The sequence below is a fragment of the Oncorhynchus mykiss genome, chromosome 2, assembly GCF_013265735.2.
Source record: "Oncorhynchus mykiss isolate Arlee chromosome 2, USDA_OmykA_1.1, whole genome shotgun sequence".
NCBI lineage: Eukaryota > Metazoa > Chordata > Actinopteri > Salmoniformes > Salmonidae > Oncorhynchus > Oncorhynchus mykiss.
The window spans coordinates 63,736,315-63,808,403 of NC_048566.1; the positions used below are offsets into that span (position 1 = coordinate 63,736,315).

General features: G+C 43.3%; 3 protein-coding genes and 1 long non-coding RNA gene across 6 annotated transcripts in view; 3 read left to right on the plus strand and 1 right to left on the minus strand.

Moving 5' to 3' along the window:
- The window catches only part of tubgcp6 (tubulin, gamma complex associated protein 6), a 28,871-nt gene extending 23,261 nt beyond the window's left edge, over positions 1–5,610 (plus strand). For all 3 annotated transcript variants that reach the window (XM_036952828.1, XM_036952833.1, XM_036952830.1), the window contains 5 exons: positions 1,395–1,589; positions 1,871–2,003; positions 2,286–2,499; positions 2,745–2,938; positions 5,046–5,610. In XM_036952828.1, the coding sequence (XP_036808723.1) occupies positions 1,395–1,589; positions 1,871–2,003; positions 2,286–2,499; positions 2,745–2,938; positions 5,046–5,137 (828 nt within the window). In that variant the 3' untranslated portion in view covers positions 5,138–5,610. The remainder of the gene's footprint in view (positions 1–1,394; positions 1,590–1,870; positions 2,004–2,285; positions 2,500–2,744; positions 2,939–5,045) is intronic.
- Positions 5,611–8,735: 3,125 nt separating this feature from the next.
- Positions 8,736–25,099, minus strand: appl2 (adaptor protein, phosphotyrosine interaction, PH domain and leucine zipper containing 2). Its single transcript, XM_021567947.2, has 20 exons — positions 24,947–25,099; positions 19,915–20,013; positions 19,671–19,730; positions 18,618–18,689; positions 17,692–17,779; positions 17,519–17,560; positions 17,366–17,424; positions 16,747–16,893; positions 16,299–16,534; positions 15,251–15,439; positions 15,099–15,141; positions 14,838–14,894; positions 11,419–11,513; positions 11,135–11,269; positions 10,975–11,027; positions 10,705–10,879; positions 10,576–10,612; positions 10,144–10,299; positions 9,982–10,029; positions 8,736–9,888 (listed from the first exon to the last, which is right to left on the minus strand). Exons 1-20 carry the CDS (start codon positions 24,998–25,000, stop codon positions 9,757–9,759), a joined length of 1,977 nt encoding a protein of 658 aa, XP_021423622.2. The 5' UTR covers positions 25,001–25,099; the 3' UTR covers positions 8,736–9,756.
- Positions 25,100–25,417: 318 nt separating this feature from the next.
- LOC118941167 lies at positions 25,418–26,890 on the plus strand. Its single transcript, XR_005037485.1, has 2 exons — positions 25,418–25,565; positions 25,804–26,890. It is a non-coding gene; the product is annotated as an uncharacterized LOC118941167 (long non-coding RNA).
- A 3,683-nt stretch (positions 26,891–30,573) lies between these two features.
- LOC110493594 (overexpressed in colon carcinoma 1 protein homolog) lies at positions 30,574–51,608 on the plus strand. The gene is made up of 6 exons (XM_021567959.2): positions 30,574–30,815; positions 42,376–42,400; positions 46,871–46,906; positions 47,206–47,285; positions 48,271–48,310; positions 48,469–51,608. Exons 1-5 carry the CDS (start codon positions 30,773–30,775, stop codon positions 48,273–48,275), a joined length of 189 nt encoding a protein of 62 aa, XP_021423634.1. The 5' UTR covers positions 30,574–30,772; the 3' UTR covers positions 48,276–48,310; positions 48,469–51,608.
- Positions 51,609–72,089: the final 20,481 nt, after the last annotated feature.

The following is a 72,089-nucleotide window of genomic DNA, read 5'->3' on the forward strand; positions in this document are numbered from 1 at the left end:
GTTTTTAGAAATGTTTGCTCATTTATTTAAATTGAAATACAGACATATCTCATTTACGTAAGTATTCACTCCCCTGAGTCAGAAGCAACTTTGGCATCGGTTACAGCTGTGAATCTTTCTGGGTAAGTCTCAAAGAGCTTTCCATACCTGGATTGTGCAACATTTGACCATTATTATTTTCAAAACTGTAACTTCGCCATTTAGAAACATTCACTGTCTTCTTGGTAAGCAACTCCAGTGTAGATTTGGCCTTGTGTTTTAGGTCATTGTCCTGCTGTTTTCCTCTAGGATTTTGCCTGTGCTTTGTTCCATTCTGTTTCTTTTTATCCTGAAAAACTCCCCAGTCCTTAATGATTACAAGCATAACTAATGACATGATGCAGCCACCACCATACTTGGAAATATGAAGAGTGGTACTCAGTGTTGTGTTGGATTTGCCTCAAACGTAATGCTTTGTATTCCGGACATACAGTTCATTTCTTTGCCAATTTTTTAGCAGTTTTACTTTCGTGCCTTATTGTGAACAGGATGCATGTTTTGGACTATTTTCAGTCTGTACAGGCTTCCTTCTTTTTGCTCTGTCATTTAGGTTAGTATTGTGGACTAACTACAATGTTGTTGATTCATCCTCAGTTTTCGCCTATCACAGCCATTAAAATCCCTGAGCAGTTTCCTTCCTCTCCAGCAACTGAGTTGGGAGAACACCTGTATCTTTGTAGTGACTGGGTGTATTGAGACACTAACTACACCATGCTCAAAGGGATATTCAATGTTTGCTTTTTACAGTTTTACCCATCAATAGATTCCCATCTTTGCGGGGCATTGGAAAATATATATATTTTTTGTGGTTGAATCTAGTATTTGAAATTCACTGCTTGACTGAGGGACCATACATCTGTATGTGTGGGGTACAGAGATGAGGTAGCCATTCAAAAATCATGTTCAACACTATTATTGCACACAAAGGGAGTCCACGCAACTTATGTGACTTGTCAAGCACATTTCTACACCCAAATTTATTTTGGCTTGTCATAACAAAGGGGTTGCTTATTGACTCGACATTTCAGCTTTTCAATTTGAATGAATGAGAAACATAATTCCTCTTTGACATTATGGAGTATTGTTGTTTGTCACTCGCCTACATACATCTCAATGTAACACACGTTTTGTTCAGGCTGTAACACCACGAAATGTAGAAAATGTCAAGGGGTGTGAATACTTTCTGAAGGCACTGTTTGGTGGGCATTTCATGTACCTGGGTTTTTTTCCTGTGTGTTTGTGTTTTGCCTGGGTGTGTATTTTCTGTGTGTTTTGTCTATTCAGTCTGTTTTATCTGTCTGGGGTGGGTCTGTGTCTGTGTTTTGTCCATATGTAATCCCTGTGTTCTCCATCAGATGGGCAGTGGTCAGACTCCTGGAGAGCTGTTGACTCCTCTGGTCCTGAACTCCATCCTGAGTAAGGCTCTTCAGTACAGTCTTCATGGAGACAGTTCTCTGGCCCCTAACTTCACCTTCGCCCTGCGTTTCCTCCCGGAGACCTTCCATCCTCACGCCCCCGACGCACTCAACTGCCTGGAGCTACGGTACAAGGTCAGAGGAGAGGGAGTGTATTTTTGTGTGCAGTAGATTGCTGACCTCACTGAAATTGTGATGTAGTACTGTTTGTTCTTGGTATGGAAAATATCGGAAAACAGTTTGATCCTCTTGAATTCATTTGGAGAGCGGCTTTTCGAAGACTGTGAATAATGATTTTTCACAAAAGAACCCCCCCCCCCCCCCCCCCGATTTAATCTCCTGCATCTCATTTTCTAACCTCTCTCTGTTACATCTGACCCTCATACTCTCTTTCTCTCCCTCCCTCTGTCTCTCAGGTGGACTGGCCGTTGAACATCATAATCACAGACAGCTGTATGAACAAGTACAACCGTCTGTTCTCCTTCCTGCTGCAGCTCAAACACATGGTGTGGAGCCTCAGAGACGTCTGGTTTCACCTCAAGAGGACTGGTAAGGGCTCCATCTCTGGAAATGAAGGGGGGAAAACCCCTTTAGAAAGGGAATTATGGGGGGGGAAGGGAATTATGGAAAAATGGAATTATGCAAAGATAGGGAATAAGGAAAGAAAGGCATACCGCTTCTCTCGAGTGTTTTAATACATCTGCACCACATCAGTTCTTTTTAAAGCACTAAGGAGCAGCATATTTCATGTGCAGGCTTTTATTTATAGCTCCAGTCATAATTATGCCACGACCCAAAAGTAACGTGTGCCTGTGTGTGTGTGTCCCCCAGCGCTGGTGAAAGGGGCGGGCCGCTCGGTGCAGTTCCGCCAGCTGCAGCTGTACAGACACGAGATGCAACACTTTGTGAAGGTGATCCAGGGTTACATCGCTAACCAGATCCTGCAGGTGTCCTGGTTAGAGTTCACCACCAAGCTGGCCAGTGCCTCGGACCTGGACGCCATACACCGCACACATGCAGACTACCTCAACAGAGCTATCTTCAGGTTAGAGACATACACACACACTGACTACCTCAACAGAGCTATCTTCATGTTAGAGACATACACACACGCCGACTACTTCAACACATTACACTCTCAATCACGGCCGGTTGTGATACAGCCTGGAACTGAACCAGGGTCTGTAGTGACGCCTCTAGCACTGAGATGCAGTGATTTAGACCACTGCGCCACTGAGAAGCCTACATCTTTCCTTAATTTAATTCTGTATCTGTTTTCTCCCCTCCCAGGGGTCTGCTGACAGAGAAGGCAGCTCCAGTCATGAACATCATCCACAGTATCTTCAGCCTGATCCTGAAGTTCCGGGCCCAGCTGATCGCACAGCCCTGGGACAGCCAGCAGGGGGAGGCAGTGCACCCCAGCTTCATCGCCATGCAGCAGTCATACAACACTTTCAAATACTACTCCCACTTCCTCTTCAAAGGTAAGGACCGGGTCAAAGCCTCACTGACCTCTGGTGACCTTTCTAATGAGAGTTGCGGGTAGTTTCTATATGGGTAAAGTGATATGTTCAAATCCAAATCAACATCTGGCGGTCCTTTTTCTTGAACACCTCTTGTTGCAGTGTTTAGTTGGTAACTCGGTAGAGTCAAATCAAATGTTATTGGTCACATGCACATGTTTAGCAGGTGTAGAGAAATGCTTGTGTTCCTAGCTCCAACAGTGCAGTACTATCTAACAAAACACACAAATCTAAAAGTAAAAGAATGGAGTTAAGAAATATAGAAATATTAGGACGAGCAATGTCGGAGTGGCATTGACTGTAAAACAGTATGTAAACATTATTAAAATGGACCAGTGATTCCATGTCTATGTACACAGGACAACAGCCTCTAAGGTGCAGGGTTGAGTAACTGGGTGGTAGCCGGCTAGTGCCAGTGACTAAGTTCGGGGCAGGGTACTGGGTGAAGGCCGGCTAGTGATGGCTATTTAACAGTCTGATGGCCTTGAGATAGAAGCTGTTTTCAGTCTCTCGGTCCCCGCTTTGATGCACCTGTAACTGACCTCGCATTCTGGATGATAGCGAGGTGAACAGGTCGTGGCTCGGGTGGCTGAGGTCATCGATGATCTTCTTGGCCTTCCTTTGACACCAGGTGCTATAGATGTCCTGAAGGGCAGGCAGTGTGCTCCCGGCGCTGTGTTTGGCGGACCACACCACCCTCTGGAGAGCCCTGCGGTTGCGGGCAGTGCAGTTGCCGTACCAGGGGGTGAACCAGCCCGACAGGATGCGCTCAATGGTGCATCGGTAACAGTTTGTGAGGGTCTTACGGGCAAAGCTGAATTTCTTCAGCACCCTGACGTTGAAGAGGTGGTGTTGTGCCTTCTTCACCACACTGTCTGTGTGGGGGGACCATTTGATGGTCAGTGACGTGTACGCCGAGGAACTTGAAGCTTTTCACCTTCTCCACTGCGGCCCCGTTGTCGGTGTAGATGGGGGGGGGGGGGGTGCTCCCCCTGCTGAAATCTACAACCAGCTCCTTTTGTTTTGTTGCACCACTCCGCCAGGGTCCTCACCACCTCTGTAGGAAGTCTCGTCATTGTTGCTAATCAGGCCTACTAGCTGTGTCGTCTGCAAGCTTGATGATTGAGTTGGAGCTGTGCGTGGCCACGCAGTCATGGGTGAACAGGGAGTACAGGAGGGTGTTGAACATGCACGCTTGTGGGGACCCTGGGGTGAGGATCAGCGGAGGGGAGGTGTTGTTGCTTACCTTCACCACCTGGGGGCAGCCAGTCAGGAAGTAGAGGGACCAGTTGCAGAGGGCGGGGTTCAGACCCAGGGCCCTTAATAATGAGCTTGGAGGGTACTATGGCGTTAAAGGCTGAGCTAGAGTCAATGAACAGCATTCTTACATATGTATTCCTCTTGACCAGTGTTAGGTAAGGAAGAGGTGATATGATCCTTAACTATCCTCTCAAAGCACTTTGTGATGACAGTGAGTGCTACGGGACGATTAGTCATTTCAATTACCTTTGCTTTCTTGGGTACAGGAACAATGGTGGCCATCTTGAAGTAAGTGGGGACAGCAGACTAGGATAGGGAGAGATTGAATATGTCCGTAAACACAACAGCCAGCTGGTCTGTGCATGCTCTGAGGACACGGCTAGGGATGCCGTCTTAAGTCTTACATCTGCCACAGAGAACGAGAGCCCGCAGTCCTCAGGAACGGGCCGCGTCGATGGCACTGTCATCCTCCACGTGGGCGAAGGTGTTTAGCTTGTCTGGGAACAAGACGTCGGTATCCCCCTTTGTAATCGGTGATTGTCTGGAGTCCCTGCCACATACGTCTGAGCCGTTGAATTGCGACTCCACTTTGTCTCTGTACTGACGTGTTGCCTGTTTGATTGGCTTACGGAGGGCATAACTGCACCGTTTTGTATTCAACCACATTCCCAGTCACCCTGCTGTGGTTAAATGCAGATGGTTTGCAACTCCATTTTGTCTTACATCCCCTCTCTGAAAGTGTCATGTCAGTTAGTCCTTTAACCAATCAGGCAAATGGCTAGAATCTCTCTCTGTGGTGTCTCCTCAGTGGTGACCAAGCTGGTGAACCGAGGATATCAGCCTCACCTGGAGGACTTCCTGCTCCGCATCAACTTCAACAACTACTACAAAGACTCCTGAACGTACGTGTGTAGAACACTGTGTGCCTGTGTTGTAGATAATCAAGAGTAGCATCTAAACTAATGATTTGTTGAATATTATGTACATGTGTACAAATCTCTCCCCCACACCCATTGCAGTTTGGTAATGTATATTTGTGGCATGAATAATATACTGTATTAAAAGAAACTATATGCGTTGTATTTACATTTTAAATGTACCTTGACGACCTGTTTTGACAGCTTCAATGTGCCGGGACCATACAGTAGTATTATGCCTCCTGTCCACAATGGTGTCTATCAAAGTCAGTGATAACAACCTTATATACACCCCCCCCCCATATAACATGCTGAATGTAACAACGCTAGCTAAAGCTCAGGTGCCTCTCCTCTGCCCACCCCATTCCTAAGCCCTGTGTGTCAATTAAAGAAATGCTTCATTTTGTGATGTAAAAACAAAACAGGAGTAATAAAATGTCACTTGTATTTATTAAAGATAGCATGTTAACATTTTTTGGAAAACTATAGGTCAAACAATGAATGTAAAGTTATGTGGGAGGGAGCACTGTCATATACAACCAAAGGTCATTTGCAAAAGAGAGCATTGCACTTGCATTTTTTTAAACATTTTCCAGATCGCTTGTATATAACTTCCCTGACTGTGCATTTTACTTAAAGCAGAAGGAACACAAGGAAGTCTGAGCAATATGAAGGGCAGACACTAAGGAGGATTACAGAAGATTGATCCTCTCTAGGGTTGAATCGTAACTTCCATTTAAGTCAAATTTTCACTTAGTCTCCCATTGACATTAATACAAAACTTAAGTGGAAGTAAGGATTCGCCCCTCAACTATCTCCTTCATGTTTTAAGGAGTAAACAATTGCAGGAAGGCAAAACCATCTGTCTAGACACAGCCATTTAAAACAGAATGTCACGAGAGCCCTTGAGGGAAAAGGAGGGAATGGAGTTCGGCCTGATAATGACAGACTAAGAATAACACACAGTACAAGCTGTTTTAAAGCTGCCAACTCAGCATGCAAGTAAACACCTTGGTCAACACTGTGGTGTCCTTGCGGTCCACGCAGAGTCAAGCTTTGACCAATTGTCATTATTATTCCACAATAATAATAAAAAAAAACATCTCCCATTCAGAAATGGTGCATACATGACGTTTAGTTGAAATAAACTCAGCACAAAAAGAAACGTCCCTTTTTCAGGACCCTGTCTTTCAAAGAATTCGTAAAAATCCAAATAACTTCATTGTAAAGAGTTTAAACAGTGTTTCCCATGCTTGTTCAATGAACCATAAACAATTAATGAACATGCACCTGTGGAACGGTCGTTAAGACACACAGCTTACAGACGGTAGGCAATTAAGGTCACAGTTATGAAAACTTAGGACACTAAAGAGGCCTTTCTGCTGACTCTGAAAAACACCAGAAGAAAGATGCACAGGGTCCCTGCTCATCTGAGTGAATGTGCTTTAGGCATGCTGCAAGGAGGCATGAGGACTGCAGATGTGGCCAGGGCAATAAATTGCAATGTTTGTACTGTGAGACGCCTAAGACAGTGCTACAGGGAGACAGGAGGGACAGCTGATCGTCCTCGCAGTGGCAGACCACATGTAACAACACCTGCCCAGGATCGGTACATCCGAACATCACACCTGCGGGACAGGTACCGGATGGCAACAACAACTGCCCGAGTTACACCAGGAACACACAATCCCCTTATCAGTGCTCAGACTGTCCGCAATAGGCTGAGAGAGGCTAGACTGAGGGCTTGTAGACCTGTTGTAAGGCAGGTCCTCACCAGACATCACTGCCAACAACGTCGCCTATGGGCACAAACCCACCGTCGCTGGACCAGACAGGACTGGCAAAAAGTGCTCTTCACTGATGAGTCGCGGTTTCTCACCAGGGGTGATGGTCGGATTCGCGTTTATCGGCGAAGGAATGAGCGTTACACCGAGGCCTGTACTCTGAAGTGGGGTCGATTTGGAGATGGAGGGTCCGTCATGGTCTGGGGCGGTGTATCACAGCGTCCTCGGACTGAGCTTGTTGTCATAGCAGGCAATCTCAACGCTGTGTGTTTCAGGGAAGACCTCCTCCCTCATGTGGTACCCTTCCTGCAGGCTCATCCTGACATGACCCTCCAGCATGACAATGCCATCAGCCATACTGCTCGTTCTGTGCGCGATTTCCTGCAAGACAGGAATGTCAGTGTTCTGCCACGGCTAACGACGAGCCCAGATCTCAATCCCATTGAGCACGTCTGGGACCTGTTGGAACGGAGGTTGAGGGCTAGGGCCATTCCCCCCAGAAATGTCCGGGGATCTTGCAGGTGCCTTGATGGAAGAACTGGCACATCTGATGCAGTCCATGAGGAGGAGATGCACTGCAGTACTTAATGCAGCTGGTGGCCACACCAGATACTGACTGTTACTTTTGATTTTGATCTCCCCCCTTTGTTCAGGGACACATTATTCCATTTGTTAGTCACATGTCTGTGGAACTTGTTCAGGATGTCTGTTGAATCTTTATGTTCATACAAATATTTACACATGTTAAGTTTGCTGAAAATAAACACTGTTGACAGTGAGGATGTTTATTTTTTTTGCTGAGTTTACAAGCCCTTAAGGTTCAATTCAATCAGAACCGCTTTAGCCGACATCCACATAGCGGTTGTTTTTGGTGTCGCCTGTTAGAGCTGTCATATTCATAAGCGGCTCCTGGCATTAAACCCACAGTGGACATTGCCACTGGCTGCACACAGTCTAATTTAATAAATCCCACACAGCCTTGTTTATTAGGCTGATTAGAAATTCACTTTATTTAGTTTAATGATTTTCAATTTGGGTGTAATTATTTCTTTATAGCCTACACTTTCTTGTTCTAAACTTCTAAATCGAGTGGGGCGGGTGTGGCTTTGTAACAATGGTCGGATTCGTCAATGTTGAGCCGCGGGGCACAGGTCTATGGCCCGTGACGTAAACGGGCAAAAGCAGTGAGGGAGAGTCCTTCTCAAATCAAACAGTAATTTACACCACTCTATCATGTTATCAACAGCATGGGTGCATCGTCCAGAAACATACATCCCTTTTCCATAAAATGTTTGAATTTTCAAACTCGTTTTCTTTTGCAGGTGAAAACACACAATCCTACTCATTACTCCACGTGCTTAATTATGGCACTTTTGTTTTGAGCCGACTTCTCCGTCGGCTTTGAATGGCGCAGCTGGCGGTGAAAAACAAGCCTACACAGGTGCCCGGGTCGAGATTAATCAAGCAAGAGCAGCTGCTCACCGATTCAACGGTACGAACGCAGTTCCCCCTCCAAAACATCCGCTATGGAGCTGTCTGCTATCGCCGGTTAACGCTTGATCCGATTGAATCTAGGCCTTAGTCTTGTTTAGGTTAGCATTTCTCTATTGGTGAATGGTAGACATTCTACTTACTTGCAATTGGTTAATGGAACAAGTCAGGAGATATTCTGTATCTGAATCTGGTTCAGTACCAAAGGCAGACAGTCTAGACACCTTCCCACTGGAAGCACGTCATAAAATAATTCATGCGCTGTATCTCTCATATTATACTGATTCAGAAAATAACAGACCTCTATGCAATCTTCAATGTTTGACATATGTCATATTTACTTTGTAAAGGCCGTTGGGAAAAAAAAATTGACAAATATTTTCACAGACCAAGTACCATCCGAAGCCCGACTAGTAAGTAAATAAAGCTCCAAGCAGATTCTATAGGTAGTGGTTTATAAAATACAAAATAGCATTAAGGAAATGGACGGGACAATGTTTTGCACAATGTGCCTATCATCTTACTGTATGGCAGTATGGGTTCTGCATTTTGGTTTCTGCCCTACCATGACTCATTCATACTCCCAAACAGGCTTCTATGCCACCATGCCCACTGTTCGAAGACACATATGGTTGGAGCATTAACACGTTCTTCATTCTCTAATCGCTGCCTCCCAGACAACAAGGAATGGGAGTTTAGCGTCACATGGTACGCCAAAATTCTGACTATACAGTACCTTCCCCCGTCCTTCATTGAGATTAAAACCTTACTTCAGAAATGTTGCCGGATAATGTCTGAAGTCAGTGCATTCTGCCGCGGACATCAAGCCTTTGATTAAATAGAAACCTTGGAAGTGCAATATGGTCTCGTAGGAATGAAAGATGTACAGTATAAATGTCATATGAAGTGCTGCTGAAAAGACCTACATGTAAGTCATCATAGCCAGCCATCTCTACACAATATTATACTGCAGCATTATTAACACAATAGTACCACTAAACTCAAAGCTAGGAAATGTAAACATATTCATGCTGGAGAGAGGGATTTCAACTGACAGTTTAAACTGACAGGATGGTTGAGGATATTAATTCCACCAGGGAAAATAAAGGGATAAAATAGTCAACCTAAACATTGTCCCTTTTAGTAACTGTACATCACTTCAGTGGTCCTGAGTGAGAGATGCCATATAAACCCAGGAGGGTTTTCCTGGTCAACATGTACCAGACTAGAGCAAAGGGGAAGGGCTCATGAGAACATCGCAACCCCACGTGAGGAGGCATTTTGTGGGAGAACCTCTGACTCTCTCCCCTGGTACTATGAGGCATGGCTAGGCCTCAGACTCCTCCTCATCCGGTGCTCCTCCGTTAGCCGTGTCACCAGTCTCACTGTCCAGCAGGAGGAACTTGCCATCGTTGGTCAGAGGCATGTTTTTCATCAGCTGAGCTAGAGCCTTCGGGTCCTACACACACACACACACACAGAGAGAGAGAGATTCAGATGCATAGAAATACTAAACATAGGGTTATTCGAAAATGTAGATTTTAAAACAAACCTTCTTTGCTTCTATAATATCCTTCCCCAAACTTATCGTGTAACATATCTGTGAAAAAAGATATGACACGAATTACACTGAAACTGACTGACCCACGGCAATTAAACGACATATAAACCCACATAATGAATGCAACACATGAATGTGTTTTATGATACCTACCTTCTCTCCCTCCGTGTTGCTCTCGAAGACAAACGCACTAAAGGAGGGCTCTCCCTCCTCGGTCCCCTCGCTCCAGTCTCGCCCCTCAACCACGAAGCCCATCAGCCTGCCGTTCTCCTGGTGGGCCGCAAACTGGGTCACCTCCTGTAGCTGGAACTGGTGGGGGGGAGATTTGTTCATACTGAATACCTACTGCCATCACCAGGAATGAAGCACTAGGTAACAGACAATACACAGATTACTATTAGATTCAGTGGAGGCTGCTGAGGGGAGGACGGCTCATAAGAATGGCTGAAACGGCATCAAACCATGTGTTTAATACCATTACACTGATTCCACTCGTGCCATTACCACGTTCCCGTCCTCCCCAATTAAGGTGCCACCAACCTACAGTGATCAGCGTCAACTAAGTAAGATTTCCATGGAACTTACACTGATTCTTGTGACTTGTGTCCGGGGGTCAATCAACCTGTCGTAAAGAAAACACAATTTCTCAACATAGTGGCAATGTTAAGCTCCCTAGGCACTTTCATGGGCCTCCTGTCTGCCCTGTGTTTGTACCTGAGACAGCTGCTGGTGACCATGAGATGGGACTCTGTGGTTCTGAAGATGTTGTGGATGGCTCGAGCCGCCAGCACCTGTCTAATGGCCTCATAGATCACTTCCTGGGTTTGTCCCGAACGCACCGCCATGGAGCCCAGGAACCGCACCGCAAACACCTGCTGCAGCAGGGAGTCTGCAGACACGCACACGCATGAGGAGACAAAGGATCATGGGATATGTAGTGCACAAGAGTATGGCACCAATAAACTGGACTGGAGACACTCCTACCATCGCTTTCAGGGGAGCAGTCGTCATCTGTTTCTCCGAATGGGTTTGTACGCCTGTCAGGGAGTAAACGCACACTATTCAACATGGTAGAGCTATTATTAGACAAATCAGCAAACAGGAAATGGTTCTGACACACCAGCCCCTGTGGTGTTGGTTTTACCTCCCTCCGACCCTGTTCTGGTCCTGGAACTCCGAGGCAGGCAGCATGATATCAAACTGGATGGGTGTCCCTGGAACTATAAGGTCCTCTGCTTCTGGAGCACTGCTAGAGGACTGCACCCCACCTGGCTTAGCCCTGCGGAGAGGACGAGAGAGACGCAGAGTGAGTGACAAAGAAATACAAAAAACAAGTGATGAGGACACGATTAGCATTCCTGAAATAACACATGACAACACTTTATTTTCCAGGAAAACCAAGGCGTTTCCTCTGCATGAGAGGCTAACCTATCTGGGTTGGGCGAGCCCTCCCCTCTCCTCTCAAAGCTGGTGATGGGCGTGACCGCCTGGATGGCTGTCTGGTTCAGTCTGATGGCCACTGCCTAAAGAAGGGAACAAGGTGCAGCTTCTGTCATTACACTGTAATAATGATAACAGTCCTAACATGTTCTGTGAGTAACACATGATGCCACAAAAGGGCGTAGTTTGGCTAATTCTATTGAAAACATAGGTTGAGGCAGGCACAGCAGACGTCCGTGATCAAATACACTGACTGTACAAAACATTAAGAACACCTGCTCCTTCCATGACAGACTGACCAGGTAAAAGCTATGATCCCTTATGGATGTCACTTGTTAAATCCACTTCAATCAGTGTAGATGAAGGGGAGGAGACAGGTTAAAGAAGGATTTTTAAGCTTTGAGACTTAGTGTGTGCCATTCAGAGGGTGAATGGGAAAGACTGAAGTGCCTTAGAATGAGGTATGGTATTATGTGCCAGGCGCACTGGTTTGTGTCTAGAACTGCAACGCTGCTGGGTTTTTCACGCTCAACAGTTTCCCGTGTGTATCAAGAAGGGTCCACCACCCAAAGGACATCCAGTCAAATTGACACTGTGGAAGCATTGTAGTCAACATGGGCCAGCATCCCTGTGGAACGCTTTCAACACCTTGTAGGGTCCATTCCACTCAGAATGAAATGTTGAGATAATACCAAGAGTGTGCAAAGCTATCATCAAGGCAAAGGGTGGCTACTTTCAAGAATCTCAAATATAAAATAAACCCTTTTTTGGTTACTACATGATTCTACAGGTGTTATTTCATAGATTTGATGTCTGCACTATTATTCTACAATGTAGAAAATAGTCTAAATAAAGAAAACCCTTGAATGAGTAGGTGTGTCCAAACATTTGACTGGTACTGTATATCAGACATAATACATAACAGGCTATGTACACCATATAGGCCTATCAAAAGTATCAATTGGAAGCAGTACTTGACCTTACACTGACCCACCAGTTGTTTGCATCATACTTCCTAGTCTGATTTGTGCCAGATTTAGAATATTCCAAACGTAATAAGAAGCCAACAAATTACAGAGTGGCACTAGGGAGTCATGAGGGCAGAGAGGAAGCAACAGAACAGACGATGCATTTGTTAATGTATACAAATTATGGGAAAGCACACATCCAAGCGCGCAGAACCCGCTGGTGAACACACACATAAGCATACATACACACACCGTATAGATAGGTCGTCTGTGTTGCTATGTGCAGGGGGAATGGGTGGAAGTTCAACTGGGTGGAAGTAGCAGCCTCTGATAATGTGGACTCCTCAGGGTCATTAGATAAGACTAGGTCTGTGTCATAAAACACTAAATCACAGTTCAGACATATCTCATGGGAGCAACAGTATCATCTCTAAAACAATCAGGAAATGTGCTAAACACAAAACCAGACCAGACCGGACTCTGGAGCTGGAAACATCCTGTCGCATTGCCCTGTTGCTACTCAGAATGGGCTTGGTTTAAAAACAAAAGGGTGTGTCTTCGCCTTACCACAACATGCAAATAGATGTAAGATCATAATTTGAGATAGTTTGCTACAGAAGGACAATAATCCTGCAGTATCAGGAAATGTGAATTATGTAAATTATAATTCATGGACATTTGTGTAGGGGTTGGTACATTTTTCAAAAGGGAAAATCAAGTCTGAAATGTCAAAGTGGCGATTACAAACTTCAGAAGCCTTTTTAAAGGTTCTCCTGCGACAGGGTGATCAAATTAAGATTGATTATTCATCACAACTGCTTTTAAGTGCTAGGAAAAATGACTGATTTACCACTATATTTTAGTTGATAAGTATCGTTATAACCAGCTGGTGCTAGAGGTGGTATATAATATGTACAGTCGTGGCCAAACGTTTTGAGAATGACAGAAATATTAATTTTCAAAGTCTGCTGCCTCAGTTTATATGATGGCAATTTGCATATACTCCAGAATGTTTTGAAGAGTGATTAGATGAATTGCAATTCATTGCAAAGTCTTTCTTTGCCATGCAAATGAACTGAATCCCCAAAAAACATTTCCACTGCATTTCAGCCCTGCCACAAAAGGACCAGCGGACATCATGTCAATGATTCTCTCGTTAACACAGGTGTGAGTGTTGACGAGGACAAGGCTGGAGATCACTCTGTCATGCTGATTGAGTTCAAATAACAGACTGGAAGCTTCAAAAGGAGGGTGGTGCTTTGAATCATTGTTCTTCCTCTGTCAATCATGGTTAACTGCAAGGAAACACATGCCGCCATCATTGCTTTGCACAAAAAGGACTTCACAGGCAAGGATATTTCTGCCAGTAAGATTGCACCTAAGTCAACCATTTATCGAATCATCAAGAACTTCAAGGAGAGTGGTTCAATTGTTGTGAAGAAGGCTTCAGGGCGCCAAAGAAAGTCCAGCAAGCACAAGGACCGTCTCCTAAAGTTGATTCAGATGCGGGATCGGGTTACCACCAGTACAGAGCTTGCTAAGGATTGGCAGCAGGCAGGTATGAGTGGATCTCCACACGCAGTGAGGCGAATACTTTTGGAGGAATGCCTGGTGTCAAGAAGGGCAGCAAATAAGCCATTTCTCTCCAGGAAAAACATCAAGAACAGACTGACATTCTGCAAAAGGTACAGGGATTGGACTGCTGAGGACTGGGGTCATTTTCTCTGAATCCTCTTTCCGATTGTTTGGGGCAACCGGAAAAAAGCTTGTCCGGAGAAGACAAGGTGAGCGCTACCATCAGTCCTGTGTCATGCCAACAGTAAAGCATCCTGAGACCATTCATGTGTGGGGTTGCTTCTCAGCCAAGGGAGTGGGCTCACTCACAATTTTGCCACATCCTCCGAGAGCAACTTCTCCCAACCATCCAGGAACAGTTTGGTGACGAACAATGCCTTATCCAGCATGATGGAGCACCTTGCCATAAGGCAAAAGTGATAACTAAGTGGCTCGGGGAACAAAACATCTATATTTTGGGTCAATGGCCCAGAAACTCCCCAGACCTTAATCCCATTGAGAACTTGTGGTCAATCCTTAAGAGGCGTGTGGACAAACGAAACCCCACAAAATCTGACAAACTAAGCATTGATTATGCAAGAATAGGCTGCCATCAGTCAGGATGTGGCCCAGAAGTTAATTGACAGCATACCAGGGCGGATTGCAGAGGTCTTGAAAAAGAAGGGTCAACACCTCAAATATTGACTCTTTGCATCAACTTCATGTAATTGTCAATAAAAGCCTTTGACACTTATGAAATGCTTGTAATTATACTTCAGTATTCCATAGTAACATCTGAGAAAAATATCTAAAGACACTGAAGCAGCAAACTTTGAAAATTAATATTTGTGTCATTCTCAAAACTTTTGGCCACGACTAATTTACCTCAGGGTTGTCTGTCAGGTAGATCTGTCGGGAAATGTTGTTCAAAGTGCAAATCCACTGGGGAGAAGAAACAGAAGTTAGTATTAGGCAGCCATCTCTCAACAAACATCAGAAATTTCAAATAGTTCCTCTAATGCAGCTTGTGACAAGCAGGCCAGAAAAACAAACATGAATGAATGTGTAGCAATGGCTTTTAACACATGGATGAAAGAAGCCTAGAAAACAAACTGATACAAAAGATTTGACTGATATGATACATACCTCCTCATATTCCTTTTTGCTCTCTGCTTGTAAAATCATTGACCTGCAACATCACAAGAACAAAATTAAAGCACATTGTTTTGTAAGACAATACAACTTATTCTCACAACTCTGTGTTGGTCTTGGGGAGGTTCAGTGAAGGTTTAGCGTACGTTTTACCGGAGGGGGAGGTGATCTGAAAACAGTAGCGTCTGTCCTCGCACTCTACGGCCATGACGGAGCTGTTATCCAGGTCCAGCACCATACCCCCTGCCACAGCCCCTCGCGGCTGGCACATGAGGTTCCCTCCCTGGGTAAAGAAGTAAAGGCGGTCCCAGGCGGTTGTCACCAGGCCCGTCTTACTGTGAGGGAAAGCAGGACAGGACCGTATTCATTAGTGTACACCATAGCAAAAACTTTTGAAAACGAGAACAAGCATGCAGGCAGTCCCTCCTGCCGTTTGACCTGTTTGCTTCCGTTTTGTTCCTAGTGAATACACCCCAGGTCACAGATTTGGAGCAGCTGCTGTCTTAATGACTCAGTAAATGGACCTAAAATTGGAAATCTACAGCAAAAGCACTCAGAAAGTGCTGAGAAGTCAAATCAAGAAACTTCTCTACAATTATGTATGGATGACACGGATGTGTCATTAAATAAAATTGCTTTCTGCAGAACCTTTTATTTTGTGCTGCAGACAGTTGTCAAAGTCTGGCAAAGTTTATGAGGAAAAGACTGCATCTGACAGCTCTGGCATTTTAATTTAACATTTAATAATTTAACAGACGCTCTTATCCAGAGCGATTACAGGAGCAATTAGGGTTAAGTGCCTTGCTCAAGGGCACATCGACAGATTTGTCACCTAGTCGGCTCGGGAATTTGAATCAGCGATCTTTCGGTTCTAGTCCCAATGCTCTTAACCGCTAGGCTACCTGCCTCCCTTAACAATGTTGGTTCGGCAATTCTACCTTCTTATATGTAACTAGAATTGTAGCTGACAAACAAATTGTTTTCTCTGAAGTACAATGAGTGTAACATTGAGACACATTTTTATTGGAGTTTAATGGATTAAAACAGGCGCAGCTAAAGTGTCATTTGATAGGGAATAAAAAAGCCCTGTGAACACCAGACAGACCTGAAACCATCAAACAAGGAGAAGAGACATCAGATACTGGTAGACCCAATTTAAGAAAACACCCTTGAAACAATGAAAGTTATCCTTACTTCCTGATATTGAGGTAGCCTGCCTTCTGTATAAGCGTGCGGTTGACTGGGACGGAGTCACGGTCAGGCATGTACACAGTATCCTCCATGGAGAGCAGCTCTCGCTGGGTCAAACGCATGGCCTCAGCCTCCGAGTCCAACTGAGCCTGGATACTTTGTGTCATGCTGGACACTGACACCAGGAAGCTGTCCATTTTCTTTGAGACTAGATCCATGCCTTTCTTATAGAAATGGATCTGAGGGGGACACAGACAGAAAACATCTGTGCATTCATTGCTTCTCCAGTTCTGACTTGCTATTGGACCACAGCAATCTGTGCTATCCTGGTTTATTCACATACTGTAGTTGACTTACGGTAGGAATAAAGTGTGTTGTATGGTTTAACGACTGGTTTACTACTTGTAGTAGGGGTTTGGGTGTGTGTTTGTATTGGCTATGCTGGTTGTACCTGGGCCTGTGTGTATCCCAGCATGGGCTCCAGCATAGCTACTCTCTTGCGGTACTGCAGGGCATTGAGGGCACAGTAATACTGCATGGAGGCCTGGTGCTGCTTCCTCCTGGAGTAGGCCACCTCCCCCACCAACTCTGCCTTCACCTGCACCACAACACAGTAGTTTGTGAGACACAAACACACACAAGTAATTAATAACCCAAATACCCAGTTAATCAGGGGGAGAGCTAAACAGAGCAACATCACCTCAACTGAAGTATGTCATGACCTCTCAACTATTATGAGGCAGTTATACAGTAGCACATGTCATCTAATAGTACCAGCTTTACTGACTTTGTCGTCCCCATGGGGGCATTTGGTTGCAGTATCATGTACATGTTTAAAGTGGCATTTAAATACAGTAGAAAACAAATTGACAAAAACATTAATAACAGTTACATAGCAACTAGACTAGTCTGCTGGCCTTCCTGGGTCGACAGGAACATTAGCCCAAGCTGTTTAGGAGGGATCTCACACCTGACACAAAGCATTATCTAGTTCAGGGGGGGGGGCACTTCTACAGACACTTCTAGTGCATTGTTGTACTGTTAGAAGTTTGGCTAGTACACATCACTACCTTCTCATTCTCCTTCTTCTTGGGCAGTCTGCTGTACTTGACCATGGCAGCCTCGTGCTCTGTGAAGGGGAAGGAGTAGACATGAGTCTGACGATCAGCTGCTGTGTTATAACTCCAAAACAAAATCATATCAAATGAGAAACCCATACATACCATCAGAGGCGATGCCAAATACTTCTCTTAATGTGCTTATCTCTGAGAAGTCAAATAGAGATTCAGTGTCAAAAACCATGACAACGCAAAAAGTCAGAATCAAACAAGGAAATTGTATTCAAAATGTGTGAAAGCAACAGGCTGATAAGCAGGTGTTTGTAAATTGTGTCTACCTGTAAGGTCTTTCTCTCTGAACTGGATCATGGGAAAAATCATTCTGTCAGCCATCTGAGAGGCCAGCTCTGAGTGTAGTGTGTTCAGCTGGGTAGAACAGAGACAGACACACTCAGCCTTACATCAAAACATCCCTGAAAACAGCAGGGGTTGATTGATTGTTGTTCAAAAATGAGTTCAAAAGCAGTTATTTAAAATGACTGATCAGAATCAGAATGTGGTGATCTCCATCCTGCAATTTGAGAGCCAGCCAAAACACATTTTATTGGTCTGCAGATTAATTTAATCCTGTAATTTGTTATTAATATTAAGCATAATACCCTATGCGGCTAAATGCTAAATAATCTATCAAGTAAACACTGTTGAAAACCTAAAACCTCTTCAGTTTATTGTGGACTGTGAAACAAAGGTCAGAGCAGGATTAGGTATAACCTGCAGGGAGATGGATGTATGCTCTAGGCCAGAGTTGTTGGGCTAGAAAGGCAAACAATGACTTCATTCTTTGTGGCTGCTCTAATGCCACTCCACCACAGGCTAGCAAGGCCCCCTGCTGCTCAGTCCATCCATCCAAACACTACCACCACTAGACTACACCTCGAGGCCAGCCAGAGTGATTCTCTATCTGGCTACACCTCCACCCATCTATCTACCTCTCTCATCCTGGCAGCCTGCCCCATAGCCTCTACAGAGAATTTATCAAAGCTCCAATGATGAAATGTGTTCATTGTAATGATAAGGGGAAACATATTATTCAACTCCCAATTTATAAAAATGTGAGAGGATATTTTTGGTATATCAAATTTTTGTTTTCTTCTTACCTCCATAGATTCCAAGACTGTTAAACCCCCATATACATGCAATACATCCCCTATATGTGCACAAACACAGTAACACAAACACACACGCACTGATGCATGAGCCTCACCTCCCCCACAGTTCTGGCAAATTGCTGCAGTGTGCTGATCACCTCCTCGTCACCTTTACCAAGGGCAAAATTCTGGAGGAAAAAAAGACTGACTTTAGATCTTCTGTTGGCACTCCAATATGTCCATTAAACATCACAAATGGTCCTTTTGTTCGATAAATTCTGTCATTACATCTCCAAAATGTCCATCTATTTGGCGCGTTTGATCCAGAAAATCACCGGTTCCAACTCGCACAACATGACTACAAAGTATCTAATATTGACCTGTAAACTTGATCCAAACATTTCAAACAACTTTCCTAATCCAACTTGAGGTATTTTTAAAGGTAAATAATCGATACAATTTAAGATGGGATAAACTGTGTACAATACCGGACGAAAACAAAGTGGAGCGAGCTTTCAGGTCATGCGCCCCAACCACAACAGTACACTAGACTTGACCCTCGTTCTGAACAGCCCTACTTCTTAATTTCTCAAAGGTAAAACATCAACCAATTTCTAAAGACTGACATCTAGTGGAAGCGATAGGAACTGCAAGCACCACATAGAAAACCCATTGAAAAGAGAGTGACCTCAAAAAAAATTATTCCTGGATGGTTTGTCCTCGGGGTTTCGCCTGCCAAATAAATTATGTTATACTCACAGACATAATTTTAACAGTTTTAGAAACTTTAGAGTTTTCTATCCAACTCTACCAATTATATGCATATCCTAGCTTCTGGGCCTGAGTAGCAGGCAGTTTACTTTGGGCCCGCTTTTCATCCGGACGTGAAAAGTGCCCCCTTATCCTTAAGAGATTTTAAACATTCAAAGAGCACTTCCTGTAGCACATTCCAAAGAGTAATACACTTGAGGCTATTATGTGAAAAATACACAATTCTCAGTGCTGGCATGTTACCTTCTCCTGTGAAAAGGCCAATATGCTTATAAATCCAATGGTAGAATGCAGAGTTTTGTGCTTTCTGAAATAACGTTAGGCAGCAGGTTGCATCACAATACACTGCAGTTAAGCGCATGATTGTTGTCCAATATGCTCAGTAAGAAAATACTTACTTGCTTCTCATATTCCAGTAGCTGACTGGACAGCTGTTCTGTAGCCAATCCCATCTCACTCTGACAAACACAGGAAGTGATGTTATTAGCAGTTTATCCCCTAGATGACCCCTCTTACAGGAAACTAACTATCAGAAACGGCACACATCATGCAAACTAAGCTATAGTATGCTCTCGTAAAAAAAATCTATGACTCTTGAAATTGGATTGAACACAGGCTTTTGTTCGTGCGTGTGTGTGTTACCTGGGCTCCATAAACCCTCTGCATAGACTGAAGCAGCTGGTTGGTGTAGTCTGTGAGTGTTCCCGCATCTTCCTCAAACACACTGAGCAAGGAGCGAGTCTGAAGCAGACAGAGGGACATACTGAAATATATGATCATTGACAGCCAGGCAGACTGAGAATGACAATAGGATCAACAGGCAGACAGGCACTGATATAAGCCTAATTGTCGGGCTTTTAAGACCTTTAGCCTGATTGTTCACCTGTTTTTAACCTGTAATTGTTTCAATAAAAGGTGTGGTGTGGTAAGGAACAGATCGAAATGTAAAGGGGTGGCCCAAAATAAGGGAGGGTAGCGCATTTTTTTCAGGGGCACAGGGAAGGGTTGTGCGTTTTTCCCTGGTTTACTTTCGCTCGTCTGCTCGTATTTTCCCTATAAACAATGGCTATACTTACTTTTGATATTACCCTAATAAAAGTTTAGAAATGTTTGTAAAGGTTTGGTATGGTGTGGATATTATTAAGCGTTAGCTACTGCAGGCCTATGACATGAAGGCAGTGCGCCCCGGCGCTCCAACTGACTGCGACAGTTGAACTTGATAGTTATCTTGATGCAATATTTTCTGATTGAAAATTACCCTCCTTCTGTACGTCTGTATAGGAGAAGCCATGTGACAAAAATAAATGCATGCCACCATGCTCTGTCGCTCTGGGGTTAGGCCTAAGCTTCTCCTCCTGTATGTAGGCATGTATGTACAGTCGTGGCCAAAAGTTGAGAATGACACAAATATTAATTTCCACAAAGTTTGTTGCTTCAGTGTCTTTAGATATTTTTGTCAGATGTTACTATGGAATACTGAAGTATAATTACAAGCATTTCCTAAGTGGCAAAGGCTTTTATTGACAATTACATGAAGTTGATGCAAAAAGTCAATATTTGCAGTGATGACCCTTCTTTTTCAAGACCTCTGCAATCCGCCCTGGTATGCTGTTAATTAACTTCTGGGCCACATCCTGACTGATGGCAGCCCATTCTTGCATAATCAATGCTTAGAGTTTGTCCGAATTTGTGGAGTTTCCTGGCCATTGACCCAAAATATTGATGTTTTGTTCCCAGAGCCACTTAGTTATCACTTTGGCCTTATGGCAAGGTGCTCCATCATGCTGGATAAGGCATTGTTCGTCACCAAACTGTTCCTGGATGGTTGGGAGAAGTTGCTCTCGGAGGATGTGTTGATACCATTCTTTATTCATGGCTGTGTTCTTAGGCAAAATTGTGAGTGAGCCCACTCCCTTGGCTGAGAAGCAACCCCACACATGAATGGTCTCAGGATGCTGTACTGTTGGCAGGACACAGGACTAATGGTAGTGCTCACCTAGTCTTCTCCAGACAAGCTTTTTTCCTGATGCCCCAAACAATCGGAAAAGGGATTCATCAGAGAAAATGACTTTACCCCAGTCCTCAGTAGTCCAATCCCTGTACCTTTTGCAGAATGTCAGTCTGTCCCTGATGTTTTTCCAGGAGAGAAGTGGCTTCTTTGCTGTTCTTCTTGACACCAGGCCATCCCCGAAAAGACTTCGCCTCACTGTGCGTGCAGATGCACTCACACCTGCCTGCTGCAATTCCTGAGCAAGCTCTGTACTGGTGGTGCCCCGATCCTGCAGCTGAATCAACTTTAGGAGACGGTCCTGGCGCTTGCTGGACTTTCTAGGGCGCCCTGAAGCCTTCTTCACAACAATTGAACCGCTCTCCTTGAAGTTCTTCATGATCCGATAAATGGATCATACAAACCGTGGCAGCAGAATTTGAAAATGTATTTCTGTCATTCTCAAAAAATTTGGCCACAACTGTATACATGTACAGTACTAGTCAAAAGTTTAGACACCTACTCATTCAAGGTTCTTTATTTTGAATATTTTCTACATTGTAGAATAATAGTGAAGACAAACTATGAAATAACATTTGGAATCATGCAGTAACCAAAAAAACAAATCAAAATATATTTTATTGAGATTTTTCAAATTAGCCACCCTTTGCCTTGACAGCTTTGCACACATTCTCTCAACCAGCTTCATGAGGTAGTCACCTGGAATGCATTTCAATTAACAGGTGTGCCTTGTTAAAAGTACATTTGTGGAATTTATTTTCTTCTTAATGCATTTGAGCCAATTGGTTATGTTGTGACAAGGTAGGGGTGGTATACAGAAGATAGCCCTATTTGGTAAAATACCAAGTCCATATTATGGCAAGAACTGCTCAAATAAGCAAAGAGAAACAACAGTCCATTACTTTAAGACATGAAGGTCAGTCAATGTGGATGTCAAGAATTTTGAAAGTTTCTTCAAGTGCAGTCACAAAAACCATCAAGCGCTATGATGAAACTGGCTCATGAGGACCGCCACAGGAAAGGAATACCCAGAGTTACCACTGCTGCAGAGGATATGTTCATTAGAGTTACCAGTCTCAGAAATTGCAGCCCAAATAAATGCTTCACAGGGTTCAAGTAACAGACACATCTCAACATTAACTGTTCAGAGGAGACTGCGTGAATCACTCCTTCATGTTTGAATTGCTGCAAAGAAACCACTACGAAAGGACACCAATAATAATAAAAGACTTGCTTGGGACAAGAAACATGAGCAGTGGACATAAGACCGTTGGAAATCTGTCCTTTGGTATGATGAGTCCAAATATGAGATTTTTTGTTCCAACCACTTTGTCTTTGTGAGACGCAGAGTAGGTGAACGGATTATCTCTGCATGTGTGGTTCCCACCGTGAAGCATAGAGGAGGAGGTGTGATGGTGCTCTGTTCATGACACGGTCTGTGATTTATTTAGAATTCAAGGCACACTTAATCAGCATGGCTACCACAGCATTCTGCAGCGATACACCGTCCCATCTGGTTTGCACTTAGCGGGACTTTCATTTGTTTTTCAACAGGACAATGACCCAACACACCTCCAGGCTGTATAAGGGATATTTGACCAATACTTTTTTGGTTACTACATGATTCCATGTGTTATTTCATAATTTTAATGTCTTCACTATTATTCCACAATGTAGAAAATACTAAAAATAAAGAAAAACTCTTGAATCAGTAGGTGTGTCTAAACTTTTGACTGGTACTGAATATATTAATATCATACAGTGGACACCTTAGCCTTTGCATGCAATACCCTGATACATGTATTGCTCAAATTTGACAGCTGAACCGTGAGGTAGACAATTAATGTATATTAACTATATTAACCCCCCCACAAAGCTTTAAACTCTGAAATGGCATATCGTTTTTAGAAATATTATTGAATATTCACATGAAAATCTGTCACCAATTGGATGTAAACCTAGCTAAAGACATCCTAAAGACTCTGACAAGTGTGCTAGTCCAGTGTCTCTTTGATTATGCCTGCACATCATGGTTCACCAGCAGCCCCAGAGATCTAAAGAATAAGCTACCAGCCAAACAAGCTTGTAAGAATTGTACTTAAACTTCCCCCTCATCTGGAGGTAAAGCATTTTTTGGCGTCTATATATATATATATATTTATATTTATGTAAAACATAGGGACCACAATGGAAATAAGTCGACCGACTTTATAGTGAAATCCTGGTCACTTTAAAAAAAAAATATTTGTGTAAATATGTATTTTTTACACTGTCCAATAAAATAAAAATCAATCAATCCAATCAACGCAGAAATTAATGACTGGTGTTTTGTAACAGAGGTTTCTTTCTAAAAACATGTGTGACTATAGGAGATTATCAAAGGCTTGGCTTGACACTGGGTAAGCATACAAGGTAGGGAGGGGTGTATTTTCTGTTTGTTGAGATTGACAGTTTATTTTTTGTGATGTTGAAAACGCAAACGATGATGTTGAAGTGCTCGAAGTCAGTATGCTTTTTTTATGTTGTGTAGTGCATTGGCACAGAAACCTCTTGGTGGAAAATGTGTTGCATATTATATATCATTATAAATATTTAATAAAAATGTTAAAACTCTGATACAATACAGATGTGCGTCTTGACATGTTCTGTGACTCACTCTAATTGATTCATTGATTTGAAGAGGAAGAACTATGCAGAGCTAGACATAAACCCCAGGAATGTTGAATTTTTTATCAAACTCAGAGGAGCCAGCCATAAACCACATACATAATGAATAAGACAAGATAATGTGATTTCATGTATGCTAGATTTTTCTCACACAGCCTATTGTAGCATAAGTGCTAGTGAAATAGCATAGGCTACAGAAATATAGCCTACATTTGGTTGTGTCTGCAAGTGAACGATATCAAGAATATTCTTAGCCTAACTGATAAAGTAGTATTACAGTAAGCGTTATTAAGATAGTGTTATTTAAACAGTAAACTAAACTGATTAACTGGATTACATCTCCACACCACCAAAGCTACTGAGGACAATTAGGTTTAGTCAGTGCCTTAAAAAAATATATTCCATATGTGCCGTCCATTAAGTCCCATAGTTGGGTCGGTTAGCCTATTGACCAATTCCAATGGATTCTAATACTCAAAAACCCCTCCCACAGCCCGTAAAATAGGCCCGAATCGGGGTATTTTCAGAACCAAAAGATATGAACACTTATTTTGTCAAACAAATCATCCATGTCAATCGCACCCCAAACTAGTCCAAAGAAGAGTGTGACTGTCACGATAAACAACTAATCGATGTTTTGACGCAGACTTTATCGACATCCGAACTACTAATTGGGCGATGCGCGACTCATCACGACACTGCTCATGACTAGACAGGGAAAGCCCTTCTCGAATCTCGAGCAATATGCAAATTAGAGGCGGGATTAGTACCTGATAACAATAACGACTTGTGACACATTGTATCAACTTTGTATCGGATACATGGCCAATGAGTGGAATAGGCTACATTCCTCTAAGAATCAGGCAATTCAAAGCTGTCATTCATCGTCGACTAGAGTACTTTAGCCTACAACAGTGGAGCCGGATTGCCCAATTTGGCATCTCCTACAATACCTTTCCTCTCAAAAACAGCACATAACATTAAATAGTATAGACCTACCTGAGGACTGTCCTGCAAAGCCTCCTCTAAAAGCAATTTATGGGCGGCCGGCATCTTGTTCACAGCGAAGAGAACAGGCTTGAATTATTTAGCGAGTGGACTCTCTTTCCCAGAGAGCTTTGTGCGGATGTGGGTGACACGTAAATTAGCATTTTGTAGGCGGTCCCTTAGCGAACAGTGAGAGGTCTTTTAGCTAAATTTCATATATTTCTTTTTTTATTTAACCTTTATTTAACTAGGCAAGTCAGTTTAACCTATTGAATCCCATCAGTCACAATAGTGACCGTAAAAAAACGTTTTCAGTTATAAGGCTCTAAAAATGTTACTGAATGATGTATCAATGCATTTCCAGCAAATATTGAAATAATAAAGGGTTTCAATGAAATATGTGCAGTGTCACATGTTTATTGTAGATTGTCACATGACCAGAGTTGTTTACTTCCTGGTTGCGCCACGAGAATCAATCAAATCAATCAAATTTATTTTATATAGCCCTTCGTACATCAGCTGATATCTCAAAGTGCTGTACAGAAACCCAGCCTAAAACCCCAAACAGCAAGCAATGCAGGTGAAGAAGCACGAAGAAGACGATAGCTGCGTCAAAGCTCCCAAACAAAAGGTTAGTAAAGTATGTTAACATTAAGATAGGACAAAGATTTGTTGGTACACATCATCTTTAAGGTGTCTAGTATTGATATATGCATTTGCAATTACTCAACTTTGTTCAGTGTGGTCATAGAATGTGTAAACATGTTGACCGATGGAATAACACAGTGCATCTAGGTATACACATATTTATACACATACTGTACATAGTTCTTGTTCTACCTAACTTTCTACTCTGTTCTTTCTTTTAGTTTCACGTTGAGTAAAGTTCTGGATATGTTGGATCTAGGTGACTGCCCAGACAAGGCATGCAACATTGCAGTTATCCCTCAGAGATTGTGATAGCGGTGGGTCAGATATGGACAACAGCCAGGCTGTTGAATGTGTATGCTGAACCTATGCAAACAGATCATGACAGGAACAACGTTATCAGTGATGATGACCTACCCCTCACTACCCCACACTCTCCTCCCTGAGACTGGGTTGGGTCATGGACCTCAAGGTTGCAAGTTCCTTCATGACAACCACTTCACTTGCACTCCGCAAAGAAATGACAAAAAGAGGATATGGGAGATCTGGAACGATGAGGCAAAATCGTCTGTTTGATGTCCCATTCAAGCCACAGAAAGACTTCATGAAGTTACCTGGGGAACCTCTGAGGTTTTGAGCCAAGGAGACAAGTTGCTGGTCCGTTAGAAAGACAATAACATTGTCACAGTGGCAACAAACATGGAGGAGAAATACAGTGAGACCTCTGTCAAGAGATGGAACAAGGAGCGATGTGCCTTTTGACAAAGTCCAACAACAAAATGCATCAACCGATACAATGAGCACATTGTTCTTCACAACCTACAGGTTTCAAGATACTATATCTCCATCAGTTCTAAGAAGTGGTGGTGGCCCATCTTTGCATGGTCTCTCAAAAGTGCACTCGTAAACAGCCATTTATTTTACAGAGATGTTATGGGAGGGACAATCGACCTGCTCACCTTCTCATGAATAGTGGCACAGTCTCTTATGCAAAAGTTTGGCATGAGACCACTGAGCCACGGAAGGAGATCTCTACTGGCTGCCACTGTTGAAGATCAGGCAAGATATGACAAAGCTTCTCACTGGCCAATCAACACGATGCACCGGTTCCAGAGACGTCGTCATTGTGACAAACGCACTGCCTATGCATGTGAGAAATGCAAAGCGCCACTGCACATTGAGTGCTTCAATATATACCACGGGCAGTAGAAAAGGCGTTAAGAGCAAATTAAAAAGGGCTGAAAAAGCCAATAAAAAAACAAATGTGAAAAGTCAATAAAGGATGAGGAGAAGCAGTACCACGGACTCTAGGAAGAAAAGAAAAGTCAACGAAAAAGGGAATCAATTGATTCAAGACCTACTGTATGAAAGTAGGTCTGACTGATTGTAGTTTAAAATAGTGATGCACAAACTAATTGTGCAATTGGTTCTGAAGCCTACCTCTATGATATGTATGTATGTATGTGTGTGTGTGTATATATATATTTATACATACATACATACATACAGTTGAAGTCGGGAGTTTGCATACACCTTAGCCAAATACATTTAAACTCAGTTTTTCACAATTCCTGATATTTAATCCTAGTAAAAATTCCCTGTCTTAGGTCAGTTAGGATTAACACTTTATTTTAAGAATGTGAAATGTCAGAATAATAGTAGAGAGAATTATTTATTTAAGCTTTTATTTCTGTCATCACATTCCCAGTGGTGAGATGGGAAGAGGTCTTGGCTTTTGAAATTGCAAGGCATCTAGCTCTGTAATAATCCTTGTAGGTTACTCATAATCCTACACAAAGGTGAAGACTGAGTGTACTGTATTCATCAAAAGCTGTTAACATAATGTGCGTGTGCACACCCAGAGTTAATGAAGGTTCTGCCCTCAAGGTTTGGAGAGGGCAGAGAAACATCTCTGTATTTATCAAGGAATTGGACCACATAGCTCCATCTGATGCCAAGCATGCACTGCCGACATTGTAAAACAACACCTGAAACATCATGCATGTCACCAGAAAAAAAAAGAGTTGTTGCTGTGGCCTTGCATAGGGAAACCATAAGAACGATTAACTTGAAGGGAATCAGTAACCTACACAGGTTTTTGAGGGTTTACTAGGCCTACAAACTACTGCCAATACACACACACTTGTTATTGTGAAAACTGTCCTCAACCCGGACACCGGGGTAGACGTAACATAGTAAATCTAAATCCGGGACACTCCATTTAGTATGATATGTTATATTTCATATGGTATGTATTAATTTGTGGATGTGCATCATCCATTTCGGATGATATGTTACAAATTGCAATTTGTACAATGTCACCACAACGTCATAAAATGTGCTATTTTAGTTGAAAAGAAAGATACAATTTCTGTAATTAAGGCATTTTCTATGATTTTTTATTTTTTTGTAATAATATTTTCGTTACAATTTGGAAGTTTTCTTAATTATATGTATTCATCATTGTCATGTCTAAATGTCCATATATGTCTTGATGATACTCAAAAACATGTTTTTACCACATCAAAATCTTTATATTTGACATTATTTTAGGGATTAAGAACAAGCATATAAGGTTCACATATGGGAGAAATCGTAAATCAATTTAATACACTGTTTCCTAAAAAATATGTACCCTGATGGTAATGACTTAGCATTGTGGTAATGACAGTGTCATGGAAATAACATTTCACATAAAACATTTGAATTCAAAAGGGACTTATTTTGGTGAACTCTGTGTATGACCGCTTGACCTCTGGTAATTCTATCTTGAACTTCTGATGGAGTTTTGCCAGTGTGTCGTTCATGTATCGCTTCTGCATTTTATTTCCTTTTTCCTGTTGATGCTCGACTGTTACCATCACGTTCCTAAAAAAGTTTTATTTAATCTTCTATTGATGGGCTGATTGCATTCGACTGTTTCTTTTTTGAGTACCACAGACAAGTTGGCCGTTTTGTTGTTTGCCCGCATTGTCTTCGCAGAGAATCCAAATTCTATTTGCCATTTTCACCATGCAATACTTTTTCAGTATTTTCCCAGCCAAAACCTTGGATATCACTGGTGGGTCTTTTGCACTCGGTTGCTTCTGGTATTTCTCTCTCAGCTCTGAGATGATGGTGTTATGTTATTTTTTTCAGATTCTGTGGCTTTGACCGCATTTGTTGTTTTGTTTTTGTACCGGAGGAATCCAAAATTCTGATCTTCTCTGACAATCTATTATATATTTTTAAAAATAATTTCCCTCCGTATTCTTTCCGTGGCCTTCAACTTCATATTGACCATACATAGATCCTTGTAGACTTTGGATCTGTTTTTTTTTTTACACCTTTTCTACAGCCTCTCTGTCTTAGGGTTTCCGAGTTTGAATAGGATGGGGAATCTGGTGACATTTGAGGGGCTAATAGGTCATCATTTTGTAGCTGTAAGACTTCCTGTGAGTGTGGTGGTGTGTTCCTTGACAGGTATGACTCCATAACCACTCCTCTCTGGATAGTTGATCTGCTGTTTCTTTGGTTCATTTTCCATTGCCTCCTTTTTCTACCCTTTTTTCTCACTGGGAAAGTTGTGAGATTGGTTTCACAGTTCACCACTTTCTTGTCTCTTGATTTGTCTTTCTTTGTGTCGTCCGGGTTTGAGTTTTGCCGGGTTAGGCCGTCATTGTAAATAAGAATTTGTTCTTAACTGACTTGCCTAGTTAAATAAAGGTTAAATAAATAAATACAAATAAATACTATTGGTATCTATAGGATCTTGTTTGATTTTGTTAGTATGTGCTCTTGTCCTATCCTTGGTTGAATTTGGGGGTATCTTATAGAATAATAAATTAATAAATAATTAAAGACAGTAATAACCATAGTAAGTCACATAAATAGAGATCAAATCACTCAATAAAATATAATGGTCTTATTTAGCAAATAAGTGTTAAATTTCAACATGATCATACAGTATATGCAATTTGTGTGTCTTTTCAGGTCTTAAGGTAAGTACAAATGAATTAACATTTTGTCATTACCACCGCATTCTACCCTTACCATCACAGTTCATAATGTGGTGGGAATAACATTTTTACATTATTTGGTCATAAATAGGAATTCTAGTATTTTAAATCCAGTTGAACAGATACAGTAGCAAACAATGTATCCTAAATAATACATGTTCAAAACAATTTTAAAAAATCGAACATAATGTGACGACAATCAGTTAAAATATCGGATAGGTCAATGTTTCATGGTTCCGACTAGCACATGAACGCAGCATTCCATGCAGCTATCTAGGCAGCGTATCATACACGCGACACTAACACGCAGTCTAATTAGCGATTTAATGTTATTTTCTAATAATTATTGTAAACATTGGCTAAGCAAGAGGCAGACAAGCAGTCAAATTAGCAGTGTTAGTTTTCAGCGACGATATGGCAGCAACTACAAATATTAGCTTACATCACCCAAAACGCAGTTTAATTTTGCTCCAATGCAATGTGTAGCGACGACATGCTGCTTGTGCAACTGCAATATACGTTATAACAGACATATGTCATTGAATGTTCGTTCAAATCGCCACATGGTTTTTATTTCAGCTGAGGCAGAGACATAGGCGACATCATCATGGTTCGAAAGAAGGTGATAAACACGAAGAGAGGAGGAGTGTGAGCAGCTAAGTAGAAAGAAATGTGTCTGTAAATAACAGATCCGGATCCGTAGCTTTGAGAGAGGTTTCCGGGGGCGGGGGTGAAAACAGTTTATTCGTTTATTTTAACATTTATATTTTTGTAATTTAGCAAACACTCTTATCCAGAGCGGCATAACATGTGTTACCATATCATGAATTTGGAGAGTCATACATAAAAGCTGGAATGTCCCTTATAAAGCCTAGCCGAACTTGAAGCTTGCCATTGGCTGGCTTCTTCGACACCCTCCTGCCCATTCCCCCGTTTCCTGGACAACCCTGTCAGGGTGGAGAAAAATAGCAAATCATGTGAGGACAGAGCATCTTTCTCGCTCTCTCTTTCCCACTCCCCATCTCCCCCTCCCTCTGTGAATATAACAGTATCTCCATGCTTTCACACACACCACTCAGTTCAGCGCTGCAGAGGGGATGGACACAGAGTGCAGGAGCATACCACCAAATAGTAAATCAGTGTGACTGAGACACATAATACAACTCCTTCCCAGTGGCAGCGTCTATGCAAAATGGGTTGTGGCAATTCCTCAGCCGCCAGCACCTCAGGAGGGGGTGAGTGTTCCTGTTCCAGATCATCTGGCTGTTTGGGGGTGCGGAGGGTTGAATGTTTTCACTATGGGTGTGTGTGCTGTATGCAGTGGTTTTCTGCATCCAGGTGTGTACCGTATGTGTATGGTGATCTCAGGGGTTGACAGTGGTTGGGTGCAGAGGTTGCCTCAGGGTTTTTAGGCTCAGACTTTGGCCCCTGGTAACCAGGAGACAGCAAAGTTTTTAGGAATTTAAAACAGAAATAGTCTTGTAATGCTTTCAAGGGCGAGTCTATAGGCTGTGTGTGTGTGTGTGTTTTCAAATAAGTCTGTGGCGTCCAGTTCTCTCAATGGGTGTTGTGGATGAAAGAAAGACAGGACTTTGACATCTCAGCAGCTATCGGTTGTCCGTTGTTGTATCTCCAGGTGATTGATGCTGGCTCTCCTTGTGACTGCTAATTTTGAAATGCTTACTCAATATCCTAGTTTTATTCATCGAAAGCCCACAAAAGGATACATTTCACTGGGCGAATACCTTAAGGTCTTACTCCTACTTGTGAATGTTTCAGGTTGAGAGGTTAATACACACTACACATCTTTTTAAATCTGAAGTAATGTACTGTTTTTCTGAATCAATGAGCGATGCCTGAATAAAAATACATTTTCTTTTTAGCAATCACTGGCTGCTGCTGTGGTCGGAAAATGATGGTGATAGAATCAGAGCGCCTGTGGAATTACCTCACTAACCATCAGAGCAAGTGTGTGTGTGTGTGTGTGTGTGTGTGTGTGTGTGTGCGCGCGCGCGCCTCAGCAAAGGCCAGACAGGCTCCTTCTCTAACAGAACCCCAGGCAGCTAATGCGAAAAACAGGTTCATGTTTTATTTTCTCTGAATTTGCTCTAGTTCCACTTCCTGGAAGGGAGACCCTGGAGGAAAATACTGTGAACTAGTATTCTAGCTGTATAGTAGATGAGAAGCATGGTTATGCATGAGTGTAATACAAAGGGAAGATGTGTGAGGGTCTCTGTGAGGGATCATTAAGCCCATGGTTAGAGGTCACTCTCAAGCTCAGGGACAAGGACATGTGAGGACATGTGACACTGTCATTATGATGCATGTGTGGTAGAGGTCAGAACTATTGATCTATGAACTCAACAGCTTAGTTACATATACAGAATGGGATAGAATCAAATGGAATTGGCACTCTTTTACTGTGTGCACAGATACTTCTGGCCATGTAGTGTATGTGGACACCCCTTAAAAATAGTGGATTCTGCTATTTCAGTCAAACCCGTTGCTAACAGGTGTATAAAATCGAGAACACAGCCTTGAAATCGACAAACATTGGCAGTAGAATGGCCCATACTGAAGAGCTGTAGTGACTTTAAACATGGCACCATCATAGGATGCCACATTTCCAAAAAGTCAGTTCATCAAATTTCTGCCCTGCTTGAGCTTCCCTGTTCAACTGTAAGTGCTGTTATTGTGAAGTGGAAACGTTTAGTAGCAACAACGGCTCAGCCGCGAAGTGGTAGGCCTCACAAGCTCACAGAATGAGACCACCGAGTGCTGAAGTGCGCAGTGTGTAAAAATCGTCTGTCCTCGGTTGCAACACACCCTACCGAGTTCCAAACTCCCTCTGGAGCCATGCCAGCACAAGATCTGTTTGTCGGGAGCATCATGAAATGGGTTTCCATGGCCAAGCAGGAGGAAACAAGCCTGACATCACCATGCGCAATGCCAAGTGTTGGCTGGGGTGGTGTAAAGCTCTCCGCCATTGGACTCTGGAGCAGTGGGAAAGCGTTCTCTGGAGGGATGAATCACGCTTCACCATCTAGCAGTCCGATGGACGAATCTGGGTTTGGTGGATGCCAGGAGAATGCTACCTCCCCGATTGCATAGTGCCAACTGTAAAGTTTGGTGGAGGGGGAATAAGGGGCTGTTTTTCATGGTTCGGCTAGGGTTCTTAGTTCCAGTGAAGGGAAATCTTAACACTACAGCATACAATTACATTCTAGATGGTTCTGTGCTTCCAACTTTCTGGCAAAAGTTTGGGGAAGGTCCTTTCCTGTTTCAGCATGTCAATGCCCCCGTGAACAAAGCGAGATACATACAGAAATGGTATTGTCGAGATCGGTGTGGAAGAACTTGACTGAACTGCCCAGAGCCCTGACCTCAACCCATCGAACACCTTTGGGATGTATGAATTGGAACGCCGACTGCGAGCCAGGCCTAATTGCCCAACATCAGTGCCAACCTTACTAATGCTCTTGTGGCTGAATGGAAGCTAGTCCTCGCAGCAATGTTTGAACATCTAGTGGAAAGCCTTCCCAGAAGAGTGGAGGCTATTTTAGCAGCAAAGAGTGGGACTAACTCCATATTCATGCCCATGATTTTGGAATGAGATGTTCGACACCTAGGTGTCCATATACTTTTGGCAGTGTAGTGCATCTGTCCATTTTCAATGCAAAGGTCTTCGCATTTCACATAGCCTATTGGAAACATCAATTTGGACAAGGTGACACTACACCCATCCGTAACAGTATCGGAAGCGGTAGTGTAGACCTAAATGTGATCATATCAGCAGTGTTGCACAACACAGCTGTTAGATAAATTACCAGTGGTATTATGTGTGTGAGCCTGTTTTAAAATCTCCTCACAACCTGTAGCCCAATTGTTTTTTCTTTCGATTCCCACTCCGTTTTTCATTCCACACCCATGTGTTTGTCCAGAGACTCAATGGGACAGTGCCTTCTAAACGTACTGGATATTGGGCTCCTCATCCCTCCTCTTGTGTAAGCAGATCTGAGTGGCCTTGATGATGAATAAGCTTTTGTAAGGGTTGTGAATGGGCCACTCTGTTCTGTCTTAAGGCACACCCCATGTACTGTTTCTGTATAAAGGCTTTGGCCTCCTCTTCTATATCTAAGGATAAAATTGTGGTGTTTGTTATGAATTTTATATATTTCATATTTTTCTAACGCCATTCCTTCAATTACCTGAGTAAAATTTGGTGGACAGCTTTGTCGAAGAGTGGTGTTATTATGGAGAAGATGGAGGACGGGAGGGGGTGTTGTTACCTTGTTTTTCAAAAGTTATATAGTGTTCAAAATCAAATTTATTGGTCACATACACGTGTTTGGCAAATGGTATTGGTATATCTAACGAGTAATATCTAACAATTTCACAACATATACCCAAAACACCCAATCTAAGTAAAGGAATGGAATGAAGAATATATACAGTACCTTTCAAAAGTATTGGGTCACTTAGAAATGTCCTTGTTTTCCATGAAAACATACACTACTGTTCAAAAGTTTTGGGTCACTTAGAAATGTCCTTGTTTTCCATGAAAACATACACTACTGTTCAAAAGTATTGGGTCACTTAGAAATGTCCTTGTTTTCCATGAAAACATACACTACTGTTCAAAAGTATTGGGTCACTTAGAAATGTCCTTGTTTTCCATGAAAACATACACTACTGTTCAAAAGTTTGGGGTCACCTAGAAATGTACTTGTTTTTGAAAGAAAACCACATTTTTTTGTCCATTAAAATAACATCAGATTGATCAGAAATACAGTGTAGACATTGTTAATGTTGTAAATTACTATTGTAGCTGGAAACGGCTGATTTAAAAAAAAAATGTTTTAATGGAATATCTACATAGGCGTACAGAAGCCCATTATCAGCAACCGTCACTCCTGTGTTCCAATGGCACTTTGTGTTAGCTAATCCAAGTTTATCACTTTAAAAGGTTAATTGATCATTAGGAAGCCCTTTTGCAATTATGTTAGCACAGCTGAAAACTGTTGTTCTGATTAAAGAAACAATAAAACTGGCCTTCTTTAGACTAGTTGAGTATCTGGAGCATCAGCATTTGTGGGTTCGATTACCGTCCCAAATGGCCAGAAACAAAGACCTTTCTTCAGAAACTCATCAGTCTATTCTTGTTCTGAGAAATGAAGGCTATTCCATGCGAGCAATTGCCAAGAAACTGAAGATCTCGTACAACGCTGTGTACTACTCCCTTCACAGAACAGCTCAAACTGGCTCTAACCAGAATAGAAAGAGGAGTGGGAGGCCCGGTGCGCAACTGAGCAAGAGGACAAGTACATTCGTGTCTAGTTTGAGAAACAGACGCCTCACAAGTCCTCACAAGCTTCATTAAATAGTACCCTCAAACACCAGTCTGTGTTGATAGAACTTCGGCAGCCTTTTTCTCAAATTTGGTTTGTAGTACTCTACAATAAATACAGCCTCAGGATATGTGGTTTCCAGTTTGAATAAAGTATAGTGAAGTTCTTTGATGATCAACGTGGTATCGGCTTGAGGGAGGATATACATGGCCATGACTATAACCAAAGAAAATTATCTTGGGAGATAATACGGTCTGCATTTGATTGAGGTCGGGTGAACAAAAGGACTTGAGTTCCTTTATGTTATCACAATTACACCCTGAGTTGTTAATCAGGAAACACACATCCCCTTCTTCCCATGGAGATATTTATTCCTGTCTGCGTGATGAACTGAGAACCCAGCTGGCTGGACTGACTCAGATAGTATATCCTGAGAGAGCCATGCTTCTGTGAAACAGAGTATGTTACAATCCCTGATGTCTCTCTGGGAAGAAACCCTCACCCTGAGCTCGTCAACTTTATTATCAAGAGATTGAACATGAGTGAGTAATATACTCGGAAGCGGTGGGTGGTGTGCGCGCCTCTTAAGTCGGACTAGAAGACCTCTCCGAGTACCTCTCCTTTACCGGCGTTGTTTTGGGTAGTGTCTCTGGAATCAGTTCAATTGCCCTGCCGCTCTGATATCCAATAGTTATTCCCGGCTGTATGTAATAACACAAAATACTGCAAAGTTTCCAAACAGCTAAAAGCAAGGCAGCCCTCTCTGTTGGCACCGGGGGTTCAAAATTAAAAGTAACAGTCAGTATCTGGTGTGGCCACCAGCTGCATTAAGTACTGCAGTGCATCTCTTCCTCATGGACTGCACCAGATTTGGCAGTTCTTGCTGTTACCCCACTCTTCCACCAAGGCACCTGCAAGTTCCCGGACATTTCTGGGGGGAATGGCCCTAGCCCTCACCCTCCGATCCAACAGGTCCCAGACGTGTTCAATGGGAATGAGATCCGGGCTCTTCGCTGGCCATGGCAGAACACTGACATTCCTGTCTTGCAGGAAATCACACAAAGAACGAGCAGTATGGCTGGTGGCATTGTCATGCTGGAGGGTCATGTCAGGATGAGCCTGCAGGATGGTTACCATATTAGGGAAGAGGAGGTCTTCCCTCTAACGCATAACGTTGAGATTGCCTGCAATGACAACAAGCTCAGTCTGATGATGCTGTGACACATCGCCCCAGACCATGACGGACCCTCCACCTCCAAATCGATCCCGCTCCAGAATACAGGCCTCGGTGTAACGCTCATTCCGTTGACGATAAACGTGAATCCGACCATCACCCCTGGTGAGACAAACCGCGACTCGTCAGTGAAAATAACTTTGTCTGGTCCAGCGATGGTGGGTTTGTGCCCATAGGCGATGTTGTTGACGGTGATGTCCTGCCTTACAACAGGCCTACAAGCCCTCAGTCCAGCCTCTCTCAGTCCGAAATAGGCTGTCTGAGCACTGATGGAGGGATTGTGCGTTCCTGGTGTATTTTCTTATTTGATTTATTTCACCTTTTATTTAACCAGGTAGGCTAGTTGAGAACAAGTTCTCATTTACAACTGCGACCTGGCCAAGATAAATAAATAAACAAACATGCAGTCAATAACACAATAAAAAAAGTCTCTATATACAGTGTGTGCAAATTAGGTAAGATAAGGGAGGTAAGGCAATAAATAGGCCATCGTGGCAAAATAATTACAATTTAGCAATTAAACACTGGAGTGATAGATGTGCAGTAGATGATTGTGCAAGTAGAGATACTGGGGTGCAAAGGAGCAAAAAAAACAGTATGGGGATGAGGTAGTTTGATGGGCTATTTACAGATGGGCTATGTACAGGTGCAGTGATCTGCTCTGACAGCTGGTGCTTAAAGTTAGTGAGCGAGATATGAGTCTAGCTTCAGTGATTTTGGCAGCAGAGAACTGGAAGGAAAGGCGGCCAAATTAGGAATTGGCTTTGGGGGTGACCTGTGAAATATACAGTGCCTTGCGAAAGTATTCGGCCCCCTTGAACTTTGCGACCTTTTGCCACATTTCAGGCTTCAAACATAAAGATATAAAACTGTATTTTTTTGTGAAGAATCAACAACAAGTGGGACACAATCATGAAGTGGAATGACATTTATTGGATATTTCAAACTTTTTTAACAAATCAAAAACTGAAAAATTGGGCGTGCAAAATTATTCAGCCCCCTTAAGTTAATACTTTGTAGCGCCACCTTTTGCTGCGATTACAGCTGTAAGTCGCTTGGGGTATGTCTCTATCAGTTTTGCACATCGAGAGACTGACATTTTTTCCCATTCCTCCTTGCAAAACAGCTCGAGCTCAGTGAGGTTGGATGGAGAGCATTTGTGAACAGCAGTTTTCAGTTCTTTCCACAGATTCTCGATTGGATTCAGGTCTGGACTTTGACTTGGCCATTCTAACACCTGGATATGTTTATTTTTGAACCATTCCATTGTAGATTATGCTTTATGTTTTGGATCATTGTCTTGTTGGAAGACAAATCTCCGTCCCAGTCTCAGGTCTTTTGCAGACTCCATCAGGTTTTCTTCCAGAATGGTCCTGTATTTGGCTCCATCCATCTTCCCATCTATTTGAACCATCTTCCCTGTCCCTGCTGAAGAAAATCAGGCCCAAACCATGATGCTGCCACCACCATGTTTGACAGTGGGGATGGTGTGTTCAGCTGTGTTGCTTTTACGCCAAACATAACGTTTTGCATTGTTGCCAAAAAGTTCAATTTTGGTTTCATCTGACCACATGTTTGGTGTGTCTCCCAGGTGGCTTGTGGCAAACTTTAAACAACACTTTTTATGGATATCTTTAAGAAATGGCTTTCTTCTTGCCACTCTTCCATAAAGGCCAGATTTGTGCAATATATGACTGATTGTTGTCCTATGGACAGAGTCTCCCACCTCAGCTGTAGATCTCTGCAGTTCATCCAGAGTGATCATGGGCCTCTTGGCTGCATCTCTGATCAGTCTTCTCCTTGTATGAGCTGAAAGTTTAGAGGGACGGCCAGGTCTTGGTAGATTTGCAGTGGTCTGATGCTCCTTCCATTTCAATATTATCACTTGCACAGTGCTCCTTGGGATGTTTAAAGCTTGGGAAAACTTTTTGTATCCAAATCCGGCTTTAAACTTCTTCACAACAGTATCTCGGACCTGCCTGGTGTGTTCCTTGTTCTTCATGATGCTCTCTGCGCTTTTAACGGACCTCTGAGACTATCACAGTGCAGGTGCATTTATACGGAGACTTGATTACACACAGGTGGATTGTATTTATCATCATTAGTCATTTAGGTCAACATTGGATCATTCAGAGATCCTCACTGAACTTCTGGAGAGAGTTTGCTGCACTGAAAAAAGGGGCTGAATAATTTTGCACGCCCAATTTTTCAGTTTTTGATTTGTTAAAAAAGTTTGAAATATCCAATAAATGTCGTTCCACTTCATGATTGTGTCCCACTTGTTGTTGATTCTTCACAAAAACATAACGTTTTATATCTTTATGTTTGAAGCCTGAAATGTGGCAAAAGGTCGCAAAGTTCAAGGGGGCCGAATACTTTCGCAAGGCACTGTACCTGCTGGAGCGTGTTCTACGGTTGGGTGCTGCTGAGTGACCAGTGAGCTGAGATAAGGCGGGGCTTTACCTAGCAAAGACGTATAGATGACCTGTAGCCAGTAGGTTTGGCGATGAATATGAAGCGAGGGCCAGCCAATGAGAGCATACAGGTCGCAGTGGTGGGTAGTATATGGGGCTTTGGTGACAAAACGTATGGCACTGTGATAGACTGCATCATATTTTCTGAGTAGAGTGTTGGAGGCTATTTTGTAAATGACATCACCGAAGTCAAGGATCGGTAAGATAGTCAGTTTTACGAAGGTATGTTTGGCAGCATGAGTGAAGGATGCTTTGTTGAGAAATAGGAAGCCGATTCTAGATTTAATTTTGGATTGGAGAAGCTTAATGTGAGTCTGGAAGGAGAGTTTACAGTTTAACCAGACACCTAGGTATTTGTAGATGTCCACATATTCTAAGTGCGAACCGTCCAGAGTAGTGAGGCTGGACGGGCGGGCAGGTCCTGGTAGCGATTAGTTGTAGAGCATGCATATAGTTTTACTTGCATTTAAGAGCAGTTGGAGGCCATGGAAGGAGAATTGTATGGCATTGTAGCTCGACTGGAGGTTGGTAAACACAGTGTCCAAAGAAGGGCCAGAAGTATACAGAATGGTGTCGATCTGCGTCGAGGTGGATCAGAGAATCACCAGCAGCAAGAGCGACATCATTGATGTATACAGAGAAAAGAGTCGGCCCAAGAATTGAACCCTGTGGCACCCCAATAGAGACTGCCAGAGGTCCGGACAACAGGCCCTCCGATTTGAGACACTGAACTCTGTCTGAGAAGTAGTTGGTGAACCAGGCGAGGCAGTCATTTGAGAAACCAAGGCTTTTGAGTCTGCCGATGAGAATGTGGTGATTGACAGAGTCGAAAGCCTTGGCCAGGTCTATGAATACAGCTGCACAGTATTGTCTCTTATCGTTGGCGGTTATGATATCGTTTAGGACCTTGAGCGTGGCTGAGAGGCACCCATGATCAGCTCAGAAACCAGATAGCATAGCGGAGAAGGTACGGGGGATTCGAAATGGTCGGTGATCTGTTTTGTTAACTTGGTTTTCGAAGACCTTAGAAAGGCAGGGTTTAACTCAGGCAGTTGTTGTTGCCATCCTGTACCTCTCCCGCATGTGATGTATCGGATATACTAATCCTGTGCAGGTGTTGTTACACGTGGTCTGCCACTACGAGGGCGATCAGCTTTCCGTCCTGTCTCCCTGTAGCACTGTCTTAGGCGTCTCACAGTACAGATATTGAAATGTATTGCCCTTGCCACATCTGCAGTCCTCATGCCTCCTTGCAGCATGCCTAAGGCACTTTCACACAGATGAGCAGGGACCCTGGGCATCTTTCTTTTGGTGTTTTTCAGAGTGAGTAGAAAGGCCTCTTTAATGTCCTAAGTTTTCATAACTGTGACCTTAATTGCCTACCGTCTGTAAGCTGTTAGTGTCTTAACGACCGTTCCACAGGTGCATGTTCATTAATTGTTTATGGTTCATTGAACAAGCATGGGAAACAGTGTTTAAACCCTTTACAATGAAGATCTGTGAAGTTATTTGGATTTTTACGAATGATCTTTGAAAGACAGGGTCCTGAAAAAGGGACATTTCTTTTTTTTCTGAGTTTATTAAGCTAGATGATGTATGACTATAGCTACATGACACTATCTACCTGACATAAGCTAAGTCCACTGCAGGCTGTTGGTCGATTTGACCCTTGCTTATCAAGGTTAAACATTTTTGATACAGAGTATACATGATATCCATCAAGGTCCAGCCCTCTCTATCTCTCCTGTCCCCCAGAGCCAATGCTGGCTTTGTTGTGATCTCTACATTTCTCTGACAACCTCCATAATACAGAGGAAAATATATCTGACAGGTCCATCCATCCCTCCTTATCCCTCCTCCCTCAGAGCCTGTCCAACTCTCTCTATCCCTTCTCTTCCTCTGGGCCCGTCCACCCATATCTCTCCCTCCTCTCTCTCAGAGCCAGTCCTGGCTGCGTTGTGACCTCTACCTGTCTCCACTACTTATCTTTGCCCTACATGGCCTACCTACACATCCATGTCAAGGCCCCTCTCAGTGTGAAGTTGGTGATTAGGGTCAGGTGTCCATACAGTCTACCCAGGAGAGCTATGGAGTGCAACTCGAAATCCGCCAATAACTCCTCTGTCAAATTACAGGACGCACTAAGAGCCCAGTCAGCCCACATCACCCTCAGCGCTCTTTCTGTCCTTTTGACCAGGCAATTCCAGGAGCCTTTACAGTTGGCCTTTACCTGTACCCCCGCACATTGACTCTGTACCGGTACCCCCTGTATATAGCCTTGTTATTGTTATTTTATTGTTCATTTTTATTAAATTTTTTACTTTTGTTTATTTAGTCAATATTTTCTTAACTCTATTTCTTGAACTGCATTGTTGGTTACGGGCTTGTAAGTAAGCATTTCATGGTAAGGTCTACCTACACCTGTTGTATTCGGCGCATGTGACAAATACAATTTGATTTGAAGTGGTGGTCATTAAGCTGTGCCTCATTGACTTCTGTAACATCTTCAACGAGTGGGAAGGGAGCCGTTAAGTCAGATAGTTGTGTTAATAAAAGTGATGTATGGAGCCTACCGCATTTCCGATATAGCAAGGTAGAGTGGCGCGTTGATTAAGTGTTATTGTTTCTGGGTGCTCTGTGTTTGACTTTATTGTGGGTGAGAAACAGTGTTGAAGGTCCACTCTAAAAAATGCTGGGTTGTTTGGTTGACCCAACTGCTGGGTTGTTTGGTTGACCCAACCGCTGGGTTGTTTGGTTGACCCAACCGCTGGGTTGTTTGGTTGACCCAACCGCTGGGCTGTTTGGTTGACCCAACTGCTGGGCTGTTTGGTTGACCCAACCGCTGGGTTGTTTGGTTGACCCAACCGGTGGGTTGTTTGGTTGACCCAACCGCTGGGTTGTTTGGTTGACCCAACCGCTGGGCTGTTTGGTTGACCCAACCGCTGGGCTGTTTGGTTGACCCAACCGCTGGGCTGTTTGGTTGACCCAACCGCTGGGTTGTTTGGTTGACCCAACCGCTGGGCTGTTTGGTTGACCCAACCGCTGGGTTGTTTGGTTGACCCAACCGCTGGGTTGTTTGGTTGACCCAACCGCTGGGCTGTTTGGTTGACCCAACCGCTGGGCTGTTTGGTTGACCCAACCGCTGGGTTGTTTGGTTGACCCAACCGCTGAGTTGTTTGGTTGACCCAACCGCTGGGTTGTTTGGTTGACCCAACCGCTGGGTTGTTTGGTTGACACAACCGCTGGGCTGTTTGGTTGACCCAACCGCTGGGCTGTTTGGTTGACCCAACCGCTGGGCTGTTTGGTTGACCCAACCGCTGGGTTGTTTGGTTGACCCAACCGCTGGGTTGCAGGCATTTAGTCACTTAGTTGGGTTGTTTTCTTTCTTTCCATTTTTTTTATTATTTAAAAAAAAGAAGTTGTAATAATGATTCAAGGACAGAGTTTTTCATGTTTGATGTTTCTGCATGTAATGCACTGCGTCCCTATAAATAAACCACACAGAGTACAAAGAGGAGCGACAGACACTGTGTCAATGGATAAGTAATGGTTGGTTGATGTGATGGGTGTGGAGTGGTATTTTGCTGTGAGACAAGACCACCTCAACACCCCCCCACCACCACCACCACTTACTGGGTAAAAAGTACATTTCTACTGTAATCCACACATTATCTACCATCCAGAACAAAATAATGAGAATTGTGTAATGATTTTCTTTTTCTCTTCCTTGTGTTCACAGGACCTGCAGAAACCTCCAAAGATTTGTAAGTACAGCAACAGTCTCATAGATCACGGTTTCATAGACTCAGCAAGGTATTGCCTTCCTGGGAGGGAGGGATACAAAGTAGAGGTCGACCGATTTATGAATTTTCAATGTCGATTCATATACCGATTATTGGAGGACCAAAAAAAGCAGATACCGATTAATCGGACGATTTTGTTTTATTTATTTATTTGTAATAATGACAATTACAACAATACTGAATGAACACATATTTTAACTTAATACATCAATAAAATCTATTTAGCCTCAAATAAATATTGAAACATGTTCAATTTGGTTTAAATAATGCAAAAACAAAGTGTTGGAGAAGAAAGTAAAAGTGCAATATGTATGTAAGAAAGCTAACGTTTAAGTTCCTTGCTCAGAACATGAGAACATATGAAAGCTGGTGGTTCCTTTTAACATCAGTCTTCAATATTCCCAGGTAAGAAGTTTTAGGTTGTAGTAATTATAGGAATGATAGGACTATTTCTCTCTATACGATTTGTATTTCATATACCTTTGATTATTGGATGTTCTTATAGGCACTTTAGTATTGCCAGTGTAACAGTATAGCTTCCGTCCCTCTCCTCACTCCTACCTGGGCTCGAACCAGGAACACATCGACAACAGCCACCCTCGAAGCAGCGTTACCCATGCAGAGCAAGGGGAACAACTACTCCAAGTCTCAGAGCGAGTGACGTTTGAAACGCTATTAGCGCGCAGCCCGCTAACTAGCTAGCCATTTCACATCGGTTACACCAGCCTAATCTCGGGAGTTGATAGGTTTGAAGTTGTAAACAGCTCAATGCTTGAAGCATTGTAAAGTGCTGCTGGCAAAACGCACGAAAGTGCTGTTTGAATGAATGGTTACGAGCCTGCTGGTGCCTACCATCACTCAGTCAGAATGCTCTATCAAATCAGTCTTAATTATAACATAATAACACACAGAAATACGAGCCTTTGGTGGTCATTAATATGGTCGAATCCGGAAACTATCATTTCGAAAACAAAACGTTTATTCTTTCAGTGAAATACGGAACCATTCCGTATTTTATCTAACGGGTGGCATCCATAAGTCTAAATATTCCTGTTACATTGCACAACCTTCCATGTTATGTCATAATTACGTAAAATTCTGGCAAATTAGTTCGCAACGAGCCAGGTGGCCCAAACTGTTGCATATACCCTGACTGCGTGCAATGAACGCAAGAGAAGTGACACAATTTCACCTGGTTAATATTGCCTGCTAACCTGGATTTCTTTTAGCTAAATATGCAGGTTTAAAAATATATACTTCTGTGTATTGATTTTAAGAAAGGCATTGATGTTTATGGTTAGGTTCACATTGGAGCAACGACAGTCCTGTTTCGCGAATGTGCACCGCATCGATTATATGCAACGCAGGACACTCTAGATAAACTAGTAATATCATCAACCATGTGTAGTTAACTAGTGATTATGATTGATTGATTGTTTTTTACACGATAAGTTTAATGCTAGCCAGCAACTTACCTTGGCTTACTGCATTCGCGTAACAGGCAGTCTCCTCGTGGAGTGCAATGTATAGCAGGTGGTTAGAGCGTTGGACTAGTTAACCGTAAGGTTAAGAGATTGAATCCCCTAGCAGACAAGGTAAAAATCTGTCGTTCTGCCCCTGAACAAGGCAGTTAACCCACCGTTCCCCTAGGCCGTCATTGAAAGTAAGAATGTGTTCTTAACTGACTTGCCTAGTTAAATAATGGTGTAAAAAAAGAAGAAGAATTTAAATTAAAATAAATCAGCCAAATCTGTGTCCAAAAATACAGATTTCCGATTGTTATGAAAACTTGAAATTGGCCCTAATTAATAGGCCATTCCGATGAATCGGTCAACCTCTAATACAAAGCATGAGTTTTCCTGTATGGCATAAACCTATTTGGTTGTCATTAGAAACACTGATTTAGTATTAGTAATGGTAGAGAAAGATATAGAGAAATGTAATCTGACTAAATTCAAAATGGGCTATTACACTGGTCTTATGGATATTACATTGCAAGACCTCAAAACGCCTACTGTCATGTAATCAAATTAAAATGTTCAGTCTTTTGTATCAAGGCCTTCAAATATTTTGCCTATAGAATATTAATGTGTAGAGAAATTAATACATGTTCCAGAACTTCTATTACAATGAATTAGCCCTGTTCAGTAAATCAAAGGAACAGCCATTTTCCATTCAAGGCTAATTGTATGAATTATGTTATAAAGGGAACATAGGTCTTCAATAGGCACGGTGAGCCACCTCCATCATCATGGTGTGGGAAGGGAGAGCAGGCACCCATTTCCAAAACATTTTCTTGAATCACTTTGTGTGTGTGTGGTGTGTGTGTGTGCGTGTGGCGTGTGTGTGCGTGTGGTGTGTGTGTGCGTGTGGTGTGTGTACTTTCTGATAAACATCTGAGCAGCTACAGTGCTTAATCGAGGACCAATGGGGACTGACAGCAGCACACTGCCAACCACGGCCAGTCAGTGGTTGGGGTTCAGCACTGCAACACAACACACCTCTAGTCCTGCTACACACACACACACACACACACACATACACACACACACACACACACACACACACACACACACACACACACACACACACACACACACACACACACACACACACACACACACTTTGACTGGCAGTTCATGTATACACTTGTTTTTTCATGCCTCTTCTATGGACAGAGAAGAAAGGTAAATGTGACAATGTACATGACATAGTCCACTACCCATTTAACCTACATTCATTGTAGGTGGAAACCATCCACATGGTTGTTTCCTTTTGATCAGTGCCCTCACAGTGCCATACCAAGTCTTGCCCAGCTCATAACCAAGTCATCGATGTCAACTATATATCAATCATTTGTTTGTGTCATGTTGGGTGTTATGTACAGTCGTGGCCAAAAGTTTTGAGAATGACACAAATATTAATTTTCACAAAGTCTGCTGCCTCAGTTTGTATGATGGCAATTTGCATATACTCCAGAATGTTATGAAGAGTGATCAGATGAATTGCAATTCATTGCAAAGTCCTTCTTTGCCATGCAAATGAACTGAATCCCCATAAAACATTTCCACGGCATTTCAGCCCTGCCACAAAAGGACCAGCTGACATCATGTCAGTGATTCTCTTGTTAACACAGGTGTGAGTGTTGACGAGGACAAGACTGGAGATCACTCTGTCATGCTGATTGACTTAGAATAACAGACTGGAAGTTTTAAAAGGAGGGTGGTGCTTGGAATCATTGTTCTTCCTCTGTCAACCATGGTTACCTGCAAGGAAACACGTGCCGTCATCATTGATTTGCACAAAAAGGACTTCACAGGCAAGGATATTGCTGCCAGTAAGATTGCACCTAAATCAATCATTTATCGGATCATCAAGAACTTCAAGGAGAGCGGTTCAATTGTTGTGAAGAAGGCTTCAGGGCGCCCAAGAAAGTCCAGCAAGCACCAGGACCGTAGCCTAAAGTTGATTCAGCTGCGGGATCGGGGCACCACCAGTACAGAGCTTGCTCAGGAATTGCAGCAGGCAGGTGTGAGTGCATCTGCACGCACAGTGAGGCAAAGACTTTTGGAGGATGGCCTGGTGTCAAGAAGAGCAGAAAAGAAGCCACTTCTCTCCAGAAAAAAAACATCAGGGACAGACTGATATTCTGCAAAAGGTACAGGGATTGGACTGCTGACTGCTGAGGACTGGGGTAAAGTAATTTCGAATCCCCTTTCCGATTGTTTGGGGCATCCGGAAAAAAGCTTGTCCGGAGAAGACAAGGTGAGCACTACCATTAGTCCTGTGTGATGCCAGCAGTAAAGCATCTCGAAACCATCTATGAGTGGGGTTGCTTCTCAGCCAAGGGAGTGGGCTCACTCACAATTTTGCCTAAGAACACAGTCATGAATAAAGAATGGTACCATTCTTTATGGTAGCAACTTCTCCCAACCATCCAGGAACATTTTGTTGACGAACAATGCCTTTTCCAGCATGATGGAGCACCTTGCCATAAGGCAAAAGTGATAATTAAGTGGCTCGGGAAACAAAACATCAATATTTTGGGTCCATGGCCAGGAAACTCCCCAGACCTTAATCCCATTGAGAACTTGTGGTCAATCCTCAAGAGGCCCAGACGTTAATTGACAGCATACCAGGGTGGATTGCAGAGGTCTTGAAAAAGAAGGGTCAACACTGCAAATATTGACTCTTTGCATCAACTTCATGTAATTGCCAATAAAAGCCTTCGACACTTATGAAATGCTTGTAATTATACTTCAGTATTCCATAGTAACATCTGACAAAAATATCTAAAGACACTGAAGCATCAAACTGGAAATTAATATTTGTGTCATTCTCAAAACTTTTGGCCACGACTGTACAATGTGTTTGAGCACTGAGCATTGTATCAAGTCCTGTGAGCTGATCTGTGATTCTTGTCTCAATCAGGACAGATGAGTCCTCACCAGACGATGAGAAAAGAAGGTAAGTGTCCTCCCCTCTTGTCCTCTCGTCTTACTCCTCACTGTTTTCCTCCTGCTCTGAGAAGGTTGATCCCAAACACAATTCATACCATGTGTGTTCCTACAGTCATTAGATGGTTGGATTAGAGTAGTCCCCTGGACTGCTGCTTCCCTAATGTGTTTTGGTTACATACTGTACACACCCACACACTGCAGTGCTAACTCACAGGATGCCCTGTTGTTTGGTGGGAGCCAAAGTACATAGGCTTAGAGTCATGTGCTCTTTGATGTGACCTTTGACCCTTTTCCCTACTCCCTCAGGAACTATGGCGGGGTGTACGTAGGTCTACCATCTGACATGACCACCGTTGCAGGCAGCCAGTCCAAGTCCACAGACAAAAGTAAATATGACAACTATGTATACTGTGCAGCGTCTGTGTAGTGAGGATGATTGGACAGGATGGTCATCAGTGGATAGTCATTGCAATACAATTGGTTGTAACGTAGTTGTCAAGTTTTCTACTTGTGTTGACTGTACGGGACATATCAGATGATCTACCCCTCCTGGACATGGACACACCCCTCCCCAGAATAGACTAATTGATTCCTCCATTATGTGATTTCAGTACAACCTCCAATCGCTGTCCTTCGATTAACCATGGCTTTACTATGTAACGCCCTGCTACAGTAAAAGAGACAACATCAAGCAAAAAAGGAAATACTGTACAGAAAAGTCCCTTGAAGACTCCATCTTTCTAGTCTTTGTTCTCCGTGTTCAAAGAAAACCCCATGTCGTCTTCAGACAAAGTTGGTCTCAGTTGTAAAAGGAGTAGAGGGGGAAAGTTCATTGTGTGTGTGATGGCTGTGAACATGAACATTTTTCTATAGAGCCCTTTGGGAAGGTCACTAATCTCTGAATCTGTGTGTGCGTGCTTGCGTGTGTGCGTGTGTGCGTGCGTGCGTGCCCTAAACATGAGTTAAAAGATAATCAGCCAAGGACCTTGGTGTGTAGAGTTGACTGTCAGCTTCTATTGACCTTGTTGTTGGTTATGAGATGCAGATATAACAGCAGAAGTCTATAAGGTTGTTTGATGAGCAAAAACAGCCACGGGGAGTCTTCAGAACATATGGCTGATGATGGTTTAGGAGTTGTGAGACATCTGATGCCAGTAGTGTGGCATCTGTGTCCTTATTAGAAAGAGAGACTGGAAACCAGAGGCTGTGAATTCTTGGTAGTGTAGATTTCCATAAGGGGGAGGTGTGTGTGTGTGTGTGTGTGAATAATATAAAGGGTTGATGTAGACAACACAAGGGCATTTGACTCAAGCCTAATGTTCACAATTTTCCTAATGTTTCTAATTTTGCCGTCTCTCTTTTTCTCTGTAGACTAACAGATATAGAAGGGAATCATTGACATGCATCACAGGTAGACAACCATTTACACATCCCTTCATTCTATCTTCTTGACATGATAATACTGCAATTGAGTGACAGCCTGCATTGATTCTTGATTTTGTACTCAAAAACATCTTACGTAACCTGGTGGTTGACCTCTGTATGGCTATGTGCTATTATTCTTTTCAGGACTGTAACTACAATATTCAGAACATACAGAGACATTACATTTCTACGTTGAGAGGAGGATTACTGACTCATCTTCACATCCCTGCCTCCGTAAGAGTGAGACAGACCGAAAGACCCTGGGGAATCAGGCAGATATGAGGTCAGCCTGCTTGGGTCCTGAGGAAACTGCCTCAGAGTGGCACCGAGTAGACCCTCAATGGATGCCTTTGTCTGAGGATTCTTTGCCCTTTCTGACCCTCACAGGAAGCCAGGCAGAGACGTCGGGTGGGTACGGGACGACTGTGGATATTGGGACCAACATTATGGAATCCGGGGCAATGTTCTGGACGAGCTCCTTGTGTTTAGGAAGAGATGTGACACACACAGCCCAGTCACACTGAGACACCTCCTCGACAGGCTCTGTAAACATTTAATCCAAGTGCTGGTGTAGATAGATGTTTTATGTGGTGGGAGGGATAGTGGACCCACACAGTGGCTCAAACACAAGCAGTGCTATTCACTTTTATGATTATGGAGTATTTTAGGTCACCCAGTTTTCATGTTTTGTTCAGTATCAGATACTGTAAATAATTTCTGAGATTCATGAAAACAACATTCTATAACCCATTTGGAGATTGTGTTATGTTATTTTCTAGTTGGTTGCTGCTATTGCTTGTTAAACCACTTGCATTTACTGTCTAAATACAAATGGACCTACTTGTAACTTTTGGTACCAAACGGATGGGGGACCTCCTGTGGGTGTACTGGCTGGTACTGTAGCCTGACTGTACTGTAGCGAGCATCTGTTGTGTGCGTCATTCATGTCTGAGGTTATTAAGTGTTGTGTTGTCATTTAACCTGTGAATCATGCTAACATGACATCATCAGTCTGAGTGGGGGTAAAGATGCATTGAGGATACTACTCTTACGTTTCTTTACCCACAAAGGTCTGAACTGATCTGAGATCTGACGTCATCAGATTGTTAACAATACATGCATTATTACTCCAGGTTCCAGCAACTGATCTCAGTGTTCCACATACAGTAGCTCTTGTTGGCCATTTTAGCAGCTGCGTCACCATCCAGAACTCGTTGTTTTTTTAAGAGTTAAACTCTCCAAATGCAATTTGTAAAATGTTGTCTTTTCTATTTCTACATTTCTAAAATGATTCCTTTTGAAAACTAAATGTACACATTTTATTATAACATTTAATTGGAAAGATAATCAGTCAAAAATAATCTGAACTACATTGTTTAGCAAAGGTTTGCCTAAACATATATTTGAATCTATATGTCTCATTATGAACAACTGTATCAGTGAATGTAGTTGGAAACCATAACACTGGCAGCATATTCACACGCCACAATATCTCCCCCCAGAGCATGAATTAGAAGTCTGAAGGGAATAGAGAATCCATCCAATGTCATTCATCTACATGCAGTTCCTGTTCGTGATTTAATGTACATACAGCATCTTCACCACCACGACCATAGAGTAACAGGGAAGTGGGCCATGCTAACCATGCTCACACACTTGAGATTCAAGAGATGTTTTGTTCTCTTCAAGCCTCAACAGAAAGGAAATGTAGACATCAATGAAAAGGGGTGGTAGCCGTGTAGTGGCAGAGCAAAAACTGTGGGGTGCTCTTTAAATCGGTACACATCGCATTCATAAGCGGCCTGACACAGATTACTGAATAGAGTAGCCAGGGAGCGTAATCTACATTTATATTCCATACACACACACCCCTCCCTATTCTTATATTCTTATCTCAAACCAGGTAGAGTGGAGTAGAGATGTTATTATATTCTCTACTCAGTAATCTGTGTCAGGCCGCTTATGAATGCGATGTGTACCGATTTAAAGAGCACCCCACAGTTTTTGCTCTGCCACTACACGGCTACCACCCCTTTTCATTGATGTCTACATTTCCTTTCTGTTGAGGCTCCATCAGAATCCTCTGGCCTTTGGCTTTCACAGTGCAACGCCGTTCCCACTGGGCAAACACTAGTTGAATCAACGTCGTTGAAATTAATTGGCTGTCTGTGCCCGCCTTTTCATCTGTTCTGGCCAACTCCTCCACACTTTTTACCTTTATTTAACTAGGCAAGTCAGTTAAGAACAAATTCTTATTTTCAATGACGGCCTAGGAACAGTGGGTTAACTGCCTGTTCAGGGCAGACTTGTACCTTGTCAGCTCGGGGATTTGCAACCTTCCGGTTACTAGTCCAACGCTCTAACCACTAACCTGCCACCCTTGTGTAACACGAGGGTGAATGTCACTGAGCTAATCCTGCTTAATTAGGAAGACTGGGAGGGAAGAGGATGAAAAAAAGGTATTCAAAAGCCCCTCTGGGAAAGGAAAAGTTGCTACAGAAGATCAACACAGGAGTTGATAGCCAAGCATAGCTAGCTGTGTACGGAATGAATGTAGCTCTTAGGAGGATGGAGAAAAGGTATGAGAAATTGTGTTAAAAAAGCAACGTCGGTCTTTTTTTTACTGTGTTGTGGTTCCTTTAAGCATTAAGGCATGAGGGGGGCGGTATATTGGCCATATACCACAAGCCCCCGAGTTACCTTATTGCTATTCTATACAGGTTATCAACGTAATTAGAGCAGTAAAAATAAATGTTTTGTCATACCCGTGGTATTCGTCTGGTATACCACTGCTGTCAGCCAATCAGCATTCAGGGCTCTAACCACCCATTTTATATTAGCATATAGCTCATGGAAGACTCACTGGTATACTGTTCATGGTGCTTCACATGATTACGACGACAGGGGAATCGATTACTTTGGAGTAATTTGAGGCTAAAGCAGATGTGCTGGAGGCTTCTTATTCTGGATGTATCTCCTTATGTACATGTGTCCATAATACATTTGGGAAAAGAGAAAACACATGAGAAAACCACTGTAGATGATCACTTGAGAACCAATTGATGACCTTTTATGCTATTTACTACTGTATGAGATACTGTTCCTAATCACTGATGCTCCTAACTTGTTCCGGGTCACTTTGTGTATACTCAGTACACCCTCAAACACAGTAAGAAGGACCACAGCTGCTTTAGAGAGTCATTCTTGTTTATAACCCGACATGCCCTGTATTACTTGTCCTATCACTGATCTATTTATGATTAAAGTATTTTCTATTGTCTGCACCGCTGTAGTTCTTGATTGTAGTCTTTATGAAATGGATTTGTGTCTTCCAGTCAATATGACCATGCTTCAGGGATTACAATACATCCATTCTTAGTGGCATTACAGACTGGGAAGCAAAATGAAGCATTGCTTTGAGGAACATTTGTCGTTATTGAACGAAGTCCCTCAAGCAGTATCAAGTCATTCTTCCAGCTCGGTAATTGACGGTATAGGGAGTAGATGGAGGAGGAGGGAGACAGGAGAAGAGAGAGAGGCGGAAGAGGAGGTGTTTCCCCCCCCCCCCCCCCCCCCCCTGCATTTCTCTTTCCACTCTTCCTGGATTTGCCCTCCAGGGAGGTATGTTTTTCAAACTGAAGTCATATTATTTGCTTTGAGTACCACCAATGCTTCTGTTAGAATGAAAGCAATATTGTAGTGCCATCTTAATTAATGAGACAATTGTGGGACAGAGAGCAAGATTATTGACTAGTAGTTTACTGCCAGAGGATGTGCCTGCAAACACACTCACATGCATGCACGTGCACACACACATGCAGTACGCAAATACACAACAAGTTAGATAGAAAGATAAAGACTACAGTGCCCTATTGCCCTGGCTTCTAGTGTTACATGGCTGTGAATGAGATAAACACAGCTTTGACCCTCTATATAAAGAAACAAAGAATGTATTGTTTCATTGATCGTAGGCCTGCCGGCATAAATCTCAACTAGCCCCGGTTCAGTTGCTGTCTGCCGCATCATAAATATCATATGACCTGTCGTTTCAGTTTTATCTTCAGCAGCACCAGATAGTAGACTGCTCTTCCCAGCAGCGGCTAATTAGATCACAACCGGCCGTGTTTGGCTGCCTCCCAAATAGCACCCTATTTCCTACAGGCTAATAGTGCACCGCTTTTGACTCAAAAAGTAGTTCACTATATAGGCGATAAGGTTGCATTTGGGACACATACGTTATCAACGGGAGAGCAGTGAGCACATCCAGCAGGCCAAACCTTCCTATGAAATCGGAAGACTTCCTATGAAAACAACTTTTCTTTCACAGTGTGAAAATGTAGATCACATTCACACAGTCTGACATTAATAGAAAGAGGAATCTGACCAAGGCTATCCGGGGACCATTCTAACCACTGATTATCATGTTTTGACATTTATTTATGCCGTTCATTGTTCATGAAGCAAGTAAGCCGATGTGTCCTTGAGCAAGGCACCTAATTTGCTCCAGGGGTGCCGTATTACTATGGCTGACCCTGTAAAACAACACATTTTACTGCACCTATCCGGTGTATGTGACAGTACAACATCTTTATATTGGGATAGATAGTCTACAGGCTGGTGAGTCACCACGGGTGTGGCTGACGTTGATAAGACTGTGGAGTGTGTGTGCTGTGTGTGTGTGTGTGTGTGTGTGTGTGTGTGTGTGTGTGTGTGTGTGTGTGTGTGTGTGTGTGTGTGCGTGTGCGCGCGTGTGCGCATGCGTGGTGTGCGTGTGCGCATGCGTGGTGTGCATGTGTTTGTGTGTGTATGAGGGGTAGCTACGTGATGCAGCACACGTCCCTAATTACATCATATGTACATCTGGTCACGACCAGATCACACCTGCTTTGCCTCCTGCTGAAATCTCCTATCAACAGTGGCATTGCCCTCTTTCCCTTTTCTCTGTTGTATACAGTGCATTCGGAAAGTATTCCAACCCTTGACTTTTCCACAATTTGTTACGTTACAGCATTATTCTAAAATGGATTAAATAAAAACAAATTCTCATCAATCTACACACAATACCCCATAATAAGAAATCAAAAACAGTTTTTTTGAAATGTTGGTAAATGCATTAAAAATAAAGAACTGAAATACCTTATTTACATTAGTATTCACACACTTTGTTATGAGACTCGAAACTGAGCTCAGGTGCATCCTGTTTCCATTGATCATCCTTGAGGTGTCTCTACAACTTGATTGGAGTCCACCTGTGGTAAATTCAATTGATTGGATATGATTTGGAAAGGCACACACCTGTCTATATAAGGTCCCACAGTTGACAGTGCACGTCAGAGCAAAAACCAAGCCATGAGGTTGAAGGAATTGGCCGTAGAGCGCTGAGACAGGGTTGTGTCGAGGCACAGATCTGGGGAAGGGTACCAAAACATTTCTGCAGCATTGAAGGTCCCTAAGAACACAGTGGCCACCATCATTCTTAAATGGAAGAAGTTTGGAATCACCAAGACTCTTCCTAGAGCTGGCTGCAAAGCCAAACTGAGCAATTGGGGAAGAAGGGTCTTGGTCAGGGAGGTAACCAAGAACCCGATGGTCCCTCTGACAGAGCTCCAGAGTTCCTCTGTGGAGATGGGAGAACCTTCCAGAAGGACAACCATCTCTGCAGCACTCCACCAATAAGGCCTTTATGGTAGTGGTCAGACGGAAACCATTCCTCAGAAAAAAGGCAGCCCGCTTGGAGTTTGCCAAAAGACACCTAAAGGAAACAAGATGATTTGGTCTGATGAAGCTAAGATTGAATGCTTTGGCCTGAATTTTACCTTTATTTAAGCAAGTCAGTTAAGAACAAATTCTTATTTTCAATGACAGCCTAGGAACAGTGGGTTAACTGCCTGTTCAGGGGTAGAACGACAGATTTGTACCTTGTTAGCTCGGGGGTTTGAACTTGCAACCTTCCGGTTACTAGTCCAACGCTCTACCCACTAGGATACCCTGCCACCCCGAATTCCAAGAGTCACGTCGGGAGGAAACCTGGCACCGTCCCTATGGTGAAGCATGGTGGTGGCAGCATCATGGTGTGGGGATGTTTTTCAGTGGCAGGGACTGGGAGACCATTCAGGTTTGTGGGGAAGATGAACAGAGCAAAGTACAGAGAGATTCTTGATGATAACCTGCTCAGGACCTCAGCCTGGGATGAAGGTTCACCTTCCAACAGGACAACGACCCTAAGCACACAGCCAAGAGAAAGCAGAAGTGGCTTTGGCACAAGTCTCTGAATGTCATTGAGTGGCCCAGCCAGAGCCCGAACTTGAACCCGATCCAACATCTCTGGAGAGACCTGAAAATAACTGTGCAGCGACACTCCCCATCCAACCTGACAAAGCTTGAGAGAATCTGCAGAGAACAATGGGAGAAACTCTCTCCAAATACAGGTGTGCCAAGCTTGTAGCGTCATACCCAAGAAGACTCGATACTGTAATAGCTGCCAAAGTTTCTTCAAAAAAGTACTGAGTAAGGGTCTGAATACTTATGTAAATGTGATATTTCCTTTAAAAAAAAACATTTTCTAAATACCTGTTTTTGTTTTGTCTTTATGGGGTATTGGGTGTAGATTGATGGGGGGGGGGGGGTTGATTTAGAATAGGGCTGTAACGTAACAAAATGTGGAAAAGGTCAAGGGGTCTGAATACTGTCTAAATGCACTGTATTTAATTACATCTCAGACCTGGTGCTCTAGGGGTTACGGCATGTCTACTGAGGTACTCACAACCTTGAAAAGCTAATCAAGCAAATGTATTCTCTATCCATTAATTATTTGCAGCTTTTTCAATCATTCAAAGGGAACCAGACAAGAGTGCACAAGAAGTCAAGTAAAAAATACATAAGACGTGTGACGTGGTGGTCGAAGGCACTGCATCTCAGTGGAAGAGGCGTCGCTACAGTCCTTGGTTCAAATCCAGGCTGAGTCACATCTGGCTGTGATTGGAAGTCCCATAGACACAATTTTCCGAGTGTCGGCTGGGGTAGGCCGTCATTGTAAGTAAGAATTTGTTCTTAACTGACTTGCCTTTTTAAATAACAAAATGTGGATAATCAGTTGCAGTTCTGGTTTGTACCAACAGGTGTCAGTGTAGCACAACCAAAGTGCATGTCTGCAAGGCTACAGTGTTGTTCCTGGGCTGGATATACAAAACATATCCCCAGATTTCTGAATTCCATCTACACTGTTTGTGAGATACGGGCCTCTTTCTCTATGCCCTGTTCCAGAGTGACCAAAAGTAGTTCTCTCCAGTTGGCTGCTGGAGTAGAAAAGCGATAATCTTTGGTTTCGGACAGCTAATCTAGCCCAAAATTACTGTAATAAGGTGACAAGCCACTTAACAGGCCCCCGTGGTACGCCCACGTACCCTGATGAGTTTACAACTGGTGTCAGTCTCAATCAGGAACTCTATTTGATGGTTTTCGGAATAATGTGGTTGAAATTTGAAAATAGATGTATTCACCCAATGTTCTTGGCAATTGCTGGGCTTGGCTGTTAACCATCATTGCCATCACAGCCAAGAGAAGGGTCTGAGGACATACACCACAGGAGGTTGGTGGCACCTTAATTGGGGAGGACAGGCTCGTGGAATGGTATCAAATACAGTGCCTTGCGAAAGTATTCGGCCCCCTTGAACTTTGCAACCTTTTGCCACATTTCAGGCTTCAAACATAAAGATATAAAACTGTATTTTTTTTGTGAAGAATCAACAACAAGTGGGACACAATCATGAAGTGGAACGACATTTATTGGATATTTCAAACTTTTTTAACAAATCAAAAACTGGAAAATTGCCCATGCAAAATTATTCAGCCCCCTTAAGTTAATACTTTGCAGCGCCACCTTTTGCTGCGATTACAACTGTAAGTCGTTTGGTGTATGTCTATCAGTTTTGCACATCGAGAGACTGACATTTTTTCCCATTCCTCCTTGCAAAACAGCTCGAGCTCAGTGAGGTTGGATGGAGAGCATTTGTGAACAGCAGTTTTCAGTTCTTTCCACAGATTCTCGATTGGATTCAGGTCTGGACTTTGACTTTCTAACACCTGGATATGTTTATTTTTGAACCATTCCATTGTGGGATTTTGCCTTATGTTTTGGATCATTGTCTTGTTGGAAGACAAATCTCCATCCCAGTCTCAGGTCTTTTGCAGACTCCATCAGGTTTTCTTCCAGAATGGTCCTGTATTTGGCTCCATCCATCTTCCCATCAATTTTAACCATCTTCCCTGTCCCTGCTGAAGAAAAGCAGGCCCAAACCATGATGCTGCCACCACCATGTTTGACAGTGGGGATAGTGTGTTCAGGGTGATGAGCTGTGTTGATTTTACGCCAAACATAACGTTTTGCATTGTTGCCAAAAAGTTCAATTTTGGTTTCATCTGACCAGAGCACCTTCTTCCACATGTTTGGTGTGTCTCCCAGGTGGCTTGTGGCTAACTTTAAACGACACTTTATATGGATATCTTTAAGAAATGGCTTTCTTCTTGCCACTCTTCCATAAAGGCCAGATTTGTGCAATATACGACTGATTGTTGTCCTATGGACAGAGTCTCCCACCTCAGCTGTAGATCTCTGCAGTTCATCCAGAGTGATCATGGGCCTCTTGGCTGCATCTCTGATCAGTCTTCTCCTTGTATGAGCTGAAAGTTTAGAGGGACGGACAGATCTTGGTAGATTTGCAGTGGTCTGATACTCCTTCCATTTCAATATTATCGCTTGCACAGTGCTCCTTGGGATGTTTAAAGCTTGGGAAATCTTTTTGTATCCAAATCCGGCTTTAAACTTCTTCACAACAGTATCTCGGACCTGCCTGGTGTGTTCCTTGTTCTTCATGATGCTCTCTGCGCTTTTAACGGACCTCTGAGACTATCACAGTGCAGGTGCATTTACACGGAGACTTGATTACACACAGGTGGATTGTATTTATCATCATTAGTCATTTAGGTCAACATTGGATCATTCAGAGATCCTCACTGAACCTCTGGAGAGAGTTTGCTGCACTGAAAGTAAAGGAGCTGAATAATTTTGCACGCCCAATTTTTCAGTTTTTGATTTGTTAAAAAAGTTTGAAATATCCAATAAATGTCGTTCCACTTCATGATTGTGTCCCACTTTTATATCTTTATGTTTGAAGCCTGAAATGTGTCAAAAGGTCGCAAAGTTCAAGGGGGCCGAATACTTTCGCAAGGCACTGTAGATCAAGCACTTGGTTTCCATGTGTTTGATGCCATTTAATTCGCTCTGTTCCAGCCGTTATTATGAGCCGTCCTCCCATCAACAGCCTCCATTGAGATAAACAGTACCAGTCAAAAGTTGACACCTACTCATTCAAGGGTTTTTATTCATTTTTACGCTTTTCTACATTGTAGAATAATAGTGAAGACATCAAAACTATTAAATAACACATGAAATCCTGTAGTAACCAAAAAAGTGTTAGACAAATCTAAATATATTTTAGATTCTTCAAAGTAGCCAGCCTTTGCCTTGATGACAGTTTTGCACACTCTTGGCATTCTCTCAAACCACTTCATGAGGAATGCTTTCCAACAGTCTTGAAGGAGTTCCCACATATGCTTAGCACTTGTTGGCTGTTTTTCCTTCACTCTGCGGTCCAACTCATTCCAAACCATCTCAATTGGGTTGAGGTCGGGTGATTGTGAAGGCCAGGTCATCTGATGTAGCACCCCATCACTCTTCTTGGTCAAATAGCCCTTACACAGCCTGGAGGTGTTGGGTCATTGTCCTGTTAAATCAAATGATAGTCCCACTAAGTGCAAACCAGATGGGATGGTGTATCGCTCCAGAATGCTGTGGTAACTATGCTGGTTAAATGTGCCTTGAATTCTAAATAAATCAATGACAGTGTCACCAGCAAAGCACCATCACACCACCAGCTACATGCTTCACGGTAGCAACCACACATGCGGAGATCATCCGCTCACCTACTCTGCGTCTCACAAAAACACGGCGTTTGGAGAAAAAAAATGACATTTGGACTCATCAGACCAAACGACAGATTTCAACCAGTCTAATGTCGATTGCGCGTTTTTCTTGGACCAAGCAAGTCTTCTTATTGGTGTCCTTTAGTAGTGGTTTCTTTTCAGTAATTTGACCATGAATGACTGATTCACGCAGTCTCTTTTAAAAGTCTCTTTTAAACTTTTAAAGTTTTTGAAATTTCCCGGATTGACTGACCTTCATGTCTTAAAGTAATGATGGACTGTCGTTTCTCTTTGCTTGTTTTTTCAGTTCTTGCCATAATATGGACTTGGTCTTTTACCAAATAGGGCTAACAAATGAACTTTTAAGGCAGACCTGTTAATAAAGCTGGTTGAGAGAATGCCAAGAGTGTGCAAAGCTGTCATCAAGGTGAAGCGTGGCTATTTTGAAGTATCTCAACTATAAAATATATTTTAATTTAACACTTTTTTAAAAACTTACTACATGATTCCATATGTGTTATTTCATGGTTTTGATGTCTTCACTATTATTCTACAATTTAGAAAATAGTAAAAATAAAGAAAAACCCTTGAATGAGTAGGTGTATCCAAACTTTTGACGGGTACTGTACTGTTGTGAACAATAGCAGGAGAAGGCCAAAAGTCTGCAGGATCAGCCTCCAATCTTAACAGGCTTTGATTAGTCAAATATAATTTGATTAACCAATCAAGTGACAGAACCCAAGTTAAGGCACTAGTCTGGTCATTGGAGAGTTCTTAGATGACTCTGTAGTGTCTATGGTAGTATTTCTGTTTATAACCAGGCCTTAAATATGTGCTGTGCACATGGGGGACAGCAGACCAACAAGGTTATCAGATAGATAAGATGTGGTGAGTGGTGATGTAAGAATGCGTGTTCCCCTCTTCCCTGGGTCCAAGGCCTAGCTATCCTGTGCTGTGCAGAGCCAAGTATCACACAGCCGTGCTTACAGTTAGACAGCTCATGTTCTCACAGCAAGTCAGGCTGAATGTCAAGGTCTCTTCCACAACTTCACTGACAAAACACTGTCCGTTAAAACCTAAGTCGGTTAGTGGAAAAACAATTCACACCATACTATCTGACTCACCTACTGGTTACCCCCAATGAACTGAAACTCTTCTCTATCCTGTATTGGGGGCCCCTGTTGTGACATTCCCTTCCTCCATCCCACTCTCTAGACCTCTCTCCCTCTCCCTCCCGCTGCCTTTACCGACACCATCTCGCCCTACACCCCCGCCCATCTTCCTCTCTCCCACTTGACCCCGCCTAAAGTGTCGCACGTCGACAGAGGTCCCCTGTCGGGCTCAGCTCTACTCTGCTCCTCTCCGCCTCCTCCTCACCCCTCTTTTCCGCTGCTCTGCATGTGCTTCCAATTACAGACAAAGGAGAGGCGGCCCTGTGTGTGCAGCATGTGGTTCCATTTAGAGCAGGTGAAACAGTGTAGGAAAATAGATCCGTCATCTGTCGCATTCAAGAGGCCACTGAGAACGACGTGAAATCATAGCAAAACTAATCCTCAGAGGAGGAGTTTGTCCAGAGCCCTGCAGGGCCAGCTTCTCTTACGAGGGCCCACGTGGCCCCCAGAGCGGTGCTTCAAAGCTCCACAGGGGGCCTGATAGCACTCTCTCTCCCTTGTAATCGCTCTCTCTTTCTGTATCGTTTGGTTAGTATTATTTTTCCTGTTCTTCCTCTGTTATGTTATGGTTCTAGCCTGGGATTCCACGGACTAGTCCCTCTCTGACTCCCTGTCTCCCAGGTGTTCCTGCCAAAAATATCTGAGGAAATGTCTCATTTGATTTGGTGGAGGGATGTCACAACTGAATGCATTCAACCGAAATGTGTCTTCCACATGTAACCCAACCCCTCTGAATCAGCGAGGTGTGGGGGGGCAACCTTGATCGACGTCATCGGGAAGCAGTTGGTGGTTAACAGCCTTGCTCAGGGGCAGAACTTGCCGGCTCCGGGATTCTAACCAACAACCTTTCGGTTACTGGGTACTAGAGATCGAGGGGCTGGGGAGTGGGATGTTTTTGATGTTTTCAATTCGTCAGGGAATGGACCCTACAAGGTGTTGAAAGTGTTCCACAGGGATGCTGGCCTTTGTTGACTCCAATGCTTCCGACAGTTGTGTCAAGTTGGCTGGATGTCCTCTGGGTGGTGGACCATTCTTGCGTGGACCATTCTTGCGACACACGGGAAACTTTTGAGCGTGAAAATCCAGAAATATTGCAGTTCTTGACACAAACTGATGCGCCTGGCAGCATACCACCCTGCATCCCACTGCTGGCTTACCTCTGACGTTAAGCAGGGTTTGTCCTGGTCGGTTCCTCGATGTGAGACCAGATGCAGCTGGAAGTGATGTTGGAGGGCCAGTAGGAGGCACTCTTTCCTCTGGTCTAAAAAAACATATCCCAATGCCCCAGGGCAGTGATTGGGGACATTGCCCTCTGTAGGGTGCCGTCTTTCGTATGGTATATTAAACGGGTGTTCTGGGGCAGAGTCCTGGCTAAATTTCCAATCTGGCCCTCATACTATTATGGTCACCTAATCATCCCCAGCTCCCCTGTAACTATTCCCTAGGTCATTGCTGTAAATGAGAATGTGTTCTCCGTCAACTTACCTGGTAAAATAAGGGTTAAATAAGTGCTACAATACTATCATACCCCATTCAAAGGCACTTCAATATTTTGTCTGAATTGCACACATACACAATCCATGTCTCAGTTGTCTCAAGGCTTAAAAATCATTACTTAACCTGTCTACTCCCCATAATCTACATTATTTGAAGTGGATTTAACAGGTGACATCAATAAGGAATCATTCTTTCACCTGGATTTACCTGGTCAGTCTACAGTGGCTTGTGAATGTATTCACCCCCTTTGGCATTTTTCCTATTTTGTTGATTTACAACAATTACAGCTGCAAGTCTCTTCGGGTATGCCTCTATGAACTTGGCACATCTAGCCACTGGGATTTTTGCCCATTAAAGGCAAAACTGCTCCAGCTCCTTCAAGTTGGATGGGTTCCGCTGGTGTACATCAATCTTTAAGTCATAACACAGATTCTCAATTGGATTGAGGTCTGGGCTTTGACTAGGCCATTCCAAGACCTTTAAATGTTTCCCCTTGAACCACTCGAGTGTTGCTTTAGAAGTATGCTTAGTGTCATTGTCCTGCTGGAAGGTGAACCTCCATCCCAGACTCAAATCTCTGGAAGACTGAAACAGGTTTCCCTCAAGAATTTCCTTGTATTTAGCACCTTCCACCATTCCTTTAATTCTGACCAGTTTCCCAGTCCCTGTCGATGAAAAACATCCCCACAGCATGATGCTGCCATCACCATGCTTCACTGTGGGGATGGTGTTCACGGGGTGATAGAGGTGTTGGGTTTGCGCCAGATAGTGTTTTCCTTTATAGCCAAAAAGCTAAATTTTAGTCTCATCTGACCAGAGTACCTTATTCCATATGGTTAGGTAGTCTCCCCCATGCCTTTTGGTGAAGTCCAAACGTGTTCGCTAATTTATTTCTTTAAGCACTGGCTTTTTTCTGGCCTCTGTGGAGTGTACGGCTTAAAGTGGTCCTATGGACAGATACTCCAATCTCCTCTTTGCAGCTCCTTCAGGGTTATCTTTGATCTCTTTGTTGCCTCTCTGATTAATGCCCTCCTTTCCTGGTCCGTGAGTTTTGGTGGGCGGCCCTCTCTTGGCAGGTTTGTTGTGTTGCCATATTCTTTCAATTTTTTTTAATAATGGATTTAATGGTACTCTGTGGGATATTCAAAGTTTTGGATATTTTTTATAACCCAACCGTGACCTGTACTTCTCCACAACTTTGTCCCTGACCTGTTTGGAGAGCTCCTTGGTCTTCATGGTGCCGCTTGCTTGGTGGCGCCCCTTGCTTTGTGGTGTTACAGACTCTGGGGCCTTTCAGAGCGTGTGTGTGCGGAGATCATGTTGTACACAGGTGGACATTATTTAGCTAATTATGTGACTTCTGAAGGTAATTGGTTGCACCATATCTTTAGGGGCTTCATAGCAAAAGGGGTGACTACATATGCACGCACCACTTTTCAGTTTGTAATTAGATAAAAGAAATTGAAAGTTTTTTTTTTTTCATTTCACGTCACCAATTTGGACTATTTTGTGTCCATTACATGAAATCCAAATAAAAATCCAATTAAATTACAGGTTGCAATGCAACAAGCCCCCCCCCCCCCCCCCCTCATGTCTCCTCAGTGCTTCATTTGTAAATCGGGAGGTCCCGGAACACAAAGTTAGTACGAGAAGGGGGGGCTCTAAGGTACCGGAACACATTAGTTGTGTTTGAATACCCTGCAGTGTTCACTGGATGCTCTGGCTGAGGAGTAGGGTTGGTCCGAGCGTTCTGACCTCACAACTAGTCAAGCATCCAAGATAACTAGCTAACGTTGGCCAGACACAAATGAAAGAACACCTCACTCTGACCATTTTACTCGCCCTAGCAGAGCTGGTTCAGCTGTTTTCATGCTATCCAGAGTGTTGGTAACTAACTGTGCTGCTGGCAACAACATACCTGTACATACTGCTGTAATACTATGCGGATCGTATGGATAGCTTAGCTAACAATTTGTCAACTAACATAACGTTTAATGTAACTTATTTGAAAAGTCATTACTTTATTACGTTGCTCAACATTTTATTAACATTTGTCATAATTAGTTAAAGCAATACGAATTTGTATCCGCTCTCGTCAGACATCGGCTGCACATTTTCCGCCATTTTCTTCAAATCTGAAAAAGTTGTGAAGCCACGCTCATTTTCTGAAGAATTGCATTATGGGCTCTAAAGGCACGGAAATAGTGTTCACTGCCTTTATACTTTGTATTTTGTTGAATTTAGTACGACATCAGGAAACTTTTGATATGCTAAATATGACCAATAAACATGCTACATACTCTATTTACATCACAAATCGTACGGTTAGTATGAGTATTCAAACACAGCTATTGCGGAAAAAAAGTGTCAAACACAACGGAGCAGCCAAGTAGCCTACTGTCTATGGTGTTGAAACGGACAGCCCTCTCCAAGGTGCTGATTAATTCAAAGCATTTTAGACGTCACTGCAGTATGCACACATACTTGAGTATAGCTGCAATGTTTACAGAAGTATGGGTTTCTTTTAGGCAAATTTTCGAGACCTCAATGTACAGCAACATTTTTAGACGACACTGCAGAACACCTGCCATATGCACACATACTCACTCAGCTGTGGGGCTTACCAGACCCCAATTTCATATCATGTTCAAGACATCAATGTAGCAGTAGAACAAATATCAGAATATAACTTCAACTAAAATAAATCAATGTCGGCTACATCAGAACACCTCCTGCCAATGTGATAATATAAAGCACATATTCAGAATACAAATGTGTTCTGTGCTGTGAAGGTAAAGGGGGAAAAAAATGTCCTACCTTAGTTTTCAAAACCTCCCACAATGACTCTCCCCATGTCAAGTCCATTTAACTCCTGGGAGTCAACTTCTTGCTCAAAGCCACGAGCGGGCATGTGGCTGTGGTGTTTAGCCGTCTTCTAAGTCTGTTCTGAAGACTCTGACTGTTGTGTGTGTATTATACAAAAAAAAATGTGTTAACCTGGGTGTCCTCTTCAGCCTTGTCTACAAGGCTTGCTGCCACCAAATGCACCTTGGTTCAGGCACGTTCAAAAACCTTTTTTTCTGAGGGCTCTTAGTTTTTTATTTTTTAATTTTTTACATCTTATGCATAGGATGTTAATTTACTGTACATTCCACCCACTAATTTGCTAGTTTAATCCCTCCAGTCATTTCTAGACCCAAGTTCCCTACCCTTTTTAATGTTGTACAGCCCAACTTTGAATTCTGAATGACAAGCCAGGGGAAATACATTTGCTTGTTCTTGAACAGCAAATTACTCCTGCTTCGAGCACTTCGTGGTGGATGCACTGCCCGCCTCCCCCCAGCTCCACGTCTCCCTCTCCTGCTGAGTCTGACTCTCTTGTAGGTCTACTAGCTAGTGGAGGTGCCGGTGGTGATGCTTAACTGACGAGATTAGCAGCGCCATCAGGAACAGTTTGCTGACCACCGCTACCAAGACCTGTGTCAAGATCAGTTACTTACCCCGCTACTTACACCATCATCTATGTACAAATAAGAGCGCAGGTCTGGAATCAGTGTGGCTGAATGGGATTCTTACATAGAAGGATCACCTCGTTTTTACATGAGGATCTTTCTGGGGGGCAGGAGAAATAATGAGGAGACAACTTCATTTAACGCTAATCGCTTTTATTAGAATGTCTACACTGCGAACAGTTAAACAATTAATTAATCATGCCGAGGTACCGGATCTGGGCGAATAGGTGCTGGAAAAAACAAAGTCAAATCTGAGAAGTGCTGGATGCTAATCAAATTAAGCACTGCGTCTCCTGCTGTTCACATGAACACTTGGCGAAGGGAAAGGAGTTTGCATGTGGTTGTAGTCAGTCCATGCGGTCGGCCATATTCTACTAGCTAACTCCTGTTGGAAAGAATGTAGGTTAACGCAGCATGAGGGACTAGTCATTGTCACTGTCATTTGGGCTTTACAGGTGCAGGAAGGGAGGCATGGCATGGGTCAGAGGCAGTAAATCACTAGATGTTCTGCGCCAACTACTTTACAGGAGGAGCTAGTTCTTGTGATCCCGCCAGGCCTGCTCACCAGCACCCAGTAAACCTCTCGTATTCAAAATGAATGGCGCAGGATGAAAGAGAAGCTGTATTTTTAGCAAGGTGAAGGAACTGACCGAACACCCATTGATTGCACACCGCAGCATGCTGAACTCTCCATTAGAGAGGGTGTGTGTGTGTGTGTGTGTGTGTGTGTGTGTGTGTGTGTGTGTTGGTAGTCACCACACGATGAACACTGTCGGAGTAGCTAACCTTTTCCTCATGCTCCCACGGCAGAGCGGGAGTAGCTAAGCTTTTCCTCATGCTCCCACGGCAGAGCGAGAGTAGCTAACCTTTTCCTCATGCTCCCACAGCAGAGCGGGAGTAGCTAAGCTTTTCCTCATGCTCCCACGGCAGAGCGGGAGTAGCTAAGCTTTTCCTCATGCTCCCACGGCAGAGCGGGAGTAGCTAACCTTTTCCTCATGCTCCCACGGCAGAGCGGGAGTAGCTAACCTTTTCCTCATGCTCCCACGGCAGAGCGAGAGTAGCTAACCTTTTCCTCATGCTCCCACGGCAGAGCGGGAGTAGCTAACCTTTTCTTCATGCTCCCACGGCAGAGCGGGAGTAGCTAAGCTTTTCCTCATGCTCCCACGGCAGAGCGGGAGTAGCTAAGCTTTTCCTCATGCTCCCACGGCAGAGCGGGAGTAGCTAACCTTTTCCTCATGCTCCCACGGCAGAGCGGGAGTAGCTAACCTTTTCCTCATGCTCCCACGGCAGAGCGAGAGTAGCTAAGCTTTTCTTCATGCTCCCACGGCAGAGCGGGAGTAGCTAAGCTTTTCTTCATGCTCCCACGGCAGAGCGGGAGTAGCTAAGCTTTTCCTCATGCTCCCACGGCAGAGCGAGAGTAGCTAACCTTTTCCTCATGCTCCCACGGCAGAGCGGGAGTAGCTAACCTTTTCTTCATGCTCCCACGGCAGAGCAGGAGTAGCTAAGCTTTTCCTCATGCTCCCACGGCAGAGCGAGAGTAGCTAACCTTTTCCTCATGCTCCCACGGCAGAGCGGGAGTAGCTAACCTTTTCCTCATGCTCCCACGGCAGAGCGAGAGTAGCTAACCTTTTCCTCATGCTCCCACGGCAGAGCGGGAGTAGCTAACCTTTTCTTCATGCTCCCACGGCAGAGCAGGAGTAGCTAAGCTTTTCCTCATGCTCCCACGGCAGAGCGGGAGTAGCTAACCTTTTCCTCATGCTCCCACGGCAGAGCGAGAGTAGCTAACCTTTTCCTCATGCTCCCACGGCAGAGCTGGAGTAGCTAACCTTTTCCTTATGCTCCCACGGCAGAGCGAGAAACACAAAGGTAGGCCAAAGACGTTTTAAGAGAACCCTGCCAAAACCAACCCAATCTCCCTGTAAAAAATGTGGCGGCTTAGTTTCCATGGGTTTCAGAAGGCCTGTGCAGTGTGCTGCGTGCACCCCTCTGAACCCTCCCACCCGACATCCCTTGAGCTGCTCCAGGTTTTCATATTTATGTAAAACCAGAAATGAAAGTTAACATTAATTTGTTCTGCAGTCCATTTTCGTTTTAAGCTAATGAGCATGAGGAATGTTCCCGTTTCCCCCTAAAAAAGTTTTTTTTTTTTTACTGGCTCCACTAAACTAGCATCATTTTTTTGACATGTTCATTTTAAAAGAGGCAGAGCTCAGAAAATGGAAAGTGCATTAGATGTACTGTCCCAAAACATGTTTTTACAAACTCATGAATTGCAGGGCACTTTGATTGCTGATTGTAGTTAATATCAGGAAACAGAAGATTACAGTCCATTAGGCATACGTCCCAGGATTGATTATACCAACTCTCTATGACTCTCTCATACTCCAGTTCTCTCCCTTCTTCTTTCCCTCCCCTCCCTCCCTCCCTCCCTCCCTCCCTCCCTCCCTCCCTCCCTCTCTCTCTGTAACTCTCCCCTTCCCTCCCCTTCCCTTCCTCCCTTCTTTCTCGACTGTTCATCTGCTTCTCTTGCTTCCTCTCTCAGCAGCAATGTGCAATGGACTATATTCATGATAATGTCACAACACATCATTCCAGTTGTTGGTTCATCACTCTCCCCGCTGTACTACAGCCCAGGGGTTTATATCCTTTAGTATCCAATCATGATCTGGCGGGAACAAAGGGACAACCAATAGTACAACTACCTCCTCGCCTCTCATCAAATCAAAATAAAATTGTCACATGCGCCGAATAAAACGGGTGTAGACTTGACCGTGAAATGTTTACTTACGAGCCCTTTCCTAACAATGCAGAGTTAAAAAGTAAGAGAAATTTGCTACATAAAAAAATTATAAAATAACAATAATGAGGCTATTTACAAGGAGTACAGGTACCGAGTTAATGTGCAGAGGTACGAGGTAATATGTAGGTAGGGGTAGAAGGATAGATAATAAACAGAGTAGCATCAGCTTATGTGAACAGTGTGAAAGTGTGTGTGTGGCGTCAATATGCATGCGTATGTGTCAGCGTATGTTGTGTGATGGTTGGAGTGTCAGTGTAGTATGTGTGGGTAGAGTCCAGTGGAGAGAGACACCATGCAGCTGGCCAGTGTTGCCCAATGCCAATGGACACACACAGGAAGTCTCCCCCTCCCCTGAGTGGCGCCTAATCAGGCCTGTGGTCTGGCAATGCTCCCCTCATCATGCCCTGGTTCCTCTGGTCCCCCCTGCCCCTCCACTGTCCTGGGGGAGAAACCCTATTATGGAGCTAATGAACCGCATCCTACAATCCGATAGCAGCTAAACCATAATCAGAGCTCTGCTGATCCACTGTTCCTTTTCACTGAACAATTAACCCTGCAATAAATCACCATACCGTACCATGTCCTGCCTGCAGCTGCACCGTCACATGGGGTAGGGGTACGTTCCTCTACGTTTGCCCCCTGGAGGGGCGGGATAGGGGTCGATGAGAGGTTCTAACTTGCAGAGCTTAGTGTTACAGATGCAGTAAGCGTTTGACGTTTGAGAAGTTATGGTTGATATAATGGGCGTAATAGGGGGTGGATAGGGCCCTCTTGAGGGTGTGTATTTTTGGGGTTTGATGAGAGAAGTGTAGTGAGCAGTGTTTAGGATTAGTCCCTGTTAACGAATGGAAGGCCCAGCTTCACCACTGTAGTGTTGTGAACACTGTCAGGGTAGTAATGCGTGCTCTTCTCTGACAGATTGAACTCCTTGTCTTTCATCAGAAGACTAGGGTTGTGTCCCAAATTGCACCCCATTCCCTATGTAGTGCACTGCCTTTGACCAGGGCTTAGGTCATATATAGTGCACTAAGTAGTGCACTATATACGGATTAGGATGCCATTTTGGGATGCACCCTTGCTACACACCCACCACAAGCACTACAGCTAATCAAGCTCCTGTGCTGCGAGGGAGTCGGTTCGTTTGTTTAATTACTCAGTCCATTGGGTATTCTGAATGGAAATGGAGTGGTGATGTATTGAGAAATGGCATGATTATTCTGTTGACCGTAAGGTCTTAATCAATTTACCCATTAAACGTGCAAGATGTTCAGTTCCCATTTCCTGATGGTGCCTTAATGTGTTGATTAAACCCTGCTATCACTTCCTCATCCTCCTGTCGTGACTGGGATGAGTACTTCACTCAATCACATTGTTATTTATGTAGTTGGTTCATTTCAATCAACACCTCACTGATTATTCTTTGAGAGCTGTTGATGTGATGTTTCCTCTTTGCGTGTAACTCTACATTCCACTAATGTCAGATCTGTAGATCGTGGGCCTGCCTTTGAAAAGTTTACTGTTTTTGCTTCCGCCACCAGATTGAACCAGATCAGCGTTTTGATCGCTTACAGGTCAAATTGAATCAATATGTGCCAGAAGTCCAGAAGTTTGAGACTGTGAGTTTCTGTTTTCACAGGACTTGCAAATCCAATCAATACTTCCAGCGGTTGCTGCCAGATGCACAGTGTGCCAAGCCCCACACATCATGTGATACATGGTCCAAGCCCCTGCCCTCCAGGACCTCTATACCAGGTGGTGTCAGAGGAAGGCCTTAAAAATGGTACCGGGGCGCAAAGTCTGGGACCAATGGCTTCTGAACATCTTTAACTCCCAAGTCATAAGACTGCTAAGTAGTTAACAAAATAACTACCCGGACTATCTGCATTGACCCTTTTTGCACTAACTATACACACACACTGGACTCTACCCACACACTCGCACATACACACACTCACTCACAATATAACACGTACACACAGGAACACATTTGCCACACACACACTTCCACACTCATCACATACACTGCTGCTACTGTCTATTATCTATCTTGTTGCCTAGTCACTTCATCCCTACCTACAGTACATTCAGAAAGTATTTAGACCCCTTCCCTTTTTCCACATTTTGTTATGTTACAACCTTATTCTAAAATTGATTAAATAAAAAAATATACCCCACAATGACATTTGTACATTTATGAAAAAAATATATACAGAAATACCTTATTTACATAATTATTCAGACCCTTTGCTATCATTGAGCTCAGGTGCATCCTGTTTCCATTGATCATCCTTGAGATGTTTCTACAACTTGATTGGAGTCCACCTGTAGTAAATTCAATTGATTGGACATGATTTGTTAAGGCACACACCTGTCTATATAAGGTCCCACAGTTGACAGTGCGTGTCAGAGCAAAGACCAAGCCATGAGGTCAAAGCAATTGTACGTAGATCAAATCAAATCAAATCAAATCAAATCAAATTTATTTATATAGCCCTTCGTACATCAGCTGATATCTCAAAGTGCTGTACAGAAACCCAGCCTAAAACCCCAAACAGCAAGCAATGCGTAGAGCGCTGAGACAGGATTGTGTTGAGGCACACATCTGGGTAAGGGTACCAAAACATTTCTGCAGCATTGAAGGTCCCCAAGAAAAGTGGCAGCCATCATTCTTAAATGGAAGAAGTTTAGAACAACCAAGACTCTTCCTAGAGCTCGCCACCCGGCCAAACTGAGCAATTAGGGGAGAAGTGCCTTGGTCAGGGAGGGGACCAAGAACCCGATGGTCTAGAGTTCCTCTATGGAGATGGGAGAACAACCAACAACCAGGACAACCATCTCTGCAGCACTCCACCAATCAGGCCTTTATGGTAGAGTGGCCAGACAGAAGCCAGACAGAAGCCTCTCCTCAGTAAAAGGAAAATGACAACCTGCTTGGAGTTTGCCAAAAGGCATTTAAAGGACTCTCAGACCATGAAAAACATTTTGAACTATTTGGCCTGAATGCCAAGCGCCACGTCTGGAGGAAACCTGGCACCATCCCTACGGTGAAGCGTGGTGGTGGCAGCATCATATGGTGGGGATGTTTTTCAGCGGCAGGGACTGGGAGACTAGTCAGGATTGGGGGAAAGATGAACGGAGCAAAGTACAGAGAGATCCTTGATGAAAACATGCTCCAGAGCACTCAGGACTTCAGACTGGGGAGAATGGTTCACCTTCCAACAGGGCAACGACCCTAAGTATGCAGCCAAGACAATGTAGGAGTTGCTTCGGGACTAGTCTCTGAATGTCCTTGAGCCAGGACTTGAACCTGACCAAACATCTCTGGAGAGACCTGAAAATATCTGTGCAGTGACGCTCCCCATCCAACCTGACAGAGCTTAAGAGGATATGCAGAGCAGAATGGAAGAAACTCCCCAAATACCTGTATGCCAAGCTTGTAGTGTCATACCCGAGAAGACCCGAGGATGTAATCGTTGACAAAGGTGCTTCAACAAAGTACTGAGCAAAGGGTCTGAATACTTATGTAAATGTGATATTTCAGTTTTTTATTTTTTATAACTTTGCAAACATTTCTGTTTTTGCTTTGTCATTATGGGTTATTGTGTGTAGATTTGAGGGGGGGAAAACCATTTAATCAATTTTAAATCATGTTAATTAAAACGGCAATTCGGCAAATATGCTTTTTCAACTAAAGCTGTATTCTATTGAAAGGAGCTGAACACTCTCATCAGGTTGACACTTTAACTGTAAATTGACACAAGTCTCATATAGAAGCGAGCACCCATAATCATCATCCCACAGAATCTCCCCACAAAAAGCGCCACCCATAAATAAACATAAATCAGTCAACAACATTATCCAGTAAGTGGTTATACTTGGGAGCAGTGCCTATTTTGAACAGGATCCAGCATCCGTTTTGGACTGTTTTCTTCCGGAACCAATTTGGCCGGATCCTGTACCTCGCATGAAAAATAATTCACTTTTTCAATGTAAAAAATATAATAAAAGCGATCAAAGTTCATTTGAGTTGCCTCTTCGTTAAACGTCATGTGAAAAAGTAGATTTATAATTTAGCCACAGAGAATCAATAGCTTATTTTTGTTTTAAATAACCTACTTGTGGATTGTAGCCCAATAACAAGGAATAGCCTACAGTCGGGAAGGCACAGCAAATCTGTAGGTGAACAAACATGCCTGCAAAACTGTTTTTGCAATATTTCAAATACAATCGAGGGAAAAACAGGTTGGAAATCAAATTGCTCCTGCTGAATAGCGAAGACTATGCTGTAGGCTACCAAGATATTTGATCAACTTCCAAATATTGTTTTATGAAAGAGAGTGAGAGAGAGGCTTTTGGCACTAGCACATTGGCGATCAACGTGAGTGAGCTGCGCATCATTGCGTGAGTCAGTGAAACTGGAAAGCATTTTTAGGACTAACTTCCTCCTCATATTGTAGCCTACAATATGTCTCCACACACCTGGCCTAGGCTATTGATGGATTCAAGACAAGGTCGTTTTCATTGATCTCAGATTCTCAGTTTGTCGGTTTCAAAGTAGCCTGTCATTTCGATCATTTGTGCTGTAAAAAAGTCTGCCAAAGTCTCCATTTTTCCCAGACCCTAGGCTACAAAATAAATTCCCCATGTGTGCAATTTATTTAAGTGCCTCTTACTCTACTGCTCGGTCACTACGCAAATGCGATGATATGCATGCAATGCTTTTTCTCATGTGTTCCCATACCTTAGAACACCCCAGGCCACCCTCTCCTGCACTCACTTTTTGTTCCTGTACATCCCAATGGA

Coding starts and splice junctions, on each gene's coding strand:
- appl2 (XM_021567947.2), bottom strand. CDS start 25,000: ATGCCGGCCGCCCATAAATTGCTTTTAGAGGAGGCTTTGCAGGACAGT. Junction 17,780..18,617: donor TTGCCAGAACTGTGGGGGAG/GTGAGGCTCATG, acceptor TGTTCTACCCAG/CTGAACACACTACACTCAGA. Junction 17,561..17,691: donor CAGAGAGAAAGACCTTACAG/GTAGACACAATT, acceptor TTGACTTCTCAG/AGATAAGCACATTAAGAGAA.
- LOC110493594 (XM_021567959.2), top strand. CDS start 30,773: ATGGGTTGTGGCAATTCCTCAGCCGCCAGCACCTCAGGAGGGG. Junction 30,816..42,375: donor CGCCAGCACCTCAGGAGGGG/GTGAGTGTTCCT, acceptor TTGTGTTCACAG/GACCTGCAGAAACCTCCAAA. Junction 42,401..46,870: donor GCAGAAACCTCCAAAGATTT/GTAAGTACAGCA, acceptor TGTCTCAATCAG/GACAGATGAGTCCTCACCAG.